At 44.9% G+C, this 60,950-nt stretch overlaps 1 protein-coding gene and 1 non-coding gene across 2 annotated transcripts; one reads left to right on the plus strand and one right to left on the minus strand.

Annotated features, from left to right (window-relative positions):
• Window positions 1-22,455: 22,455 nt before the first annotated feature.
• Window positions 22,456-49,990, minus strand: phb1 (prohibitin 1). Its single transcript, XM_085966274.1, has 6 exons — window positions 49,848-49,990; window positions 40,468-40,629; window positions 39,761-39,903; window positions 38,533-38,649; window positions 29,422-29,517; window positions 22,456-23,326 (listed from the first exon to the last, which is right to left on the minus strand). Exons 1-6 carry the CDS (start codon window positions 49,933-49,935, stop codon window positions 23,111-23,113), a joined length of 822 nt encoding a protein of 273 aa, XP_085822400.1. The 5' UTR covers window positions 49,936-49,990; the 3' UTR covers window positions 22,456-23,110.
• A 4,345-nt stretch (window positions 49,991-54,335) lies between these two features.
• On the plus strand, window positions 54,336-54,442 carry LOC147101092 (U6 spliceosomal RNA). The gene has a single exon (XR_015073505.1). It is a non-coding gene; the product is annotated as a U6 spliceosomal RNA (small nuclear RNA).
• Window positions 54,443-60,950: the final 6,508 nt, after the last annotated feature.

Raw genomic sequence — 60,950 nt, forward strand, 5'->3', positions numbered from 1 at the left:
AAGCCAAGAGCAATGCCTTGAAGGGGGGGGGAAGAGAGAAGAAGTTGGGACTAGAGGGCAAGGAAGGAAAGTGCCAGCATGAACTGAGAGGGGAAGAAGAATGCCAACGTGAATTGGGATAATTAGAGGAGAATGGCTCTGTGAACAGAGTGGGTGATTGAAGAGTGGTGCAGCATCTCTGTTACCTGGGTCTAGTGGGTCCTTATGAACTGAGCAGGGTGGGTGGGTTTGCTTGAGAGAGTGACTTGTTAAGGTAACTTTTGGGAAAGTGCTGGTCTGTTGAAAACACAAATGTATCTTTATTTTTCCCATTTTATATGATTAAAAATCTTATCAATTATGAAGCATAGAAGTGTTTAAAATTAACCAGATTGGGCCACTTTTCTTGGGGAGGGGGCTTGTCCCAGGATCCCCCCCCCCCCACCTAGAAATGCACCACAAGTTACTGTGCGGGCATAGGAGATAGATGTATTTGGAAGGAATGTGCACAATTGCTGCCCAAAGCCCTGAATAGAGTGACCCTGTATTTAATAAGAAGGAGATCAAACTCCTTCTTTGCTATGGAGTAAGTTTAAAAAAAGAGAATTAATTTAACTTTTTAATTTCAATAATAGATTATTTGCTACTACTGGAAGAATGTTTTAAAACATTAAAAGGAAAATAATTCAAGTGCAAAATGGAAATTACGGAATCATTACTCTAAAATAAAGCAAATGCTCCCCCATTTTAATGCAAAGTGCCCACGTTTCTTGTGGAATTCAAAATACTGTACTGCAAAATGCACCAAATAAAATGTAAAAAATCATTTTTTTCTGCCTCAGACCCCACTATAAAATAAATGCTGTGCGTTTCCCTTTCAGGTTTTCATGTACTTATGTTTTTTATACTCCTCCAATACCAGTGAAGGAATGTTGGGTGCACCGACAGCTTATGGTGCAAAGCCTGTGTTAACTACTTGTCTTCGTTATCCTAGACTTGTGATCAGGGCCATTCTTGAGTTAGACTTTTGGAGCCTTTGCCCACTGCGTTAAAACCATTGTCAGCTTTTTGCTGGTTTTCTCGGGTGGCACGTCTCTGACACCTATTATGAAGCTAGCTCCACTCAACCCTGTTCCTGTTACGTATCCGCTGCACAATTGTAGAGGTTTGATGCACTGCTGTCGTTCTTTGTGCTATCAATGAAACTTCGTGTCTGTTGAACGTCCTAAATAATTGAGATTACGTGAATCTGAATTGAGGACAAATAGAAGAAAAAGCAAAATATTGTAGATGCTGGAAATCTGAAACAAAACCAGAAAATGCTGGAAACACTCAGCAGGTCCACTGATGCTGTGTCGGCCTTGATGAGTATGTTCTATTTTTGTTCTATGACAAATAGAATTGTTGAAAGAAAAGCTGTCAAATAAATGGAGGTTACAGGGGATATACAATGAAAAACTGTGGAAACTTTTATTTACTCCACAATGAAGAAAGACAGAATATTCCACAGCAACAAAGTCATGACTCACGAGTGGGTTATAAAGGTCTTCTCCACAAATGGAATTAACTTGGTATTGTACTGATCCTCATTCAAATTCTCATTGTGTAACATACCTGTAGATATTTTTCTTTTTGAAATGTTCCAATAGAAATATTGAGAAACCTAGATGAATGCCCATAGTACAGAACAACGCCAATTTTGAATAGAAATAGGGGAGAGGATGAACTAAACAAGGTGGCACTTAGCTTGGGTTTTTACAAACCTGTAGATTTTTGAAGGAAAAAAAGACTGACAGGTCCAAGAACTTCCATGGTTTTGAGGTCCTGGGGAAAAATGAGTTGGAGTAAGAGGGGGCGTGATGAGTTTCCCAGGGTCCAACTCAGGAGAGGACATTGAGTACCCACTCACTGTAGCAATAAAGGCAGATTGAGATTCTGTAGAATATCACGTGGTTAAGGTCACAAGATGCCAGTCAGTTGAGAACTAGATGAAGGTATTATATCATTGGATCAAAAAGAAACATTTTAAAAGGGATGATCGACCTTTGGTATCGTATTATTGTAGTGATTTGCAGCTGTGAGAGATACGTGCACATCTCTAACCTGTCTTGTGGCAACATGCTGCCCTCTCTCCTTGATGAAAAAACTTTAACTTCCTTTCAACAGCTTTCAGCATTTGCTTGTGCAGGAAGTGGCTACATAGAGTTGGAAAATTCTGCGTAGGTACTAAGTCTGAGTTACGATAAGAGCTCTTTATTGGTTTCAACACTTACAAACCGCAGCATTTGAGTGGAAAAGCAAAGTGATACCCAAAATACAAGCCATATTGTAGATCATAAAGCAAATTAAAAGCATTAGAAAATCACCCAGTCCTTCACAGACCTGCATTTTACTGTTTTAAAAAAAAAATAGGTTGGAAATCTTTTTAACGTGGGTCATCAATACAGGATAGAGGATCCTTGATGGGGAGCTGTGGAATACAGAACTTATTAGTGAGTGATGATAATTCACAAGCCATGACCGACAAAACATAGCGTTAACTGGCAACGTAGATTCAGTGGTCTCCCCTCCACAAGCGACGACTGGAACTGCTTTTGCATATCTGATTGAACAAATAATGAAATCAGTGGAAAAATGTGCAGTGCCTACAGAGATCCCCCGTCCGATCCCCAGTCCATGCTGAGTTAGCTGATTTTGGCAAGTGGCAGCTCTGTGGGGAAATACAGTTAATCGCAGTACCCCTGGGCTAGGGAAAGAGAATAATCCTGCTCTTCATTTGCCATTCAGTGATCTCTGCAGGAATAAGGATGTGCTGTGGGTTGTGGGTTGTGTGTGCGTGTATGTATTGATATTGAGTGATTACAACGTCAAGCTCAGTTGTGGTGTGCCCCACTGCTGAACGCTCTTCTGGCACTTGAACCTACATTTTCCAATTGGCATTATTTTAATGCCAGCATTAACACTCTTGAAGGGAGGAGGGGAATAAATTGGCTCCAACTTCAATCATCTTCTTGTAATAATTCAAAACACATTGGGGTTGAAACTCTGAAGTCCTACTCTACTGGTAGCAGTTTGAGGGAGCTGCATAGACCCAGACCCTATTGCAAATCCCAGGGATGGGGTAAACTTTGTGGCAAGGGTGAGCTACTGATGCCTGCAAAGGCGTTTCAGTGGTGTCCACCCGATCCGCCCTATTAAGGTGGAGTTGGCCCATAGTCACTCTGTCTAATATTTCCCCTGAGGCCCTTCTAGGCTGAAGAAAAAAAGAGTGGGCTTCAAAGGGAGCCATTCTGCCTCTTCAGAAAGGCAAGGGATCCCCTTCTTCCTGAGGTTTTCGGTCCTGCTGGGACCCCAGCAGAATTTTTGCCAGCTCTCAGTTAGAGAGAGTGTCACCTGAGGCCTAGTGAGAATTCCTGAGGTCACCCCCTAGACAAGCCCCCTTGACTTGGGGGGTTGGTAGAAGATTTGCGCATGTCTGCCCCCCCACCACCCCAACCAGAATTTATCGTGAGGGAGCAGAGTGGAATCTTAGCGGAACCGTGTTGCACCCCATTTTCCTGTCCTCTAACAGGAGATCTGCCTCACTTACACCTCGGCCCAAATGGAAGTTTTGAGCCCATTGTAATTTCATTACATCAGAAATAATGAGGCTGAATTTGCTGAAAGCTTGCGCCATTAATGGTGCATCTATGGCGTACGCCATTATTATGGTGCAGGAAATTATACCGAGTGACTTATGCCATTACGTGTGCTGTGCCTTAATGTGCTGCGACTTTTATGCTGCTCTACACAGACCCTCGTCAAATAATGTTGAACGGCTAATTATCATTGCTTCGACCCTGCCCAGCCCCAATTAAAACCCATGACGATATTGAATTTGCTGAATTAAGGCCACTGTGATCGCCACGGTCACTTAGTCCTTTACAGAATAGCGCTGGTGAGCTCAGAATCAATCGTTCAGCGGGTTGCCTGAGGGTAACATCTTTAATGACTAGTTCTAGGAACTTCAAAACCTCAAATAAGTAATAACATAAATGCTTTGACAGCCAGTTATTTTCTTCTGACTGATTTTTTATATTATTATTTATTGAGCTTGTGCACCAAGCATGGATTGTAACTGGTAATGAAATACGGTTAGTGATTGCACGAAGTTTGGGAGACGACCCTGTGCATACTGGTGGCTGCTTGATACCGATTTATATATTAATCGTGTCAATGCAAACTCATCAATTAAATTAAACCTGACCTGGGCTGTCTGTCTGTAGATACTGCGACCCATCCCCACGCTATCAGATCGGAGCCATTGCTCCGAAACACATCCACGTTGAACAAGCTGTTGTTCCGTTCTGTGTCGGTACCATGGATATTTATCAGAAATTGGCCGCACCAGTCTCAATCCACCGCTCACCGCCCTGCGCCATATTCCGATTAGTTTTCCAACAATTTGTGATGTGAATTCACCACTGGAGGATCGGGATGCACAACGGTCTAACTTACGGCGTTCGTCGCCAATATTGCCGTTGCAGCGAATTCCAGATCAATAAATCAAATTACGACTTAAAATAAATTTATCAAAGAAAGTATACAACCACAAAATAGCACCACAATATCTCGGATTTCCTTGTCAAACTCCAATGGTAAATTCGCAGTTTAAAGAGCAGGCAGGACACTTTACATATCACTCTGAAAGAGTAATTGGGCTTGGAAATGATGACAAGCCAAATAAACAAATTCCTTATAATACATTGTACATGTTGGGCAGGATTTTCATTGGGCCGTGGAGGCGGGATTGGAGGTGTGTGGGGGGTTAAAATCTCGAAATCGGGGGGCACAAACCCATCCCGCCCCCAACCCGCCTCCATGCCAGTTTCAAAGGAGGCGGATACCCGTCCTGTGCTGGGACCCGCCTCCCCGAGGCGGGAAGGGATTAGTGCCAATTAACTGCCTGTTAACAGGTAGTTAATAGGCAGTTTTTAGCCTAATCCCTATTTTTATTCCTGAAGTGTGGGATTCCCGATGGCTCCAAACCACGCCAAGTTAGCGAGGCTGACCGAAGGGCTTGGAGGGGTCGAGATGTCCGGTGTTCAGGTGAGTGATGGGTGCATGAGTGCAGAGGTAAGTGTGTTTGGTGTGTGTAAAGTGTTTAAAGAAGTTTTACTTACATTTACTTACCTTTACAGCCTTCCTTCCTTCAGGTCTCGGGAGTCCCTCATCTCACCGGCACAGAAGGCAGAATGGCCGCGAGCTGTCAAAAGTTGCAGCATTCAGCTTTCTGTTCTGGAGAAATCTCTAAATCAGCCTGAGAGGAAGGAATTAACTTGGAGTACAGCTTGGCAGTGTTTGACAGCTTCAAACAGCTGTCAAATGCTGATATTTCATCTGTCAAAAGCTTTTGACAGATAAAATCTCAATCTGTGACGTCACCTGTTGCTGGGTGGCCCTTAATTGGCCTGCTGAGCCTGCTGGGCGGGCTCAACAAGGTCAATCAAGTGAAAATCGCGTGGGTTGGCCACAACTCAATGGAGGCGGGACTACAACTCCAAAAGTTGTAGTCCCGCCTCCTACACGCCGCCTCAATCAAAATCCAGCCCGTTGTATAAATAGTATTAACTGGTCATTATCTCATTGCTTGTTGGCTGCCGTGTTTGTCTACAATAACAACAGTGACTACACTTCAAATGTAAATCATTGGCTGTGAAGCACTTTGAAAGATGTCGCAACGAATATACATTCCCTTAAGGAATAAAAACACCACGGGGAAAAATGGTCGAACCGTGGCTGACGAGAGAAATTAAAGATAGTGTTACATTAAAGGAAGAGGCTTATAATGTTGCCAAAAAGAATAGTAAGGCTGGCGATTGGGAGGGTTTTAGAATTCAGCAAAGGAGGTCCAAGAAATTGATAAAGAAAGGGAAAATAGAACATGAGTGTAAACTAGCGAGAGAATAAAAACAGTCTGTAAAAGCTTCTATAGGTATGTAAAAAGTAAAAGATTAGTGAAAGTAAATATGGGCCCCTTACAGGATGACACAGGAGAAATTATAATGGGGAATAAGGAAATGGCAAAGAAATTAAGCGAATATTTTGTGTCTGTCTTCACGGAAGAAGATGCAAAAAACCTCCTGGAAATATTGGAAAAAATAGTACTGGAGAAATTAATGGGACTGAAAGCCAATAAATCCCCTGGACCTGATGGCCGACATCCTAGGGTTTTAAAAGAGGTAGCTATAGAGATAGTGGATGCTTTGGGTACCTTCTTCCAAAATTCCATAGATTCTAGAATGGTTCCCATGGATTGGAAGGTAGCCCCAATATTTAAAAAAGGAGGGAGAGAGAAAATGGGGAACTACAGACCAGTTAGCCTGACATCAGTAGTAGGGAAAATGCTAGAATCTATTATTAAGGTCGTGGTAACAGGGCACTTAGAAAATAATAATAGGATTGGGCAGAGTCAACACGGATTTATGAAAGGGAAATCATGGTTGACGAATCTGTTTGAGTTTTTTGAGGTTGTAACTAGCAGAATAGATAAGGGGAAACCAGTGGATGTGTGGTGTTTGGATTTTCAGAAGGCATTCGATAAGGTGCCACACAAGAGGTTATTAAACAAAATTAGGGCTCATGGGATTGGGGGTAATATACTAGCATGGATTGAGGATTGGTTAACAGACAGAAAACAGAAAGTAGGAATAAACGGGTCATTTTTGGGTTGGCAGGCTGTAACTAGAGGAGTACCACAAGGATCAGTGCTTGGGCCTCAGCTATTCACAATCTATATCAATGATTTGGATGAGTGGACCAAATGTAATATATCCAAGTTTGCTGATGATACAAAGCTAGGTGGGAATGTAAGTTGTGAGGAGGATGCAAAGAGGCTTCAAGGGGATATAGACAGGCTACGAGAGTCAGCAAGAACATAGCAAGTGAAATATAATGTGGAGAAATGTGAAGTTATCCACTTTTGGTAGGAAAAATAGAAAAGCAGAGTATTTTTTAAATGGTGAGAGATTGGGAAATGTTGGTGTTCAGAGGGACCTGGGAATTTTTTGAGGATGTAACTGGTAAAATAGATAAGGGAGAACCAGTGGATGTGGTGTATTTGGACTTTCAGAAAGCTTTTGATAAGGTCCCGCATAAGAGATTAATGTGTAAAGTTAAGGCACATGGGATTGGGGGCAAGGTATTGACTTGGATAGAGAACTGGTTGGCAGACAGAAAGCAAAGAGTTGGAATAAACGGGTCTTTTTCCGAGTGGCAGGCAATGACTAGTGGGGTACCGCAGGGATCGGGAGGCTAAAGGGATCAATGGGTATGGGGAGAAAGCAGGGACCAGGTACTGAATTTGGATGATCAGCCATGATCGCATTGAATGGCGGAGCAGGCTTGAGGGGCCGAATGGCCTACTCCTGCTCCTATCTTCTATGTTTCTATGTTGGACCCCAGCTATTCACAATATATATTAATGATCTAGACAAGGGAACTAGATGTAATATCTCCAAATTTGCAGACGACAGAAAGCTGGGTGGGCGTGTGTGCTGTGAGGAGGATGCTGAGAAACTCCAGGATGATTTGGACAGGTTGGGTGATTAGGCAAAAGCATGGCAGATGCAATATAACGTGGATAAATGTGAGGTTATCCACTTTGGTGGCAAAAACAGGAAGGCAGATTATTATCTGAATGGCAATAGATTGGGAGGGAGAAGTGCAACGAGACCTGGGTGTCCTTGTGCACCAGTCGCTGAAGGTAAGCATGCAGGTGCAGCAGGCGGTTAAGAAGGCAAATGGTATGTTGGCCTTCATAGCGAGAGGGTTTGAGCACAGGAACAAGGATGTCTTGCTGCAGTTGTACAGGGCCTTGGTGAGACCACATCTTGAGTATTGTGTGCAGTTTTGGTCGCTTTATCTGAGGAAGGATGTTCTTGCCATGGAAGGAGTTCAGCGAAGATTCACCAGGCTGATACCTGGGATGGCAGGAATGATGTATGAGGAGAGATTGGGACGATTGGGCTTGTACTCGCTGGAGTTTAGAAGAATGAGAGGGGATCTCATTGAAACTTATAAAATTCTGACAGGACTGGACAGACTAGATGCAGGAAGGATGTTCCCGATGGTCAGGGAGTCCAGAACCGGGGGTCACAGTCTAAGGATAAGGGGTAGGCCATTTAGGACAGAAATGAGGAGGAATTTCTTCACCCAGAGAGTGGTGAACCTGTGGAATTCTCTACCACAGAAGACAGTAGAAGCCAATTCGTTAAATATATTCAAGAAGGAGTTGAATATATTTCTTAAGGCTAAAGGGATCCAGGGGTATGGGGAGAAAGCAGGGACCGGGTACTGAAATTGGATGATCAGCCATGATCGCATTGAATGGCGGAGCAGGCTCGAGGGGCCGAATGGCCTACTCCTGCTCCTATCTTCTATGTTTCTATGTCCTTGTACATGAATCACTGAAAGTTAACTTGCAGGTACAGCAAGCAATTAGGAAAGCAAATGGTATGTTGGCCTTTATTACAAGAGGATTTGAGTATAAGAGTAAAGATGTCTTACTGCAATTATATCGGGCCCTGGTGAGACCACACCTGGAGTATTGTGTACAGTTTTAGTCTCCTTACCTAAGGAAGGATATACTTGCCATAGAGGGAGTGCAATGAAGGTTCACCAGACTGGTTCCTGGGATGGGGGGATTGTCCTATGAGGAGAGATTGAGTAGGCTAGGCCTATATTCTCGAGAGTTTAGAAGAATGAGAGTTGATCTCATGGAAACATACAAAATTCTTCCAGGGCTTGACAGGGTAGATGCAGGGAGGATGTTTCCCTGGCTGGGGAGTCCAGAACCAGGGGTCACAGTCTCGGAAGAAGGGGTCGGCCATTTAGGACTGAGATGAGAAATTTCTTCACTCAGAGGGTGGTGAATCTTTGGAATTCTCTACCCCAGAGGGCTGTGGAGGCTCAGTCATTGGGCATATTCAAAACAGAAATCGATAAATTTTTGGATATTAAGCAAATCAAGGGATATAGGGATAGTGCAGGAAGGTGGAGTTGAGGTCGAAGATCAACCATGATCTTATTGAATGGCAGAGCAGGCTCGAGGGACCGAATGGCCTACTCCAGCTCCTGCTCCTATTTCTTATGTCCTGAGGATGTGAAAGGTGCTATAGAAATGCAAGTTCTTTCATTCTTTACACACTTTGGGGATTGGTGGGTTTCTGATAGTAAGCCATTTGTGGTGTGGCTTCCATAACTCGCTCATACTGCACCCTATGTCTGCCCCATGGTTTACTTTACATAAACTTCTAGTCCTCAGTTCTGTATCTTCTATTTAATCAGAAACCGAATGAGTCTTGAATTCCAGGATAAAGCTGCCTCTTCAGTCCTGCAATACTGCACCTTAACACCAACTTCAGAGCAACATTCCATGTTGCACCAGCCAAGCCTATGGACTCTCTGACTGAGTTACATTTACTACTGCAAACTCAGGCCACTAGGTACTGGATTGAGACTGTCCAAACTCCTATCACTTCGGACCGTTAGTCAGCAGAGAGAAGAGACTTCCATTCTGTCAGTCTGGGCTGCATTCATACCTGTGTCTCAGAGGAGAGAACAGTGTTCGCACCCACTGCACCACCTATCCTCTCAAATTGTAATTCTTATCCAATAAACCAACCAGACCCATGACAAAAATAATTTACACTATTAGCGAAGCTATCTACGATCAGGGGGTATGACGATCGCAGATGAAACTTTTAAGCTGCATTTACACAGGCACTTTTGCAACACTGTAAAATGGTTTTGCACATTGGCACAAAAGGAATGATACTGAAATTTGCTGATGATATCAAATTAGTGTATGTGACAAACCGTGAGGAAGAATGCAGGAGAATGCCTGGGAAGGCATAGACTGATTAGCAGAGTGGGCAGGTAAGTAACAGGTGCAAGTCAATGCAGAGAAATGTGAAGTACAGGTAGACTATCCTTTATCCGAAAACCTCGGGACCAGCCGTGTTTCGGTTTTCGGAAAATTTCGGATTTCAGAAGGTATTTTATAAGACTGGGAAATTTGTCGGGGGTGGGGGTCGGCGGGGGGTCGGGGTCGTCGGGGGTGGGGGTCGGCGGGGGTGGGGGCCGGCGGGGGGTCGGGGTCGGGTGGGGGTCGGCGGGGGTCGGCGGGGGGTCGGGGGTGGGGGTCGGCAGGGGTCGTGGTCGTGCGCACGACTTACGCTGAATGAAAAAACTTTAGGTTTTTAGAGGTTTTCGGTTTTCGGAAGTTCGGATAAAGGATAGTCTACCTGTAGTTTAATTTGGGAAAAAGTTAACAGTGAAAGGAAATGTAACCTAAAGTTACCAGAATGGATAAACAGAGAGATGTAGGGGTGCACACACATAGATCTTGAAAGCTGGGAATGGAGATAGAAAATATCACACAAAGACACATGGGATCTTGGGTTTTATACAAGCGACATTGAATATAAAGGCAAGGAAGTGATATTGAATGTTTGCAAGGCACTGGTTAGGCTCATAATTGGAATGTTACACACTGCTCTGGATTGCCCATTTATAGGAAGAATATTAGAACCAAGGAAAATGTACAATGAAGTTTGTAAATAGCTGAGGCGTAAGCACTAATCCTTGCGGTTACCCACTAATTACAGCTTGCCAACCCAAAAATGACCCATTTATTCCTAATCGCTGATTTCTGTCCGTTAACCAATCCTCAATCCGTGCTAATATATTACCCCCAATCCCATGAGCCCTAATTTTTGTAATAATCTCTTGTGTGGAACCTTATCGAATGCTTTTTGAAAATCCAAATACGCTACATCCACTGGTTCCCCCTTATCTACCCTGCTAGTTACAACCTCAAAAAACTCTAACAGATTTGTTAAAAATGATTCCCCTTTCATAAATCCATGTTGACTCTGCCCAGTCATATTATGATTTTCTAACTGCCCTGTTACCACGTCCCTAATAATATATTCTACATGCCAACTTTCACTACAACAAGCCTTGGCTAGAATAAAATCCACTGAAATATGCAGTGTACTGTAGAATTTGTGCTTACTGTCTCTGATTTCCATGCAGAGATGGAATTAAACAAGTTGCCGTGTGTAAATTTGCTATCACCTATTTGGTATTAGCTTCTCAATTAGTATTAATAGCCATTAAATGGAAGAGAAACTATCCCATGTGTGTACTCAGGTTGGTGGCATCCATCTCAACAACTGTATAACTGCAATTAACACCTAACACACGGCTCTAAATCAGTCTTAAAAAATCACAGGATTGGGGGTAATATTCTGGCATGGATAGAGGATTGGCTATCTAACAGAAAGCAGAGAGTTGGGATAAATGGTTCATTCTCGGACTGGCAATCAGTAACTAGTGGTGTTCCACAGGGGTCAGTGCTGGGTCCCCAACTCTTTACAATCTATATTAACGATTTGTAGGAGGGGACCGAGTGTAACGTATCAAAGTTTGCAGATGATACTAAGATGGGAGGGAAAGTAGTGAGTGAGGAGGACATAAAAAACCTGCAAGGGGACATAGACAGGCTAAGTAAGTGGGCAGAGATTTGGCAGATGGAATACAATACTGGAAAGTGTGAGGTTATGCACTTTGGCAGGAAAAATCGTAGAGCAAGTTATTATCTTAATGGCAAGAAACTGGAAAGTATTGAAGTACAAAGGGATCTGGGGGTCCTGGTGCACGAAACTCAAAAGGTTAGTATGCAGGTGCAGCAAGTGATTAAGAAGGCCAATGGAATGTTGGCTTTCATTGCTAGGGGGATAGAATATAAAAATAGGGAGGTATTGCTTCAGTTGTACAAGGTATTGGTGAGACCGCACCTGGAATACTGCATACAGTTTTGGTGTCCATACTTAAGAAAAGACATACTTGCTCTCGAGTCAGTACAAAGAAGGTTCACTCGGTTAATCCCGGGGATGAGGGGATGGACATATGAGGAGAGGTTGAGTAGATTGGGACTCTACTCATTGGAGTTCAGAAGAATGAGAGGCGATCTTATTGAAACATATAAGATTGTGAAGGGGTTGGATCGGGTGGATGCGGGGAGGATGTTCCCGATGGTGGGTGAAACTAGAACTAGGGGGCATAGTCTTAGAATAAGGGGCTGCTCTTTCAAAACTGAGATGAGGAGGAACTACTTCACTCAGAGGGTGGTAGGTCCATGGAATATGCTGCCCCAAAAAGCTGTAGAAGCTACATCATTACATAAATTTAAAACAGAAATAGACAGTTTCCTAGAAGTAAAGGGAATTAAGGGTTACGGGGAGCAGGCAGGAATTTGGACATGAGTCTAGGTTCGGATCGGTCATGGCCCTGTGGGTAGCGGAGCGGGCCCAGGGGCCGTGTAGCCTGATCCTGCTCCTATTTCGTGTGTCTAATTCTGTTCGATTCAGGAGATGGTGCAGTGATAGTAGATTGGCGGTTAGGATCAGATCAGCCATGATCTTATTGAATGGCGGAGCAGGCTCGAGGGGCCGATTGGCCTACTCCTGCTCCTATTTCTTATGTTCTTATGTTAACTCCTGGTTAATGACTTTGTAAGAAAGTATTTATCCACTTTGGTTACGATCTTCACAGCGTTTAGAATATATGATCCTATTAACAACCTCAGAGCTCATACAATACAACCTTGTGCTTTACAGATTTATACTTCCCGAGGCAAAATCTGCTAGTAGAAACCTGTAAGTATAAACCGTGGATTTCAAAGGGTGATTGAAGACTTTCTGCACTCTTTACTGGTCTAATCCCAGTTCATCGGTGATAAATGGAATTGGTACTTGTGGAGTATCACAATCCCACTGCACATTTGCCGTTCTCTAAGGCTATATTTAAGGATTCAAACACAGCCAGGTTTAATGAGCAATGAGTCTGATATATGCAATGATTGAAAGTAGTAAAAAATGCTGTGAGCCAATCCTAGTAGAATTTGAAATGAGCCAGCATTTGAAATGGCAGCAATGAGCCAGATGGCTTGCCATCGCTAGTAGACACAATTTTGCAGCCTTATAGACAGATAAAAAGCATGGCCTGGATTTTTCAAGGCCTATAACCGCGTGACGTTGTCGTAAGTGCCTCACAGGTTCTGGGTTTACGCATGCGCATTCCGCATCCCCGGGAAATGGACATTCGCTGGCGGAGAGTTGGGCTATTTGCCCACCTCTTGCCCAGCGAATGCCCATGGAGCTCTTACACCTTTTACCAGTGCAAGGGTGAAAATAAATATTCAAATAACATTTTTAAAATCATTTTAACATTCAAAAATCTGTAAAATAAGCTTGTTAGTTTTGGCCCCTTGAAAAATGTTTAAATTCATTTTTCTAAAAATTAAATTTTTGTTTTAAATGTTTCATTAAATTGCAATTTAATTAATTTTAAACGTAATGATTTTTTTTATTTCAATGCCGTTCAAATGTATTTTTTAGGGTATCCCTATTATGCTCATAGGGATTCCGTACGTAAATGGAATCCCAATAAGCATAATGGGAATCCCCTTTGTGATTGGTTGGGTCGGCTCACGTGCTCCAAGGGGTGCTTGCGAACTGCGGGCACCCCTGGGATACGTGGGCCTTTACGCAGGCCTACGCGTAGAGGCCCAGGAGCGCGAGTCTCCGTGGATCCATGACCATCAGGTAGGTGCGTAGCCTCCGACTGCAAATTCATAAAATAAAATAAATTTATTTTTATAGCACCTTTCTGAGCTCAGGACATCCCAGAGCACTTGACAGCCAATGAAGTACTTCACTGTTTTAATCTAGGCAAATGTGTGTCAGCCAATATGCACACAGCAAGGTCCCACAAACAGCAATGAGACAACCGACCAGATAAAGTCATTCAGAGTCTGATGTTTTATAACACAGGCCTCAAAGTTCCGGCAGATGAGGGGAATATAAATACAAATATAGATAGAATTAACAAAGAGGAATTAATTGAACCAACAGAGGGTACAGAAGGTATACGAATAGAACCCAAAAATGACCGCAACAAGCTGAGCGAGATCAGTTTACACTATCCAATAGACCAGCTATTATACATTCATTGTAAAGAGTACACGCAACAATTTCAGATCATAACTACTGCTCCCATTTTTTCGGACAGCAGTCACTGGTGATGATTCAGCTTTTGTCATTTACACCTCCTCTAGACCCATCTTATCTTTCTTTGTGTCCCATTACCACCCACTTTTGCCTTGCACCATCATCCCTTTGATCATTTAACCTCTCCTTCCTTCCACCCTCTCTCAGACCTTCCCTTTTGTTCTTTCCTCCCCTCGCCCCTTTCCCCGCCTCTGTACTTGGTTAAAAACCAGTTACATCTCTAACTTTTTCCAGTTTTGATGCAAGGTCCAGCGACCTGAAACTTTAACAGTTGCTGCCTGACGTGCTGAGTAATTCCAGCATTTTCTGTTTGACCAGGGAATCTGATTTAGTGGTACCTGCATGAGTACTAGGATTGAGGCTTTGTGACCAGTCCAAAATTGGAGGGGGAGGGGCGTTAAAACATTTTCTCAAAGCTGACCACGCCATTGGGACATACTTTCGAGGGTTGAGGACACTTCACTAAATAATTGTTCTGGGGCGATTTCTCAAAGGGGTCCCCACTGTTGATACTTTGCTTTTTAACTGTTGGTATCAGGGTATGGTAGCATAGCGGTTATGTTACTGGACTAGTAATCCAGAGGCCTGGACTAATGATCTAGAGACATAGGGGTTGATTTTCAGTGTGCCGTGAGGCGGGCTTTTAGGCATGCGGGGGGCTAAAATCCCGAATTCGGGGGTCCCGACACCATCCCGCCCAAAACCCGCCTCCATGTAAGTTTCAAAGGAGGCGGGTACCCACCCCGCACTGGGACCCGCCGACCCGAGGCGGGAAGGGATTAGTGCCAATTAACTGCCTGTTAACAGGCAGTTTTTAGCCTAATCCCTATTTTGAAGGTTGTCGTGTGGGATTCCCGACGGCTCCAAACCACGCCAGGTTAGAGGAGTCGGGCCGTCGGGTTGAAGGACTTGGAGGGGTCGAGATGTCGGTGTTCAGGTGAGTGATGGGTGCATGAGTGCAAAGGTAAGTGTGTTTGGTGTGTCTAAAGTGTGTAAAGAAGTTTAAATGACCTGTACTTACCTTTACAGCCTTCCTTCCTCTAGGTTTCGGGAGTCCATCATTCAGCCGGCACAGAAAGCAGAATGGCTGCGATCTGTCAAAAGTGACAGCCTGCAGCTTTCAGTGCCGGTGAGATTTCTAACTGAGTCTGCGTAGAAGGACTCCGGTTAGAAGTAAGACTGTCAGTGTTTGACAGCTTCAAGCAGCTGTGAAACACTGATATTTCATCTGTCAACACGTCTTGACAGATGAAATTTCAGTCTGTGATGTCATCTGTTGCCGGGTGGCCCTTAATTGGCCTGCTGAGCCCGCTGGGTGGGCTCAACAAGGTCAATCAAGTGAAAATCGCGTGGATTAGCTGCATCTCGATGGAGGTGGGACTACAACCCGAAAGTTGTAGTCCCGCCTCCTTCCCGACTTCTGAATGAAAATCCAGCCCATAAGTTCAAATCTCACCAAAATAACTAAATAAATCTGGAATTTATAAAAGCTACCATCAGTAACGGTGTAACCATCAAACTATCGGATTGTCGTGAAAACCCATCTGATTCACTAATGCCCTTTAGGGAAGGAAATCTGCCGTCCTTACCTGGTGTGGCCTATATGTGACTGCAGACCCACAGCAATGTTGTTGACTCTTAACTGCCCTCTGAGATGGTCTAGCAAGCCGCTCAGTTGTATTTAAGGCGGCAGCTCACCAGCGCCTGCTCGAGGGCAATTAGGGATAGGCAATAAATGCTGGCCTTACCAGCGATGCCCACGTCCTGTGAATGAATTAAAAAAAAAAAAAAAGCAATCTGGCTGGAGCTACAGTCCCCTCGGGGTCAGTATCAGTGTGGCCCTGATCAACACCTATTTTGGAGTGAAGCAGTGTTGGGAGTGGAGCCAGTGCTGTTGCCGAAGCAACAATCAGGGCCTGGGACACTCTGGTCACTTGACCACTGCCAATGTCAGGCCAGAAGTCAAACCTGAAGGGTGGGCCAAAATTTGTCACCGATTCGGTGAGCCCATATGAAATGTGGCTCAGTTGCTTCATATTTGAAAGAAATGGTTTTGCAAATATTCCCTACTCACCATCTCTGTCTGGCCTAGGAGTGCTTCTGTTTGCGCTGTTCCTGGAGACGTATCTGCCCCTAAATGGATCCTGCTTCAACATTTTAATAGCCAGGAGGACCCTCCAGCAGATGAGTCGCCCACTTATGGCGAGAGTGGTTTCATGCTCTGGACAAGGCGGACAGCGATAGACGGTGGTTTCATGCTCTGGATAAGGCATACAGCGATAGACGGTGGTTTCATGCTCTGGATAAGGCGTACAGTGATAGACGGTGGTTTCATGCTCTGGATAAGGCGTACAGTGATAGACGGTGGTTTCATGCTCTGGATAAGGCGGACAGCGATAGAAGGTGGTTTCATGCTCTGGATAAGGTGGACAGCGATAGACGGTGGTTTCATGCTCTGGATAAGGCGTACAGTGTTAGACGGTGGTTTCATGCTCTGGATAAGGCGGACAGCGATAGACGGTGGTTTCATGCTCTGGATAAGGTGGACAGCGATAGACGGTGGTTTCATGCTCTGGATAAGGCGTACAGTGTTAGACGGTGGTTTCATGCTCTGGATAAGGCGTACAGCGATAGACGGTGGTTTCATGCTCTGGATAAGGTGGACAGTGATAGACGGTGGTTTCATGCTCTGGATAAGGCGGACAGCGATAGACGGTGGTTTCATGCTCTGGATAAGGCGGACAGCGATAGAAGGTGGTTTCATGCTCTGGATAAGGTGGACAGCGATAGACGGTGGTTTCATGCTCTGGATAAGGCGGACAGCGATAGAAGGTGGTTTCATGCTCTGGATAAGGCGGACAGCGATAGAAGGTGGTTTCATGCTCTGGATAAGGTGGACAGTGATAGACGGTGGTTTCATGCTCTGGATAAGGCGGACAGCGATAGAAGGTGGTTTCATGCTCTGGATAAGGTGGACAGCGATAGACGGTGGTTTCATGCTCTGGATAAGGCGTACAGTGATAGATGGTGGTTTCATGCTCTGGATAAGGCGTACAGTGATAGACGGTGGTTTCATGCTCTGGATAAGGCGGACAGCGATAGAAGGTGGTTTCATGCTCTGGATAAGGTGGACAGTGATAGATGGTGGTTTCATGCTCTGGATAAGGCGTACAGCGATAGAAGGTGGTTTCATGCTCTGGATAAGGCGTACAGCGATAGAAGGTGGTTTCATGCTCTGGATAAGGCGTACAGTGATAGACGGTGGTTTCATGCTCTGGATAAGGCGTACAGTGTTAGACGGTGGTTTCATGCTCTGGATAAGGCGTACAGTGATAGACGGTGGTTTCATGCTCTGGATAAGGCGTACAGTGATAGATGGTGGTTTCATGCTCTGGATAAGGCGTACAGTGATAGACGGTGGTTTCATGCTCTGGATAAGGCGGACAGCGATAGACGGTGGTTTCATGCTCTGGATAAGGCGGACAGCGATAGACGGTGGTTTCATGCTCTGGATAAGGCGGACAGCGATAGACGGTGGTTTCATGCTCTGGATAAGGCGTACAGCGATAGACGGTGGTTTCATGCTCTGGATAAGGCGGACAGCGATAGACGGTGGTTTCATGCTCTGGATAAGGCGGACAGCGATAGAAGGTGGTTTCATGCTCTGGATAAGGCGGACAGCGATAGACGGTGGTTTCATGCTCTGGATAAGGCGTACAGTGTTAGAAGGTGGTTTCATGCTCTGGATAAGGCGTACAGTGATAGACGGTGGTTTCATGCTCTGGATAAGGCGTACAGTGTTAGACGGTGGTTTCATACTCTGGATAAGGCGGACAGTGATAGACGGTGGTTTCATGCTCTGGATAAGGCGGACAGCGATAGAAGGTGGTTTCATGCTCTGGATAAGGCGGACAGCGATAGAAGGTGGTTTCATGCTCTGGATAAGGCGTACAGCGATAGAAGGTGGTTTCATGCTCTGGATAAGGCGGACAGCGATAGAAGGTGGTTTCATGCTCTGGATAAGGCGGACAGCGATAGGTGGTGGTTTCATGCTCTGGATAAGGCGGACAGCGATAGAAGGTAGAGAGGTGTTGGGATCAATTACCAGAAGGCATTTGATAAAGTCCCATATAAGAGACTGTTAACTAAGGTAGAAGCCCACGGAATTGAGTGTAAATTATTGACCTGGTTAGGCAATTGACTGAGCGGCAGGAGTAGGGATAATGGGCAGGTACTCAAATTGGCAGGAGGTGACTAGTGGTGTCCTGCAGGGATCTGTGTTGGAGCCTCAACTATTCACAATATTTATTAACGGCTTAGATGATGGCATAGAAAGTCATATATCCAAAATTGCCGATGACACAAAGATAGGCGGCCTTGTAGGCAGTGTAGATGAAAGCGTAAAATTACAAAAGGATATCGACAGATTAAGTGAATGGGCAAAACTGTGGTAAATGGATTTCAATGTAGGCAAATGTGAGGTCATCCACTTTGGACCTAAAAAGGATAGAACAGGGAACTTTCTAAATGGTGAAAAGCTAAAAACAGTGGATGCCGAGAGAGACTTGGGGGTCCAGGTACATAGATCATTAAAATGTCATAAACAGGTACAGAAAATTATCAAAAAAGCTAATGGATGTTGGCCTTTATATCTAGAGTACAAGGGGGTAGAAGTTATGCTGCAGCTGTACAAAGCCCTGGTTAGACCACACCTGGAGCACTGTGAGCAGTTCTGGGCACCACACCTTAGGAAGGATATATTGGCCTTGGAGGACCCGGATTTCAAGGGTTAAGTTACGAGGAGAGGTTACACAAATTAGGGTTGTATTCCCTCAAATTTAGAAGGTTAAGGGATGATCTGATCAAAATTTTCAGGATATTAAGGGGAACAGATAGGATAGATGGAGAGAAAGTATTTCCGCTGGTTGGGGATTCTAGGACTGGGGGCAGAGTCTAAAAATTAGAGCCAGACCTTTCAGGAGTGAAATTAGGAAACACTTCTACACACAAAGGGTGGTAGAAGTTTGGAACTCCCTTCTGCAAACAACAATTGATGCTAGATCAGTTGTTAATTTTAAACCTGAGATGGATAGCTTTCTGTTAACCAAAGGTATTAAGGGATATGGACCAAAGGCAGAGTTCGATCGCAGATCAGCCATGATCTCATTGATTGGTGGAACATGCTCGAGGGGCTGAATGGCCTACTCCTGCTCTTTATGTTCCTACTGCAAAAGATCCAGGGGATTTGATGGCAGCAGCTGTCAGATTGAGGCTAGTCACAAATCAAAGTACCAGTGCAAAAACTTTGCATACTAAAAGATCCCTTAAAAATATTAAAAAGCTGGAGAAGGTGATCCCACTTGACAAATGGGGAATTAACATTTTCTGGGGTGGAGAGATAAAGATAGATGCACTGCAGGCGTCAGATCAAACTAAAAGTAAGCCCCAGAATTGAGGAAGATCAATTGATGGGTACAAATTTCTTAAAAGGAACAGTATCCGAGGAGTGGAATGACCTCCCTCGTCTAGAATTCTGATTTTTGTTAAATGCAAAACAATCTATAAACAGAGCCAGTCATTGATCTGGAGATTGAAATTTACAAGCAGTTTACAACTGTTTATTATTAACTTCAGCAGTACAATTGAGTGGATTTGTCCGTTTGGAGCAATGGCCTTAAAAGAACAGGCACCAGCAGTGCTCCAGATCCAAGGCTACACACACACAACACACAAGAGATGTGCTGGGCTGGCTTCGCTTCCACTCATTTACTTACTTCCAGATTAGCTTTGACCTTTTAGATTTCTGAAATTTAAGGTGGGTGGTGGAAATGGCTTTTGCAGGATCCTTTTTTAAGCATAATTGCAACAGTGGACACTCAAATCATATCAAGTGCAACAGACCTTTAAAATGAGTTCAGCTATTTTTCAGCTAAGAACCTTTGGCGCCACAGTGTGGCTAGACAGAAGTACTGCACCAAATAGTTTTAACAGGCTAGTCCAGGAATACTCCAAGAATTTGCTAACTTTTCCCTTTTTTGAAAAAAAATTGTTCCTGGCATGCAGGCGTCACTGACGAGGCCAGCATTTATTGCCCATTCGTAATTGCCCTTGAGAAGGTGGTGGTGAGCTGCCTTCTTGAAATGCTGCAGTCCGTGTGGTGAAGGTACTCCCACAGAGCTGTTAGGGAGGGAGTTCCAGGATTTTGACCCAGCGACGATATATTTCCAAGTCAGGATGGTGTGTGACTTGGAGGTGATGGTGTTCCCATGCACCTGCTGTACTTGTCCTTTTAGGTGGTATGGGTCACGGGTTTGGGAGGTGCTGTCGAAGAATGTAGTGTATCTTGCCTTTTTTTTTTCTAAACAAATTACTTGCACAAGTTATTTTAGTTAATATTCTTAAAACAATTCCAGCCACAGTCTAAGAATACTGCACACTTTTGGGATGGGGACACTATACTCAACATTGTGATGCAGTCAGTGCTTAGTTCTGGATTCTACATTTAACACATCCGGGGGGAAAAATTTGGTATCGCCCCATTTGGGGCGCTATTATTGGTGGTGCGCAAAGTTTAGCGCCTGGTGCTAATTAGCGCCTCCGACAGCAAACTTGGCTTTTATCGCCCCTGGAGGTGATTAGAGCGCTAAATCAGGCACTACACACCTCTCAAGGCGCTAAGGCCGAGGAGCGAGGCGCTACCTCAGAGTGCTGGCGAAGCTCATGTGATTTCAGTCAGCGATGGAACAGACACACTGGCGCCGGCCAGTTCTGACGAAAGGTCATCGACCTGAAATGTTAACTGTTTGTCTCGTCACAGATGCTGCTTGACCTGCTGAGTTTCTCCTGCATTTTGTTTTTATCTTAAAGGGGAGGGCTGATCTTGCTCTCCATCCACATCCTGCTCATTGCAGCCTTGAATCTCGGTCTGAATCTCAGCCTGGAGAGACCTGTACATCAAATCTGCTGGAAAGAACAATGGAGAGAACCAGGGGAAGAGCTCAGAGTGCAGACCCCAGTCTCTTCTAAATCGATACAAGGGCAAATCAAAATGAACCTGCAAAGTGCTGCTCAGTACCCAAAACTCCTTCACACAGCGTTGAATCTCTCCAGAAGTCTCTCTCTCAGAATGTGTGGTGCAAAAATGTCAGACAAAAGAAGGCAGGAAGTGGTCACCTTTGAATAGCGCTCCCCCAGTCCCTTTCTGACAGCGTAACGCTCCCCTCAACCTGTCGTTGCTAGTGGCAGGCGGTAAGGCAGGGGGCGCCACTCAATTTCCGGTCCCGGGCGCTGCACACTCGACTGACGTCACGAGCTGCCGGCGCAGGAGATCGTGGTGGTATTGTTTAGCGCTGCCGCAAAATGTCTGGTCAATTTCGTGAGAGGCGCAGATATCGCCGCGCCCTAGTTGCTTTGCGCCCCACTTAGCGCCCTCTTAAGGCGCTACCAACTGAATTTTCCCCCCACCCGTCTCTTTTTTAGGCCACCTAACAAGTGGAAGTGAAAAATGTTTGAATCATTTGGGGCAACCATTATCAAATATTAGTTAAGAAGCAAGTTTAAACTCAACAGAGTGAGCTTTTATGGAACTACTAGATTCACAAATAAAACTTCATTGTCTGGGGTATCTTAGCAATGAAGAATTCAGTCAGTCAGAGAGCAGGAACAAGTGATTCCTGAAACAATACTGCTATTTCTGTACTGCCCATATCTCCTCTAAAGGAGAATAAACTGATGTTGCAGCACACCCACCACCCAATCCCCATGGACCATAAACTGATGTTGCAGCACACCCACCACCCAATCCCCATGGACCATAAACTGATGTTGCAGCACACCCACCACCCAATCCCCATGGACCATAAACTGATGTTGCAGCACACCCACCACCCAATCCCCATGGACCATAAACTACAACTACAGGGGGAGGGTTTCAGGCCTCAGACAATGCTACTCCAAACCAGCTACGAGATGCACACAGGAGCATCCCAAGGATGGCTGTCCGGCTCTTTCCTGCCGGGAATAACACTGCATCTACTCAACAACCCCACCTCCCTCCAAAACAGGAACTCGGCAGCAGTATTCCCTCTGATCTTTTTGTGGGCCGTGTGGCCCATTCAAAATTCTGATCACGCACGGTTATTTCGATCAAAGCCTAGTTGCTTAGGAGCGCCAGGGCAATGCACGGCTCCGCAGCTTAAAGGGAACATTGTTCAGCAGTAAAGAAAGCAAAATTAAACCCATCTCGCCACAGTGGCACTGCACTTTAGTACTACACCACCGTGCCATCTATGCAAGTTATCATTTGTAACAGAAGCACATCAGCTACAGTTAAAATTTAATGACTAACCACACAAAATAGTATCAGTGGCATCAGCGTATTTATTGAGTTAAAAAGAAATCTAATTACTTGTGCATCCATTACAACAGTCATTAAATACACGCTGGCTATGCAAAATACAGAATCTTAAGGTTGGGGAACATTCTGTAGTTTTGTATTGAAGGAGCAGTCATTACAGCACTGTCATACTTCCACTGATTTTAATCCCAGATCTCCAGCATCACACCATGCTTTAATCACAAAATGCATGTCTTTTTACTGCGTACTGCAACTTATATTACTCAAATCCGGCAATTTGTTTCACATTTTGTTGGAATGCAGAAGCTTCCACTAATTTTTTTTTAAATGATCGATACCTCTAACTTTTTGATCTTGGTTGTTTTGTAAATCATATTTTTTCTCAACTGATTTTTTTGTCAGTCGCTTACAGCAGCAGACAGTATAGACCACGTCAGTCACAACTGGCTAAAAAGCCAACCGCAGCACACGGAAAAGACAATGCAGAGAAAAATTAAACGTAGAACCAATTATTTATTGATTGATTTTTTTCTTAATTTAGTCCTGGTCTGCCAATGCGATTTTCGGTATCAAAGATTGTACTGAGAGAAGGGGCGTACATAATATAAAAAGAGAGTTAGCCATCTTGGACACACTACATTGTGACAAAAGTTCTGTGTTAATGTGGGGGCAGCTGGAGTAGTGTCGACTGGCCAGATGGTAAATAGGTTACATTGCGGGATCTTGAGAGTTGGAAGGCAATGTCTTCTGCTGCTTCCAGTTTTCTCAGTTCAATCAGACCATCCCCAACCTGCGAGAGAGAGTTAGCGATCAGCTCGGCAGCTTTGGCGTCTCCTTCTGCAGCAATGACTGCTGCTTTTTTCTGTTGCTCAGCCTATTGAACAAAACACAAGGTTGCAATTTATCTCACAGGATTTACAGAACAAAAAAAACAAGCCATTTGGCCCAACTGGTCCACACCACTGTTTATGCTCCACACGATGCTTCTCCCACCCCTCTTCATCTAACCCTATTAACACTCCTATTCCTTTCTCCCTTGTATATTTTTCTAGCTTCCCCTTAAAGGCATCTATGCTATTCACCTCAACTACAGGAAACTCTCGATTTACCGGCACCTAAATAACCAAAAATCTCTGTTAACCGGCAAAATTCAGGAGTAGGTTCAGGTGAGTTTTACTTCATATTAGTGGCAGTTCCTGGATCTGTGGCTGTGTAACTGGGGCTCCTACACTTGTTGCTAAGCAACAGGGATGCTTGGTCTGTGGCCAGAGTTCCTGCACATGTTGCTAAGCAACAGGGAAGCCTGGATTTGTTGCTGTGTACGGAGCTCTCATACCTTTTACTATACCGCTCTGTAATCCGGACTTATTGATAAACCGGCACCATGCCGGTCCCGTTGGTGCCGGATAATAAAGAGTTTCCTGTACTCCATGTTCTACATTCGAACAAGAGGGTGGTAGGTCCATGGAATATGCTGCCCCAAAAAGCTGTAGAAGCTACATCATTACATAAATTTAAAACAGAAATAGACAGTTTCCTAGAAATAAAGGGTTATGGGGAGCGGGCAGGAATTTGGACATGAGTCTAGGTTCGGATCGGTCATGGCCCTGTGGGTAGCGGAGCGGGCCCAGGGGCCATGTAGCCTGATCCTGCTCCTATTTCGTGTGTCTAATTCTGTTAGATTCAGGAGATGGTTCTGTGATAGTAGATTAGCGGTTAGGATCAGATCAGCCATGATCTTATTGAATGACGGAGCAGGCTCGAGGGGCCGATTGGCCTACTCCTGCTCCTATTTCTTATGTTCTTATGTAACTCTGGGTAAAGAAGTTTCCCCTGAATTCTTTAATAATCCATTAAAAAAAAACTGAACAGCAAATAAATCACTATTTGAAACCTTACTTGCAAACAAGCTCTTAACTTAAAGTAACCTGCATTTAGATTTCACCATTCACTATTACTGTAGTAGGTTTCAGCTGTGTTGTTCAGTGTATCTTAATAATCAACGGAATAAAGACCTCCAAAAAAGCAGCTACTGATGGCTCAACAGGTAAATGCGCAATACTGAACTGTATAAATCAGGAAGAGAAGGGGTCGGCCATTTAAGACTGAGATGAGAAGGAATTTCTTAACTCAGAGGGTTGTGAATCTTTGGAATTCTCTACCCCAGAGGGCTGTGGATGCTGAATCGTTGAGTATATCCAAGGCTGAGATCGATAGATTTTTGGACTCTAGGGGAATCAAAGGATATGGAGATCGGGCAGGAAAGTGGAGTTGAGGTTGAAGATCAGCCATGATTTTATTGAATGGCGGAGCAGAATCTTATGTTCTTATACTCGTGTTCAATCCCTGGTTGGCACCGAGCTACACAATAGCTGGGGGGGACAGTGGAAGAGCTTCAGTTTCCCCTCAGCTCAGGAGAAGGAGGGCAACAAGAGGGCTCGGGTGCCCCCTCATGAACAGTGAATGCTGAGTGAGCACAGTGAACTTGGCCGGCCCCCCCCCACCCAATTACTCACCAACAAAGCTCAACTGGAACTACAGGAAACTTTCGATTAACCGGCCCCTAAATAACCAGAACTCTCTATCCACCGGCAAAATTCAGGAGTCGGTTCAGGTAACTTTTTTTTACTTTTAGTTACTTTTTTTACTCCATTTGTTGCTGTGCAAGAGGGTAGCTGAAGCTGTTGCTAAGCTACAGAGACGCTTGCAACTTGTGCCGATTGTTTTGAAGCTACAGGGTTTGTTGCTTTATATGGAGCTCTGAGCTCCGTATCTTTTACTATAGCGTTCGGTTATCCGGAATTGTTGATGAACCGGCAACACGTCGGTCCCGTCCGTGCCGGATACCAGAAAGTTTCCTGTATACTGCAGCACAAGTTACTGCTTTCAGGAAGGGAGTAATGAGTGAGAAAATAACAACACCCCATTTAAGAGCTTGAAACCACACTATACAGGAAACTTTGCGATATCCGGCACCGACGGGACCGAGCTGCTGCCGATCTATCAAAACTTCCGGATAGACCAGCGCTAATGTTGAAGGATACGGAGGTTTTCATCTCCGTCTCTGACAACAAACACTGTTGCTTAGCAACAGCTTGTAAACACTCGGCCGGTACCTTGGAAGCATCTCTGAAGCTGTTGCTAAGCTACAGAGACGCTTTCCAGAGCCTGACTGTTAAAAAAAAATGTTAGGGGAAGAAAAAAAACCTAACCAAAACGGCTGCCGATTTCTGCCGTTAGATCGAGGTTTCCGGACATACAACCTCCGGATAAACCAAAGTTTCCTGTACTTTAAGTGTAAAGAATTTCACGGGTATATTAGTTTATACATCAGTGTAAATTAAGTTTCAATTTTCAAAGCAATTCCAGATCCAAAATAAAACCACACAGTTGGACCTTGCCTTGCAGAAGTAAACTGGGTTGGGACTCATTCAATAGACCAAAGTGCTATTGATCACTTTCTTCCATTTAGCAATGGCAAGACCAAAGCCATTCTGCTCAGCTCCCAGAAAAAAACTTTGCACCTTAGCCCTCGATTCATCTTCCTGGTCACTTGCTGGAACTGTACGACCTCATTGCTTTGTTTGACCTCGAGCTTAGCTTCAAACCATCCCTATGACTGCCTATTTTCCACCTCTGCAACTTCCACTCTTTTGCCTCTTCCCCACCTCTTCCACTGCTGCCAGAAACCTCAGGCTTAACTTCTCCAATGCTCTCCTAACAGCCTCCCAAGCTCCACTCTGCACAAACTCGTCTGCCTGTATCCTATAATAATTCCCACTCACCAATCACCACCCGCAAAGGCCTCTACTGGCTCACTGTGCCCAGGTACGCTGGTTTTAGTATCCTCATCTTCATTTACTGATTGGTATTTTCATTCTACCTCTGCAACCTCCACCAGCCCTACATCCTCCACTCTACTGTGTTGCTCAATCAACTCCGATGGACGGGTCACATTGCCCGCATGCCCGATATGAGACTCCCAAAACAAGCGCTCTACTCGGAGCTCCGGCACAGCAAGAAAGCCCCAGGTGGGCAGAGGAAACGCTTCAAGGACACCCGCAAAGCCTCCTTGAAAAAGTGTAACATCCCCATTGACACCTGGGAATCCCTGGCCCAAGACCGCACAAAGTGGAGGAGAAGCATCGGGGAAGGCGCCGAACACCTCGAGTCTCTTCGCCGGGAGCATGCGGAAGCCAAGCGCAGGCAGAGCAAGGAGCGCACGTCAACCCAAGCACCCCACCCACCCGCCCCTTCCACCACCGTCTGCCCCACCTGTGACAGAGACTGTAGGTCCTGCATGGGACTCATCAGTCACCTGCGAACTCATTTTTAATGTGGAAGCAAGTCATCCTCGGTTCCGAGGGACTGCCTAAGAGAGAGTGTTGCCCCTCCTCCATCTGCTCTACCAATGGTGGCTGAACCTTGAGCAATCATGGCCCTGCAGACTGGAATGCGCCCAGTCCCTTCTCGCATCTCTACCATAAATCTTACCTCTGATCAAGTCTTCCCCATCCCCACATGCAACAGTGTGAGAGCCTTCCATAAAGGTGACTTAATACACACCCTTTCCATGGGCCCACTACTAACAAAGGGACATTGAGGTGTGATTCTTCGCTCCTGTCTTTCGGAAGAGACTTTAAACATCAAACCAACGTCCCATCCGTCTATTCAGGTGATTGTTTTAAAAACATCCCATGGCCTTGTTCCAAGAGGAGCCGAGGGCTCTGCTAGTTCTTAGCTGCAAATTACAGGCCGGTTCCCATGGCTCAAATAATAGATTCGACCATTTTCCCTACTACTAATGTCGGGCTAACTGGTCTGTAGTTTCCTGTTTTCTCTCTCCCTCCTTTCGTGAACAGCGGGGTTACGTTTGCTACCTTCCAATCCACGGGGACCGTTCTAGAATCTAGGGAATTCCGGAAGATCAAAACTAATGCATCGACTATCTCTGTAGCCACCTCTTGAAACCCTAGGATGTAGGTATTCAGATCCAGGGGATTTGTTGACCCAATTTCAGGTTGTAACTAGCAGGGTAGAGAAGGGGGAACCAGTGGATGTAGTGTATTTGGATTTTCAAAAAGAATTCAATAAGGTGCCACACAAGAGTTTATTACACAAAATTAGGGCTCATGGGATTGGGGTAATATATCATGGATTGAGGATTGGTTAAAACAGTAGGAATAACCAGGTCATTTTTGGATTGGCAGGTTGTAACTAGTGGGGTATCGCAAGGATCAGTGCTTGGGCCTCTGCTATTTACAATCTATAGCAATGACTTAGATGAGGGGACCGACTGTAATGTATCCAAGTTTGCTGACGATACAAAGTTAGGTGGGAAAGTAAGCTGTGAGGAGGACACAAAGAGGCTGCAAAGGGATATAGACAGGTTAAAAAAGAGTGGGCAAGAACATGGCAGATGGAACATAATGTGGAGAAATGTGAAGTATCCACTTGGTAAGAAAAATAGAAAAGCAGAATATTTTTTAAATGGAGAGAGACTGGGAAAGGTTGGTATTCAGAGGGACCTGGGTGTCCTTGTATACAAACCACAAAGTTAACAGACAGGTACAGCAAGCAATTAGGAAAGCAAATAGTATGTTAGCCTTTATTACAAAGAGGAGGTTGGAGTACAAGAGTAAAGAAGCCTTACTACAATTATATAGCGCCTTGGTGAGACCACACCTGGCGTTGTGTACAGAGTTTTGGTCTCCTTACCCAATGAAGGATATATTTGCCTTAGAGAGAGTGCAACAAAGATTCATCAGACTGATTGCTGGGATGGGGAGAGATTGAATAGACTAGGCCTGTATTCCCTAGAGTTTAGATGAGAGGTGATCTCATTGAAACGTATAAAATTCTTAAGAGGCTTGACAGGGTAGATGCTGGGGGGGATGTTTCCCCTGGCTGGAGTGTCTAGAACTAGGGGTCAGTGTCTCAGAATAAGGGGTCGGCCATTTAGGACTGAGGAGAAATATCTTCACTCAGGGTGGTGAATCTTTGGAATTCTCTACCCCAGAGGGCTGTAGATGCTCAGTCGTGGAGTACAGGAAACTTTCTGGTATCCGGCACTGACGGGACCGAGCTGGTGCCGTACCATCAAAACTGCCGTAGAAACCAGCGTTAATGTTAAAACATACGGAGCTTTTGAGCTCCGTGTGAATCAACAAACCCTGTTGCTTAGCAACAGCTTCAAAACAGTCGGCCGCAGCTTAAAAGCGTCTCTGTAGCTAAGCAACAGCTTCAGCTAGACCTTGCAGAGCCTGACTGGAAAAAAAAAAGCAACGAGAAGTAAAAAAACTTATAGGAAACGGCTCCTGAATTTTGCCGCTAGATAGAGCTTTCCGGACATTTAAGGTTAAACAAAAGTTTCCTGTATATTCAAGAGAGATCGATAGACTTTTGGATACTAAGGGAATCAAGGCGTATGGGGACAGTGCAGGAAGGAGTTGAGGTAGATCAGCCATTATCTAATTGAATGGCGGAGCAGGCTTGAAGGGTGTACACCTGCTGCTATTTCTTATGTTCGTAAACAGAGTTAATGTTTCAGGTCAATGACTTTTCGTCAGAACTGGAAAAAGTTACAGATGTAGCAGGTTTTAAGCAAGTAGAGGCAGGGAAAGGGGGGGGGGGGGAAACAAACAAAAGGAAAGGTCTGTGACAGGGTGGAAGGCAGGAGAGATTAAATGACAAAAGGGATGATGGTGTAAGGCAAAAGGAGTTAGTAATGGGACAAGTAAAGAAACAAAAGATGGGTCTAGAAGAGATGTAAATGGGAATAGCAGAATCATCAACAGCTGCCGTCCGAAAAAATGGTTATGATCTGAAATTGTTGAACTCGATGTTGAGTCCGGAATTCTTGCCCGGCAGACAAGTACACTGCAATTACAAAAGCGGTGAGCAGCAATGTCTCCTATAAGCTGCACCGCCGCGCATCTCTCTGCCGAGGGAACACCGGTGAACACTTACCTTTTCTACAATGAACCTGGCCCGCTCAGCTTCCTGCTGTGCGACCTGCTTGAGCTCTACAGCTTCCGTGAACTCTTTGCCAAAGGTCAAATGAGTCTGAAGAAAAAAAGATACATTTCAGGATAAGCAATACTAAATGGATAATCAGAAACACAGCCAGCCGCTCATTTATACGCCAATGGGCTGGGACATTGTGTATTTTAAAAATGGAAAAGGTAATGATCAACTTCTTGAATTACAGCAGTCAATGAGCATTTTCCATACTGCAATTTTAATCCAGAAACTCTTGCAGGTCTCGCAAGTTCACTGCCTGAAATGGTAACTAGGTGCTCACCACGTTAAGTTCAGCGGAGCAGAAAGGGTTTGAGGTAGTATGTAGACTCAGATAAAACCCAACTTGTTCTCCGATTTGCCTCCATTGGCAGATGGGCCTCTTGTTACTTGAGAGTTTGAGGGCGAGGGAAAGCCACAAGGCAAACAAACAGTGGAGGGAAATTACTTCTCCACTCTCGGCTAATCACATCCTATAGGAAGTGATTGCACCAACACCAGTACACATGCTGTCTGAGACCATCCCTTGCAAGTTCCTCCTCTCAGTTCTCAAGAAGACAGAAATAATCACTCCCAATATCAGAATCTACCCAACATTTCAATCTACCAAATTCAACTCCCACCAGTTTTTCCATTTAGACAATAATCTCAGTCTATTACACTGTTGACCATCTCCTTGTGCTAATCAGACATTTTCAGAGAATCAGTGTTTGCATGTCCAAGATACAATTGTGCATCACCATACATACCAACATTAAATGTGGATGATTCCTCCAATACATCCACATCCTTTTGGAACGCAGTTAATCTTCACTCATTAATTGCATGACCAGCAACTATTAGATCACTAAAAAAACCTCAATAGATAGCAGAGTTGCTTTTAAAACAGATTATTCACCAATAGTAATCACATGGTTAAATGACCATGGTGATATAATCTAGCAATCTCATTGGTCAATAATTCTGTGATCATTACATGCATTTTTACAAACTTTCTGGCAATCTCATTGTTCTGTGTTTCACAAGACTCCGGGCTAGTTCTAATAGAAGCCAGCTGTAGTGGGGGCTCTGTGGATTTCAGTTTACACAGGAACAACCTACACAAATACTTATACAGGTAGAACGCCCCGAATCCGGCAACCTCGGGACCATATAAACATAGGAGCAGGAGTAGGCCATTCGAGCCTGTTCCGCCATTCAATGCGATCATGGCTGATCATCCAAATTCAGTACCCGGTCCCTGCTTTCTCCCCATACCCCTTGATCCCTTTAGCCTTAAGAAATATATCCAACTCCTTCTTGAATATATTTAATGAATTGGCCTCAACTGCCTTCTGTGGTAGAGAATTCCACAGGTTCACCACTCTCTGGGTGAAGAAATTCCTCCTCATTTCTGTCCTAAATGGCCTACCCCTTATCCTTAGACTGTGACCCCTGGTTCTGGACTCCCCCACCATCGGGAACATCCTTCCTGCATCTAGTCTGTCCAGTCCTGTCAGAATTTTATAAGTTTCAATGAGATCCCCTCATTCTTCTAAACTCCAGCGAGTACAAGCCCAATCGACCCAATCTCTCCTCATACGTCATTCCTGCCATCCCAGGTATCAGCCTGGTGAATCTTCGCTGAACTCCTTCCATGGCAAGAACATCCTTCCTCAGATAAGGCGACCAAAACTGCACACAAAACTTAAGATGTGGTCTCACCAAGGCCCCGTACAACTGCAGCAAGACATCCTTGTTCCTGTACTCAAACCCTCTCGCTACGAAGGCCAACATACCATTTGCCTTCTTAACCGCCTGCTGCACCTGCATGCTTACCGTCAGCGACTGGTGCACAAGGACGCCCAGGTCTCGTTGCACTTCCCCTTCTCCCAATCTATTGCCATTCAGATAATAATCTGCCTTCCTGTTTTTGCCACCAAAGTGGATAACCTCACAGTTATCCACGTTATATTGCATCTGCCATGCTTCTGCCCAATCACCCAACCTGTCCAAATCATCCTGGAGTTTCTCGGCATCCTCCTCACCGCACACACGCCCACCCAGCTTTGTGTCGTCTGCAAATTTGGAGATATTACATCTAGTTCCCTTGTCTAGATCATTAATATATATTGTGAATAGCTGGGGTCCAAGGACCGATCCCTGCGGTACCCCACTAGTCACTACCTGCCACTCGGAAAAAGACCCGTTTATTCCAACTCTTTGCTTTCTGTCTGCCAACCAGTTCTCCACCGAGGCCGAGCCGGTTTTCCCGGACTTCGGAATGGGTTTCTGATGTCCGAAGTCCAGAAACGCCCGAGCCCAGGTTGCGATATTTCCAGGCTTCGGACATCAGAAACACGTGCCGAGTCCGGAAATGCCTGGGCCCAGGTTCCGGTTTTTGCTAAGCCTCCCTCAGGGTGTCCGGATTCCGGAACATTTTACAGATTCCGGACCCCTGTCACCAATCGCCCCGGAGTCCGTATTCCGGAACTCCGGATTTGGGACGCTCAACCTGTATAATCGAAAATGCAGTAGCCATTCCCATTACCATTGTTGCTCAATTATCTTTAATTGGCCTGTGACTACTATTGCTTTGCCAGTCTGCATCTTTATAGTAATTCATAACCTATAATCAATTCTTGACCTCCAATTCAACTAATGCTATTTTCTTAGCACAGTTGGCCTCCTTTCCATACCTATATTGTTTTAGATTCAGGTTTACGGTGTTATTTTAAGATAAATTACACAATGATTATTAGAACCCAGGTGATGACTCACTTCTAGGCTACTGATTCCTGATGGACTAAGTACCAACACTCACCCTGGGTATCAGCTTGGCTCTGCTGGTAACACTTTCAACTCTTGAGTTAGAACATTAAGAGTTCAAGACACACTCTAAGACTTGGGTACAATCTAGGTTGAAAATGAACAGGGAAAAGCTCGTTCCTCTGGTTGGGGAATTCAGGAACAATGGGTTGGCAATTTAAAATAGTCAATAACGGAGCAAGGGGAGAAGTTAGCAAAAATGTCTTTATACAAAAGGGCTGTCGGATTCTGGAATACATTCCGACGGAGTGATTGAGGCATAGGTCATTGCACCTTTTAAGGGAAAATTGGATTGATATTTGAAGCATAGGAAGATGGAGGGCGGTGAGGCGAGCATGGAGTAGCAGGAATAATATTGGGCTGCTTTAAACAAGCGAGCAAGCCACAATAGGGTGAATGAATTCCTCCTGTGCTGTAAACTGCTGTGGTCCGACAACATTTTAGTGCTGCATTGTTGGAGCCGACATCTTTCAGAAGAGACATTAAAAGAGACATTGAATGCCTGTTCAGGTAGAAGAAAGATACCAAACAGGGATTTCTTCCAGTAACCTGACCAACATTTCTCTCCTCAACTAATGCCACCAAAACCAGACTAACTTTCCATTTATCTAATCCGCTGTTTGTGGGATCTTAGTGCATAACTTGACAAGTATTTGCCTACATAATAGTGACTACCCATCAGAATTTTTCATTGGCCTTACAGAGTGCTTCAGGATGTCTTGAGGATGTGATAAAAGTCGGCACTATATAAATGCAAGTTTTTTCTGCCAGGCTGCCTGATGTGCATCAAGCAGCTATATATTACCTCCATCCAATCATGCTTTCACCCCTCCCTCACAGATGTCCCAAATTCCACCTCACTTCTGCGATATTAAATTTCCCACAATGACCATATTACGTTCCCTGTGTTCAGTGTTGGCGAGAGGCTCGACAGGAATTGCAGCAAATACTCCTGTAAAATTTGCTGGGAACATAAGAAATAGGAGCAGGAGTAGGCCAGTGCAGGTGCAGTGGGTGCGAACACTGTTCTCTCCTCTGAGACACAGGTATGAATGCAGCCCAGACTGACAGAATGGAAGTCTCTTCTCTCTGCTGACTAACGGTCCGAAGTGATAGGAGTTTGGACAGTCTCAATCCAGTACCTAGTGGCCTGAGTTTGCAGTAGTAAATGTAACTCAGTCAGAGAGTCCATAGGCTTGGCTGGTGCAACATGGAATGTTGCTCTGAAGTTGGTGTTAAGCTGCAGTATTGCAGGACTGAAGAGGCAGCTTTATCCTGGAATTCAAGAATCATTCGGTTTCTGATTAAATAGAAGATACAAAACTGAGGACTAGAAGTTTATGTAAAGTAAACCATGGGGCACACATAGGGTGCAGTTATGAGCGAGTTGTGTAAGCCACACCACAAATGGCTTACTATCAGAAACCCACCAATCCCCAAAGTGTGTAAAGAATGAAAGAACTTGCATTTCTATAGCACCTTTCACATCCTCAGGACATAAGAAATAGGAGCAGGAGTAGGCCATTCGGCCTCTTGAGCCTGCTCCGCCATTCACTAAGATCATGGCTGATCTTCTACCTCAACTCCACTTTCCTGCGCTATCCCTATCTCTCTTGATTTGCTTAATATCCAAAAATTGAATTGATTTCTGTCTTGAATATACTCAACGACTGAGCCCCCACAGCCCTCTGGGGTAGAGAATTCCAAAGATTCACCACCCTCTGAGTGAAGAAATTTCTCCTCATCTCAGTCCTAAATGGCCGACCCCTTTTTCTGAGACTGTGACCTCCTGGTTCTAGACTCCCCAGCCAGGGAAAACATCCCCCCTGCATCTACCCTGTCAAGCCCTGTAAGAATTTTGTATGTTTCAATGAGATCACCTCTCATTCTTCTAAACTCTATAGAGAATATAGGCCTAGTCTACTCAATCTCCTCATAGGACAATCCCCCCATCCCAACAATCAAACTTGTGAACCTTCATTGCACTCCCTTCTATGGCAAGTATATCCTTCCTTAGGTAAGGAGACCAAAACTGTACACAATACTCCAGGTGTGGTCTCACCAGGGCCCTATATAATTGCAGTAAGACGTCTTTACTCTTATACTCAAATCCTCTTGTAATAAAGGCCAACATACCATTTGCTTCCCTAATTGCTGGCTGTACCTGCATGTTAACTTTCAGTGATTCGTGTACAAGGACACCCAGGTCCCTCTGAACACCAACATTTCCCAATCTCTCACCATTTAAAAGATACTCTGCTTTTCTATTTTTCCTACCAAAAGTGGATAACTTCACATTTCTCCACGTTATATTCCATTTGCCATGTTCTTGCCCACTCCCTTAGCCCATCTATATCCCCTTGAAGCCTCTTTGCATCCTCCTCACAATTTACATTCCCACCTAGTTTTGTATCATCAGCAAACTTGGATATATTACATTTGGTCCCCTCATCCAAATCATTGATGTAGATTGTGAATAGCTGAGGCCCAAGCACTGATCCTTGTGGTACCCCACTAGTTACAGCCTGCCTACCCGAAAATGACCCGTTTATTCCTACTTTCTGTTTTCTGTCCGTTAACCAATCCTCACTCCATGCTAGTATATTACCCCCAATCCCATGAGCCCTAATTTTGTTTAATAACCTCTTGTGTGGTACCTTATCGAATGCCTTCTGAAAATCCAAATACACCACATCCACTGGTTCCCCCTTATCTATTCTGCTAGTTACCACCTCAGATTCGTCAAACACGATTTCCCTTTCATAAATCCATGTTGACTCTGCCAATCCTATTATTATTTTCTAAGTGCCCTGTTACCACGTCCTTAATAATAAATTCTAGCATTTTCCCTACTACTGATGTCAGGCTAACTGGTCTGTAGTTCCCCATTTTCTCTCTCCCTCCTTTCTTTAATAGTGGGGTTACAGTTGCTACTTTCCAATCCGCAGGAACTGTTCTAGAATCTGTGGAATTTGGGAAGATGACAACCAATGCATCCACTATCTCTATAGCCACCTCTTTTAAACCCCTAGGATGTAGGCCATCAGGTCCAGGGGATTTATCAGCTTTCAGTCCCATTAGTTTCTCCAGTACTTTTTTTTACTAATACTAATTTCTTTCACTTCCTCATTGTCGCTAGGCCCGTGGTTCTCTATTATTTCTGGGGAGTTTTTTTGCGTCTTCTACCGAAGACAGGCACAAAGTATGTGTTTAATTTCTCTGTCATTTCCTTATTCCCTATTCTAATTTCTCCTGTCTCAGCCTATAAGGGCCCCACGTTTACTTTCGCTAATGTTTTCCTTTTTACATACCTATAGCTTTTACAGTCTGTTTTTATGTCTCTCGATAGTTTACTCTCATTCTATTTTCCCTTTATCAATTTCTTGTTCCTCCTTTGCTGAATTCTAAAAACCTCCCAATCCTCAGGCTTACTACTCTTTTTGGCAACATTATAAGCCTTTTCCTTTAATCTAATACTATCTTTCATTTCTCTTGTTACTCACGGTTGGACCATTTTTCCCTTGGTGTTTTTATTCCTTAAAAGAAAGTATATTCGTTGTGAATTATGAATTATTTCTTTAAATGTTTGCCATTGCTTTTCTACGGTCATACCTTTTAATCTAGTTTCCCAATCTACCTTAGCCAACTTGCCTCTCATACCTACATAGTTTGCTTTGTTCCATTCTCAAACTCAACATAAAATTCAATCATATTATGATCTCTGCTCCTCAGAGGCTCCTTTACTACAAGGTTACTAATTAACCCTGTCTCATTGCACAGGACTAGATCTAAAATAGCCAATTCCTCATAGGTTGCTTGACATACTGATCTAGAAAACTATCTTGAATGCATTCCATAAACTCTTCCTCTACATTCTTTCTTCAAATTTGGTTTGACCAGTCTATATGAAAGTTAAAGTCCATGATTACTGTATTACCCTTGTTACATGCATCTCTAATTTCCTGAGTTATACACTGCCTGACACTACAACCACTGTTAGGGAGCCTATAGGCTACTCCCACTAGTGTTTTCTGCCCCATGTTGTTTCTTAGCTCCACCCAAACTGATTCTACATTTATTTCTCAGTATTTCTCAGCCAAGATCCTTTCTCTCTACCGTCTTTATTCCCTCCTTTATCATCAGGGCTAACCCTCCTTTTCCATTCTGCCTGTCTCTTCTAAGTCAAATATCCTGGAATATTTAGTTCCCAACCTTGGTCACTCTGCAACCACGTCTCTGTAATGGCTATTAGATCAAACCAATTTATTTCCATCTTCACTATTAATTCATCTATTCTGTAGTGAATGCTTCGTGCATTCAGATATAATACTTTTAGCTTTAACTTTTTTCTATTTTTCCCTGATGTCACTTTAGTCACTAATGCCCTATTACCTTTATTAATCTTTCTGTCCCTTCCTGACCCATTCTGCTTATCTTTACCCAGCAACATGGGATTGCTTTTAATGTTGGAATTAAGGAAATAGCTACAGCCTTTTTCTTTTTTAGAGGATGAAGTAGATTTTTTTTAGACTAAATAAAATATATTTTCATAAAAATGAAGACTTGTAACAGCCGAGTTATACCTAATCCAAAAGGGTGCAACTTTTAATGGGTATTTAACAGCAATACAGGAAGCTTTCTGATATCCAGCACTGACGGGACCGAGCTGGTGCCGTAACATCAAAAGTGCCAGACATACCAGAGTTAATGTTTAAACATAGGGAACCGAGAAGCTCCATGTGAATCAACAAACCCTGTTGCTTAGCAACAGCTTCAAAACAGTCGGCTGCAGCTGCAAGCGTCTGTAGCTGAAGCTGTTGCTATAGCTACAGACCTTGCAGTGCTTGACTGGGAAAAAAAAAAGCAATGAGAACTAAAAAAACATATAGAAAACAGCTCCTGATTTTTGCCGTTAGATCGAGTATTCCGGACATAGAACCTCTGGATAAACCAAAGTTTCCTGTATTACCGTGGAAAAGCCGAAGATTGTAAGTTTCACTAGTTCCCTGATTACACCGATTGCCGGCAAAGGTGGTGGGGGAGGGGTGCCACAGCGCAGCCAGTGTCGGAGCAGTGAATGACTGACCACAACTTCAGGATTTCATTAGAATCGCATACGCTAGAAGTTGCGGTCAGTTTCAAAGGGGGTAATAACAGCGAACGCTGTTATTACCCACCACAAATTCCAGGCCAGTGGTGGGATTGACCTTTGGGCTTCTCCATTCCACTCACAGTTGAATCTTGCCAGCACAGAAAAGGAGATGAACACCAAAATAAGACATTGGCCCAGAAATTCGGGTCTCCATGGGTGAGTACGCACGGGGTACTGCGCATGCGCGGGAAACTGGCACTTCCGTTCCCCTGAAAGCAGGGGTTCAGAGGTCGAACGTGTGCGGAGAGGCAGCACGTGCGCGGAGAGGCAGCACGTGCGCATCGAACTTACGTTTTTTTTGCAGGTTTTCCCGGGAGGTTAAGTCTCCAGAAGTTACACATTTAAAAAGCAGGTGTAAGGCCTGCTTTTTACAAGATAGTGGTGAATTAATTAAAATTAAAACATTTTTTTCCACAGGTTTATTATTTTTAAATACTTTAAAGCAAGTTTATTTTTAGCCCCGTTAGAAAATAAAATTACTTTTTTCAAAAATTTAAATTATTGCTTAAAATCGTTATTTCATTTAATTTATAGTTTATTTAAAAAATGTGATAAAAAAAAAATGTATTTGAAGATTTAGTGATGTTTTGGGGCCCGTAGTATTTATAAGTTTTGGCAGCTCTTCCTGTCAAACTTATGAATGGGCATTCCCTGCTCCGATTGGCTCCCCATGGCCCACGTGATCCCAGGGGACGCATCGAACTAACTGCGCCCCTGGGATACGCAAGCACTGCGCGCCGGCAGTTGGAGCAGGCCCAGGATCGGAATCCCACGCGGGCCCACAGCTCAACGGCTGGTGCGCTAGGTAAGTGCAGGTCGGGGGCTTGCACCCGCGGGAAGCCCCCGACCCGAATTTCTGGGCCATTAATTAAAAACAGACGACAAATTTACACAGATTTGACATTTATAATGGGGTAATTCAGTGTGGATCCAAGCGATTATTTTTTTACATTGCCAACAAGTATGCATAAAATTACCTCTGAAAGAAAATGGATTTTTCTAGTTAAACTACTGGAAAGGCAGCAGTTAAGTGGCTGAAACAGGTAACCCCAAACATAAAAGGCAGGGAACAAAGAAATAGAAATTTGAATTATCATTACCAGTGACACATCATCCAGGATGAGTCCGAAAGTGGCAGCTCTCTCAGTCAGATCCTCGCTAACCTGTCTGGACACCAGCTCTCTCTGCGTGATCAGCTCACCAGCATCAAACCGAGCCTAGAAAGTTTCCAATTTTAAATTAGTTTAACAAACCAACTTCTTCACTATAAGAAAAAGAACGAGATACAGTCACATTTGTTCAAATCCATGGAAACACAATGCAAGAGGATGATTTGAAGCCAATCATAATGATTCCATTTTGAAATGTCACAATTCAAGGTCAGCAGGTGGAAATTTCCAAGTCACAAAAATGCAAAACTCTTTTCGATGATCAAGAATCATTTCTACACTTTAAGAACCTGCCTGTATGTAGATGTAAAGTTTTGCAGCCAGGTTGTATTGTGAAACATTCATTATACTACTAGGGTCTTTGTACTTTAAAAAATGAAATCAATTTACAGGTTTAAATTAAAAAAAAAAAAAAAATTTTTTTTTTTTTTTAAACAAGATGAAAACCAAGGGAAGATGTTAATATTCCAGGTGACAGCATCAGATCAGCATTACTCAAAAACAAAACTCTAGACTTGGCACGATTGTGAAACTGTGCCTAATTCCACGCCCCACCCCATTCTAACATCCTGCAAATTGACGAGTACAAAAATTCACAACCCTCGTCATCCACTTAAAAAAGCCCAAGTCATTTAATATAGTGCAAGTGCACTGGGTTTGTATGTAAACTCTTCTAGATGCAATATTGATTTGGGACACAGAACTGCCTGAACTCCCAACCTATAAAGTGGTCCACTAATTCACTGCGGGATGTTACACAAATGAGTATTAACCACCGGCCTTCTGTGCAGAGCCTTCTCCCAAGTCTTATGTTCTTCACTGTTTCTGTACCAATAGAAGTCTACAGCAAAAGAAATGTAATAACCAGTGGTATAAACATAAATATGACAAGCCTGCAGTTGTAGCTTAAGAAAATCCCACGTTTTGAACTTTGTGCAGGTACAACAGAAATGTTACGCGAGGCAAGAGGAAAAACTGCTACACGGCAGGATAAGCAACTGAGAAAGGGCAGGTGCATTTGGTTAGTGGTGGGAAATTCCCATTATATGCAGATTAAACTGGAGAGTGCTGACCAATGTAGTAAATGTACAAGCATTTTAAATTCTAGGCGTATTTATTCTTATTCCTCTCCCCCGAACAAAAACAGCACGCCACTTACAACGACAGACTTCAGGACTTCTGTTGTGATGGATGGCAGTACTCTCTCATCGTAATCTTCACCAATGGTGGTATAAATCCTAGGTAGCTGGTCAGACACCGGCCTGAAGAGGATACGCAGTGTGATGTTCACATTCTGTAAATCTGGAATATGGGAAAGCAATGAAGTTGAGTATCTCAGATTCTTCGTTGAGCATATCCAAGGCAAAGATCGAGAGATTTTTGGACTCTAGGGGAAATCAAGGGATATGGGGATTGGGCGGGAAGGTGGAGTTGCAGTCGAAGATCAGCCATGATCTTATTGAATGGTGGAGCAGGCTCAAAGGGCCATAGGGCCTACTCCTGCTCCTAGTTCTTATGCAAAGTTTCAGTCGGCACTTCATTACAGTCGTGAACTTCAGTAACTTTTCATAGTAAGCAGCATTTATAAGTTGATTCATTTTTGTACTCTACTGCCAGCATCCATCCTTTCTAAATTAGATATGGAGAGCTGTGATTACCCCTTATGGTATGAAATTATACTGGAGCTATGACCTACAAAATCAACACACTGACCATACCCTGCTAATTCAATTGCAGATCAGCCTTTCCAACATCTTCAGAGAGTGTCACTAACTATCCCTCAAAAGTATCGAACTGAATAATTTATATTAAACAGTGTACTGGTTCTATTACATTGATAATAACCAAATCGCTTTCTATACTCACCTTTACTACCCGTGATAACTGGAATATTTCGTGGCCGTGATCGGCAGTCATAGATGATTGGTTTTTGTACCCATGGAATAAGGAAGTGCGTGCCTTCTCCACTAACCAAATCTTGAACACCACGAAATCGATCAAATATCACCGCTCGGTGTCCAGCATCAACTGGTGAAATAAAAGTTAGGTGACACTGAATCAGCATTATTATATATGGATTGAAAGCTAATCTGTAGAGCCATTTTACAGTACTTGATCCATGAGGCAATTAAATGCTTCTTAAACACCATGGCACAGTTGGGCACAAACAATTGAGTCACAAAACGATGGAAAGCAAGTGACCGCCTGTGATTACCGTGAAAGCAATTTCCCAATCTCAGCCAGGGACAATTCCATGTCTCTCCTCCCACTAATCGCCCTTTCTTCCCCTGCTTCTGAAGGAGGCCAATGTTTTACTTCTATACAGGCAAGATATATTTGGGAATTTCTGGTGCCAAAATAAATATAGAAATCAGAGGGCCATTTGCAAAGAGACTGCTACTTTTAAACATTATAAAAAATTAAATGGTCATCATACCAGTTATCCATTCGAAAACCCAGGAAACCATGTGCAGTTTTGATACAGTCTTAATGTATTTTTCAGCAGGTTGGAGTTCTCTGTTGCATCAGCCAAGGTAACAGGTATATAACCCCTTTCCCCACAATCAGATTATGCAAGTCACACCTTACCACTAACATTACAGTAATAGCATTATCATATTAGGTTTTTTTAAAAAAAAGTGTCGATAGCTGAATTCTGAAAAAGGCTGGCCCAGTGAGAACAGAAAGGCAATTCTTTTGTGCTCCCGGCATAGAGCGTCACACAACAGGAGCACATATTGCAATACTGGACTTAGAAGAGTATGCCCATTCCATCCATTTAAATCAAACGGGCAGAAAAAATCAGGTGGGCTGACCGCTCCCTCCAGGCCCTACGTTCCGATATACGTTCCCCACCAGAAGTGCAAATGCAGAAAACTGCCTCTGGAATTCCCAGAGCTGATAGCGGTCCGGTCCATGGGTTAAGAAGCAATTCTAAGAAAATAAACATACAGGAAACTTTTTTTTTTTATCCGGCACGGACGGGACCGACGTGGTGCCGGTTCATCAAAAATTCCGGATAACCGAACGCTATAGTAAAAGATACGGAGCTGAGAGCTCCGTATAAAGCAACAAACCCTGTTGCTTAGCAGCAGCTTCAAAACAATGGCCACAAGTTGCAAGCGTCTCTGTAGCTTAGCAACAGCTGCAGCCACACCCTTGCACAGCAACAAATGGAGGAAGGCACATAATAAAACTTACCTGAACCTACTCCTGAATTTTGCCGGTTAACCGAGATTTCCGGTTATTTAGGTGCCGGTAAATCGAAAGTTTCCTGTACTCTCAAGACGGGTGAAAATAACAGATTTTTTATGCTGGAAAGCAAACAGCTCCTGCAAATTTCCCAATCATGTGGATTTGACTCTCTTCTCCAATCCCTCCATGCCATAACCACCTATGGCTGAGGGGTTGAGTGGGTAGCCATTTTGTGGGCCTTGAGCTCAGGCAGCCCCTAGGAAACGCACCAGAATGTCCCGGCAATGACTCTCTCATTTTGCTTGTGTGGGGATCCCTCGCCCTGTGTTCAGTGTCACCCTACAGTGCAACTGGGACTAGGAACTCAGTGGCAGGGTGGTGATGAGAAAACATCACATCTCATCTGTCACAAGGCTCCAATATATTACACCACTGCACCCCTATAAATGGGACAAATACTATTAAAAACATCTTATAAATGCTCCTAAAAAGAAAAAAAAGAGACTTGCATTTATATAGTGCCTTTCACAACAATCGGACGTCCCAAAGCGCTTTATAGCCAATGAAGCACTTTTTGAAGTGTAGTCACTGTTCTAATGTAGGAAACGCCAAATAGCACACAGCAAACTCCCACAAACAGCAATGTGATGACCAGATAATCTGTTTTAGTGACGTTGATTGGGGGATAAATATTGGCCAGGACACCAGGGAGAACTCCCCTGTTCTTCTTCAAAATAGTGCCATGGGATCTTGTATGCCCACCTGAAAGAGCAGACGGGGCCTCGGTTTAACGTCTCTTTCGAAAGATGGCACCTCCGACAGTGCAGTAGTCCTTCAGTACTGCACTGGAGTGTCAGCCTGGATTTTGTGCTCAAAATCTATCCTAGCAATGAGTTGCGCTACAGTTCAGGAGCTGATCATTAACCAATCTTTAAACAGGCTTACACTAGAAGAAAACTGACCTTTTCAGCTCGAAATCCTGAGTAAACAGCAGGAGATTATGCAACACGTATGTAAACTGCAGCACTGGCTGAGAAAGGTGCCTACAATGCACCAGCTTTGGCACAGTAACTCCTAACACAGTAGGGCCATTAGTGAATGAATGCATGGCATTGCTCTCTTTCAGAGGCACAGCCTTGGTAGATCCTGTGAAAACTGCCTGAATAGAATTAGGAGGAACACAGGCCAGTGGCTGCCATGAATTTTACAATAGCTTTTCCTGGGAATGAAACTATAATGACACAATGTAACCTTGAACTCACCCTCATGTATCCAGTTTACTGAAGAGATGCTAGAGTTAATCTGATGTGTGCATGGTTAAAGGGGAAGGAAAGTACAGGGAGGGTGTTTTGTTGTTCACTGAAGATAATCTCTTCAAATTTCTTCCAAATTTTATTGCCTTCCCAGAGATTCTCCAGTTGGGTCATCTCTGCCAATATCGCTTATTAACGTCCTAATATGTCTTTACGTGGCTCGGTGTCAAACTTTATCTGATGACGCTCCTGTGAAGTGCCTTGGGACATTTTACTATTATTGTGACATCAATAACAGGAGCATTTTGGAGCAGTTCTGTGAGTTGCCCAATTCCTGGAGGCTGCACTACAGGTTTAGAATGTAAAAGCCCCTACCTGTACCGTGGTATTCTCCCCCCCACCCCCCACCCCCCACCCCAAAGGTCAAGCAGCTTTTTCCTCTTGTGCTAGAGAGGTGACCTGTGAAATACAAAATGAGCTTGATAAACGGAACAATGGTTGGAATTTAATACAGGCAAGAGAAAAGTACTGTGCAAGGGAAGAACAAAAATGAATGGCGTCAAAATAGCAAAGGATGAAACTGAAAGCGTTCTAGTAGACTCGATCCTCAACATTTCCAACTAACGTGGAGCAACAATCAAGAAACCAAACAGAATACTGAACGCCAGACTTAACTCAGTGCTAGCACTCTCGCCCGAGTCTCACTCTAGGACATAACCTAGGCGGATACTTCAGTACAATACTGAAGGAGTCTGTCAGTGTTCTAGGCCCAACCATCTTCAGGTGCTTCATCAATGACCTTTCCTCCATCATAAGGTCAGAAGTGGGGATGTTTGCAGAGTGTTCAGTTCCATTCACAACTCAGATAATGAAGCAGCCTGTGCCAGCATGCAACAAGACCTGGACGACATTCAGGCTTGGGCTGATAGCTTGCAAGTAACATTCGCGCCACACAAGTGCCAGGTAATGACGATCTCCAACAAGAGAGTCTAACCACCGCTCCATGATATTCAACGGCATTACCATCGCCAAAATCCTCACCATCAACATCCTGGGGATTGTCATTGACCAGACACTTAACTGGACCAGCCACATAAATACTGTGGCTACAAGAACAGGTCAGAGGCTGGGCATTCTGTGGCGAGTGCCTCACCTCCTGACTCCCCAAAGCCTTTCCACCATCGACAAGGCACAAGTCAGGAAAGTGATGGAATACTCTCCACTTGCCTAGATGAGTGCAGCTCCAACAACACTCAAGAAGCTCGACACCATTCAGGACAAAGCAGCCCGCTTGATTGGCACTCCATCCACCACCTTCAACATTCACTCTTTCCACCACCGGCGCACCGTGGCTGCAGTGTGTACCATCGACAAGATGCACTGCAGAAAATCGCCAAGGCTTCTTTGACAGCACCTCCCAAACCCGCGACCTAGAAGGACAAGGGCAATGGGAACACCATCACCTGCAAGTTCCCCTCCAAGTCACACACCACCCTGACTTAGAAGTATATTGTCGCTGGGTCAAAATCCTGGAACTCCCTCCCTAACAGCACTGTAGGTGGAATGTAAAGATGCCGCAGCACTATCTGAAGAGAAGGGAGATCACATGGTGCCTTAGCCTATAATTATCCCTCAGCTGCCACGAAACAGATTAACTGGTTATTGTTCTTCATGCGACCATGCCGTACCTATTAGTGAGTACGCATCAAAAATAATCAAGTAATTAGCTGTGACCTGTGCTGCATAAATGCAAGTTCGTTCTTGTGGAGGCAAAAACTCGAATTAATTCAAGACACAGCTGGATGCAATAGTTCGTGGGGTGATGGGAGAGGTAGAAGAGTAGGGGTGAAAGAAAATGGGTCAAACGGCCTTCTACATCCTGAGGGATGTTTGCAATGGTAACTATTTCCCATTCTTGGTGCCCAAAGTCAGTATCAAGCACTCTTATCAAGTGAAGACCAAGTACAGTCTTCACACTGAGGACACCCTCCATCGTAACATGTGGCGCTACCACTGTGCTAAGTGGGATCGATTAGGAACAGATCTAGCATCTCAAAGCTGGGCATCCATGCGGCACTGTGGGCCGTCAGCAGCAGCAGAATTGTATTCCACCACGATCTGTAACTCCATAGCCGGACATATTCCTCACTCCTCTTATCACCAAGCCGGGTGACCAACCCTAGTTCAATGAGGTGTATTAGAGCATGCTGGAAGCAGCACCAGGCGTATCAGAAAAGAAGGGATCAACCCGGTGAAGCTACAACACGGGACCACATGCATGCTAAACATGCTGTAGACAGAACTAAGCAATCCCACAACCAACGGATCAGGTCAAAGCTCTGCAACCCTGCCACATCCAGTTGTGAATAGAGGTGGACAATTAAGCAACCAACGAGAGGAGGAGGCTCCACTAACATTCTCACTCAATGATAGCAGAGCCCAGCACGTGAGTTAAAAAAAAAAATTCATTCATGAGATGTGGGTGCCGTTGGCGAGGCCAGCATTTATTGCCCATCCCTAAAATTGCCCTCGAGAAAGTGTTGGTGAGCTGCCTTCTTGAACCACTGCAGTCCGTGTGGTGATACTCCCACAGTGCTGTTAGGTAGGGAGTTCCAGGATTTTGACCCAGTAATGATGAAGGATTGGCGATATACTTCTAAGTCAGGATGGTGTGTGACTGATTTGGAGGGGAACCTGGAGGTGGCGGTGTTCCCATGCACCTGCTGGAGGTCGCGGGTTTGGGAGGTGCTGCCAAAGAAGCCTTGGTGAGCTGCTGCAGTGCATCTTGTAGATGGTACACATTGCAGCTACGGTACGCCGGTGGTGGAGGGAGTGAATGTTTAAGGTGGTGGATGGGGTACCAATCAAACGGGCTGCTTTGTCCTGGATGGTGTCAAGCTTCTTGAGTGTTGTTGGAGCTGCACTCATCCAGGCAAGTGGAGAGTATTCCATCGCACTCCTTACTTGGGCCTTGTAGATGGTGGAAAGGCTTTGGGGAGTCAGGAGGTGAGACACCCGCCGCAGAATACCTAGCCTCTGACCTGCTCTTGTTGCCACAGTATTTATGTGGCTGGTCCAGTTAAGTTTCTGGTTAATGGTGACCCCCAGGATATTGACAGTGGGGGATTCGGCGATGGTAATGCCGTTGAAAGTCAAGAGGAGCTGGTTAGACTCTTGCATTGTCACTGGGTCAAAACCTGGAACAGCGATATATTTCCAAGTCAGGATGGTGTGACTTGGAGGTGGTGGTGTTCCCATGCGCCTGCTGCCCTTGTCCTTCCAGGTGGTAGAGGTCGCGAGTTTGGGAGGTGCTGTCAAAGAAACCTTGGCGAGTTGTTGCAGTGCACCTTGTACAGGAAACTCTCGTTTAAACGGCACCTAAATATCCGGAATTCTCTATTAACCGGCAAAATTCTCATTCCGAAAACAACGCATCAATAACCAGCAATGTTGCCGAGTCCGAGTCTCCCGCGGTGGCCGAGTTAGTCAGTGGGGGTAGTTCTCCAACTGCCACTACTCGGCTTCTTGGCGCTGTCGGAAGTCAGAACACCTCAGTAACAGGAGTCTGACTCTCCCGCGCTGCCAGCAGTCTCTTCTGATCCGCCATTTTACAGGGGTACTGTTTGTCTCCCACGCTGCTGGTAGTTATTACCCTCAACTGGCAGTACTGTACTTAATCAAGCATCTTCCACCATCCATTTAACAACATTCTGTAGGTGAGTACCCAATTACTGTATACTGCACATTTCTTGATTTTTTTATTTTTGTTAAAGATAGCCTCGGTAGATAACCCTCTCCGTCATCCGGAATTTTTGATCAACCGGCAACATGCCGGTCCCGTTGGTGCCGGATACCAAAGAGTTTCCTGTAGATGGTACACACTGCAGCCATGGTGGTGGAGGGAAGCGAATGTTTAAGGTGGTGAGTGCAAAAGACAAGGCTGAAGCGTTCGCAACTATCTTCAGCCAGAGTGCCGAGTGGATGATCCTTCTTGGCCTCCTCCTGAGGTCCCCACCATCACAGATGCCAGTCTTCTGCCACATGGACTGCAGCGGTTCAAGGCGGCAGCTCACCACCACCTGCTCAAGGGCAGCTAGGGATGGTCAATAAACGCTGGTCTCATCAGCGAAGCCCATATCCCAAGAATGAAAAAAAAGTACTGAATAGAAGCTTGCTCTACTCTGCCTCAAGGTCAACTTTAGAAGCACCCCGCAGTCTGTCACGTTTCCATTTCCTATACCAGTCCTTTTGTGGCCTCTCAAAAGTACTTATCTTGCATGAGTGCAGGTAAATCCCAAAACGCAGCTCCCCTACAGCCAACAACACCCCAAAGATTTCGAAGAGCAGCAGGGGAGTTCTCCCCAGTGTCCTGGCCAATATTTATCCCTCAATCAACATCACTAAAAAACAAATTATCTGGTCATTATCACATGGCTGTTTGTGGGAGCTTGCTGTGCACAAATTGGCTGCCGCATTTCCTACATTACAACAGCGACACTTCAAAAAGTACTTCATTGGCAGTAAAGTGATTTGGGACGTCCAATGGTCATGAAAGCCGCTATTTAAATGCAAGTCTTTTCTTTAAGGATAATTATCCTGACACCTGTAGACTTTATGGCTGCCTTTTGCAATCTGCATTGAACTTTTGGCATTGTCTGTCTTTTGCTCAAGGTACGAAGCCAGTTCAGAGCACTAGTGCGTTTGCTTCAGGTCACAAGATATTGTCAACACGAGCATGTTAGTGCAATGAACTGGTATGTGCCAATTCCTAGGTTCATGCAGCCATTTTCTTTTGTCCTCCAGACCAGTGCAAAGAGGGAAAGTATTAAATGGCCCTTTCCCTTCATCAGGGAATTCAGAAGAAACTTCTTTACCAACAGAGTAGTGAGAATGTGGAACTCGCTACCATAGGGAGTGGTTGAGGCGAATAGTATAGATGCATTTAAGGGACGGTTAGATAAGCAGATGAGGGAGAAGGGAATAGAGGGTTATGCTGATGAGGAAAGACGGCAGGAGGCTCGAGTGAAGCATAAATGCCAGCATGGACTGGTTGGGCCTAATGGCCTGTTTCTGTGCTGTATATCCTATAATGTAATCCTATGTAAGACTGCCTACATTGAAATCAGGGGAAAACTTCTGAAAGTCTCTGAAAAGTCTTCCTACTGACATAAGAATACAATAACATAAGAAATAGGAGCAGGAGTCGGCCAATCGGCCCCTCGAGCCTGCTCCGCCATTCAACAAGATCATGGCTGATCTGATCCTAACCGCCAATCCACTATCACAGAACCATCTCCTGAATCTAACAGAATTAGACACACGAAATAGGAGCAGGATCAGACTACACGGCCCCTGGGCCCGCTCCGCTACCCACAGGGCCATGACCGATCCGAACCTAGACTCATGTCCAAATTCCTGCCCGCTCCCCATAACCCTTAATTCCCTTTACTTCTAGAAAACTGTCTATTTCTGTTTTAAATTTATGTAATGATGTAGCTTCTACAGCTTTTTGGGGCAGCATATTCCATGGACCTACCACCCTCAGTGAAGTAGTTCCTCCTCATCTCAGTTTTGAAAGAGCAGCCCCTTATTCTAAGACTATGCCCCCTAGTTCTAGTTTCACCCCTCATCGGGAACATCTTCCCCGCATCCACCCGATCCAACCCCTTCACAATCTTGACCAGGCTTAACATTTCCTCATGATTAAAGTGTAATTTATCTTAATGCTGCAGAGAAGCACTTTACCTAAGATTTACCTGAAAATAAAGAATACATTTTAAAATACACTTTGGCTACATAACAGTTACTGAACTTCAAAAATCAATCAGTTGTTTGAAATGCTTTGCGATGTCACAATGTGATAAGGCACTATAAATTGTGCTTATGTGATGCTTCAAGTTACTATCATCACCACTCCCACCACCAGAAAGACCTGAAACCATCAGTAACCTAACGTCAGCCTAAAATGCTCTCACTTTCAGATAAGACGTTAAACCGAGGCCATCTCAGGTGGACATATATGATAATTTTTTTTTAATTATTTATTCACGGAATGTGGGAGTCACTGGCAAGGCCAGCATTTATTGCCCGTCACTAATTGCCCTTGACAAGGTGGTGGTGAACCGTCTTATACAATGGAGTGGTTGCTCGGCCATTTCAGAGGGCAGTGCCGTGGGTCGGGAGTCATACGTAGGCCAGACCAGGTGAGGACATTAGTGAACCAGGTGGATCTTTACAACAATGGTACTTTCATGGTCTGGCTTTTTTATTCCAGATTTATTTAATTGAATTTCAATTCCCCCAGCTGCCGTGGTAGGATTTAAACTCCAGATCATCAGTCCAGGTCTCTGAATTACTAGTTCAGTAACATAACCACTTCTGACGAAGGGTCATCGACCTGAAACGTTAACTCCGTTTCTCTCTCCACCGATGCTGCCCTGGCCTGCTGAGTTTTTCCAGCGTTTGCTGTTATTTAACCTAACCACTATGCTACCGTACCCCATGTGAATCAGCGAACAGAAACAGTGCACAAGGGGGCCCGAGATAAACGGGAGGAGGGGAGGAGCAGCGCCTGGTTTGGCCTCACGCTGCAGGGAAGGTTTCTAAGGGCCTGGAGTGAGGGTTGCAATGCAAGGAGGGAAAGGGCTGGTGCTGTGGGTCCAAACCTCATGTTAACCGTGTGCAGCCTTCCAGCCGGCGGCTGGGGGAGGGCGGACTCGGACCCAGAGGCCTGGAGTCCAGACCCTCGGCAGGAGGCCAGCGCAACTTTACACCCCGCTAGGGGCCTCGGCCGCTCACCGTTATACAGCGCCGAGTTGACCACTCCGCCAACGACGGCCAGCCCGAGGCCAATCTTGCCGACCGTTTCCAAGACCTTGGCGGCCATTTGCAGCTTCGCGTCGAACGCCCAGTGACGTCAGACCAGCCGCCGCGGTCACCTCCACACGCTGCTCGACTGCGCATGCTCCCCGCCTTTGCCGCGCGCACCCGCCAATAAAACCCCATTTCATTGGCCGACGAAGCCGCGGGTCGCGCTGTATTGTGGGAGCTGTAGTCCTGTGGCCGAAATGGGGCCTGGGACTACAACTCCCAGGGTGCCGTTCGCCATCTAGTGGCTCTGTAGCCACATTGCACGTGGTGACACTCTGATTTCAATGGGTCTTTTTTTCCCTTATTACAGTATTGAAAGAGAAAGACAGACTTTTTTTTTGTAAAGTAAGACTTGCATTTATATAGCGTCTTTTACTACCACCGGACGTCTCAAAGCGCTTTACAGCCAATGAAGTACTTTTTGAAGTGTAGTCACTGTTGTAATGTAGGAAATGCGGCAGCCAATTTACGCACAGCAAGCTCCCTCAAACAGCAATGTGATAATGACCAAATAATCTGTTTTTAGTGATGTTGATTGAGGGATAAACATTGGCCCCAGGACACCGGGAATAACTCCCCTGCTCTTCATCGAAATAGTGGCCGTGGGATCTTTTACATCCACCTGAGAGAGCAGACGGGGCCTCTATTTAACGTCTCATCCGAAAGATGGCACCTCCGACAGTGCAGCGCTCCCTCAGTACTGCACTGGAGTGTTAGCCTAGATTTTTGTGCTCAAGTCTCTGGAGTGGCACTTGAACCCACCAAGCTGCAGTATGACATGATCTCTGTCTGTTACCCTTTAGTTCCTGGTTTAAATTAGATGTCGATATTCACATCCTTCACCTGAATAATGGTGGATTGCTTTGTCCACATGCATACTGACCACAAAGCACCTGCCTAGAAAAAAAATAGTAATTAAAACAGAAAATGCTGGAAACACTCAGCAGGTCAGGCAGCATCTGTGGAGAAAGAAACGGAGTTAACGTTTCAGGTCGATAACCTTTCGCCAGAACTAGAAAAAAGTTAGAGATGTAACAGGTTTTAAACAAGTACAACAGGGAGAGGAGGAAAGAACAAAAGGGAAAGTCTGTGATAGGATGGAAGGCTGGAGTGATTGGTAAAAGAGATGATGGTGTAAGGAAATAGGGAGTGGTAATGGGACACGTGAAGAAACAAAAGACGGCTCCAGAGGAAGTGTAAATGGCAACAACAGAACCATTACCAGCACCTGCTGTCTGAAAAAATGAGAGCAGTGGTTATGATACGAAATTGTTGAACTCTGTGTTGAGTCTGGAAGGCTGTAAAGTGCCTGATCGAAAGATGAGGTGCTGTTCCTCGAGCTTCCGTTGAGCTTCATTGCAACAGTGTAAGAGGCCAAGGACAGAGAGGTCAGAGTGGGAGGGGGGCGGATAATTAAAATGGCAAGCGACCGGAAACCCAGGCTCATGCTTGCAGAGTGAACGGAGGTGTTCAGCAAACTGATCGCCCAATCTGCATTTGGGCGCCTCAATGTACAGGAGACCGCATCGTGAGCAGCGAATACAGTATACTAAATCGAAAGAAGGAGTGTCTGGGGCACTAGACGGTAGGAAGGGAGGAGGTGAAAGGGCAGGTGCTGCATCTTCTGTGCTTAAAAGGGAAGATGCCGTGGCAGGGGAGCGGATGTTGGGGGTGATTGAAGAGGGGACCAGGGTGTCATGGAGGGAATGGTCCCTTTGGAATACTGAAAGAACTGGGGAGGGGATGATGTGTTTGGTGCTGGCATTGTGCTGGAGGTGGCGGAAATGGCCGAGGATGATCTGCTGAATGTGGAGGCTGGTGGGGTGGAAGGTGAGGACAAGGGGAATCCTATTGAGGTTCTAGGAGGGAGGGGAAGGGGTGAGGGCAGAAGTGTGGGAAGTGGGACGGACACGGTTGAGGGCCCTGTTAACCATGGTGGAGGGCAATCCTTGGTTGAGGAAAAAGAAAGACATATTGGAAGCACTGGTGTGGAAGGTGGCATCGTCAGATGGAGACCGAGAAAATGGGAGAATGGAATGGAGTTCTTACAGGAAGCTGGGTGGGAGGAAGTGTAATCAAGGTAGCTGTGGGAGTCAGTAGATATTAGATGACAGCCTATCCTCAGAATTGTAGAATTGTCAAGGATGGACCACATGAAGGTGAGGGAGGGGTGGAAATTGGAAGCAAAGTTGATGAAATTTTACAGTTTAGGGTGAGAGCAGGAAACGACACCTATACTGTCATCGATGTACCGGAAAAAGAGATGAGGGAGGGAACCTGTGTAGGACTGGAACAAAGAGTGTTCCACATATCCCATGAAAAGGCAGGCATAACTAGGACCCATATGGGTTCCCATAACAACACCTTTATTTGGAGGAAGAGAGTGGAGTCAAAGAAGAAGTTGGTCAATGTAAGAACAAGTTCAGCTGGGCAGAGGAGCGTGGTGGATGGGGAATGGTTGGGCCTCCTTCGAGGAAGAAAAGAGGGGTCCTCAGGCCGTCCTGGTGGGGGATGGAGATGTAGAGGGCTTGGACGACCATGGTGAAAAGGAGATGGTTAGGGCCAGGAAACTGGAAACTTAAAAGTGGCAGAGGGTGGTGGAAGAGTCATGGATATAGTTGGAATAGACTGGACTAGGGGAGAAAAAAATAGAGTCGAGATAGGAAGAAATAAGTCCTGTGAAGCAAGAACTGGCTGAAATGATCAGTCTACCAGGGCAGTCCTGTTTGTGGATCATGGGAAGGAGGGAGAAGAAGGCTGTGCGGGGTTGGGGGACTATGAGGTTGGAAGCTGTGGGGGGAAGATTTCCAGAGGAGATGAGGTCAGTGACGGTCTGGGAAACGATGGCTTGATGTTCTGCGGTGGGGTCGTGGTCCAGGGAAAGTAAAAAGTGGTGCCTGCTCTTTGGGTTCCTGGCTACATTGAAGACTCTGATTGTGACAAAAGTGCCCCTGAAACATTAACTCTGTTTCTCTCTCCACAGATGCTGCCTGGCCTGCTGAGTATTTCCAGCATTTTCTATTTTTATTTCAGATTTCCAGCATCCGCAGTGTTGTGTTTTTATTGAAGTCTCTGAGCTACTTCCTGCACTAGTATCACTGGCAAGGACTTTAGGATTTTTCTTTCTCTTGTCCATTTTCTGTGTAGTCCCAGTGGCTTAAGGGATGAGGCATTGGCTTTTGGAGCCAGTAATTGTAGGTTAAATAACCTTAATTCTGTGAAAACCAGCTCTTTCTCCTCATTGATGAGATATGCAGAGATGAAGTAGCTCCTGTCCATCTGTCCGGCAGGCATGCTGTCTTGCAAGTCATGGAAAGTTACAGTAAATGCAAACAACGTCAGCTGTGGCTCAGTGGGTAGCACCCTTGCCTTCATAGGCCAAAGGTTGTGGGTTCATGTCCCACTCCATGAAACTTGAGCATAAAATCTAGGCTGACGCTCCAGTGCAGTACTGAGGGAGTGCTGCACTGTTGGAGGTGCTGCCTTTTGGATGAGATGTTAAACCGAGGCCCCGTCTGTCCTCTCAGGTAAAAGATCCTATGGCACTATTTCGAAGAAGAGCAGCAGAGTTATCCCTGATGTCCTAGCCAATACTTATCCCTCAATCAACATCACAAAAGAAAACAGATTATCTGGTCATTATCACATTGCTGTTTGTGGGAGCTTGCTGTGTGCAAATTGACTGCCGCGTTTCCTACATTACAACAGTGACTACACTTCTAGAAGCACTTAATTGGCTGCAAAGTTCTTTGGGACGTCTGGTGTTCATGAAAGGCGCTATATAAATGCAAGTCTTTTTTTCTAAGAAAACCTCTGCAAGCAGCTTGCTTTTAGGGTAACCCTACTGTGGCGTAGCTGGCTAAAGCACCAATAATACAGGAGATCCTGGGCTCAAATCACATTGGAAAATAGGAACAGGAGTAGGCCATTGAGCCCCTCGAGCCTGCTCTGTCATTCAATGCAGATTATGGCTGATCTGCAACCTAACACCATATACCCGCCTTTGGCCCATATCCCTTAATACCTTTAGTTAACAGAAAGCCATCAATCTCCAATTTAAAATGAACAATTTATCGAGCATCAATTGCCGTTTGCGGAAGAGAGTTCCAAACTTCTACCACCCTTTGTGCGTAGAAGTGTTTCCTAATTTCACTCCAGAAAGGTCTGGCTCTAATTTTTAGACTATGCCCCCTAGTGCTAGAATCCCCAACCAGCGGACATAGTCTCTCTCGATCTACCCTATCTGTTCTCCTTAATATCTTGTAAACTTCGATCAGATCACCTCTTAACCTTTTAAATTCTAGGGAATACAACTCTAGTTTGTGTAATCTCTCCTCGTAACTTAACCCTCGACCATCGGTGCCTATCAATTGAAGTGACCTCGTGGGGTGACTCGTGCTCCTGAACTAGTTTTTAGTGCTCGCTTTGGCAACACATATACTAAAATTGGAATGATACATAGAAGATTAGCGTAGCCCCTGCTCAAGAATGACATGCATATTCGGGAAGCATTCCATATTTTTGCCTACAGCGATACTACTCTGGAAATGCCTGATCTCAGAAGCTATGCCGGGTCAGGCTTGGTTAGTACTTGGATGGCAGACCACCTGGGAGCACCAGGAGCAGTAGACAGCTGTGGTAGTGTAGCTCAGCGGTCAGAGCATCTGACTGCGACTCAGAGAAACTTCTGATTCCAAATCCAGGTGTTCCTCTAACCTGTCAGACAAGGTAGTCGAGAGGTTATAGATGATGGACTGCTAATCAATTGGGCTCTGCATGTGGGAGTTTGCATCCCATCTTTGTTGTTAATATCAAGTCTGATAGCCTAGTGATTATGGTACAGGATGAGCAACTATCAGATTGTGAATTCAAATCCTACTATGGCAAGTTGTGAAATTAAAGCCAGTAAATTTGGTACCATAAAAACTGCACTGGCGACTTAAAACTCATTTTATATAATGCACTAGCAAAACTGTCAGTGTTCAGAAAACATCAGATTTATGATGAAAATAATATTGAAACATATCCTTATGGAGTGGTATTTAACTTTCAGAGTGACATTCATGAAAATGTTACATTTTTAAAATCAAAACTATCAAATCTGTGACATGGTTTGCAGGGAATCAAAGGATACAGTTTCAATGTACCTATATATAATTAGGGCCACTGATTAAAGTGATTGAATAATTTAAGTTGTGGAGAGAGGAAGAGGAGTTCAAGGGAGGGCGGAGGGAAGTAATGAGGCGGACCATGGATTAACGGGCTCTATTTTACTAGGCCTGAGGCCTTAATGGCATCTACCTTGGAGGTGGAGCTGGGAGAACTTGTTGGAAGATAAGGTTAAATGTGACTGGCAGATTGTGATGGAAATAACATGGTAGAAAGGTGTTACAGGAAGTAAGTGCAGCATCGACCTGACAAGCAGCAGTCCCACCTCCAACGTGCCCCCATTCACAAAATCGCCCCTATTGTGTTCAACAGGTCTATTGTAATTGTACAGTTACAGCCATGTGCTTTTGGATTTCATGGTCCAGTTTTTGAATCATTTAACTGGAAGTTTATAAAATGTGAACACAACAGTAGAACAACTTAAATTTCTGTTAGGCTCATTCCATACAGAGAGATGTCTGAAGGTGTAGTGTATGTAACTGTTCTACCTTTAAGAGAACTATTGTATGTAACCGTTCACCTTTAAGAGAACTATTTTAGGTGTGGCACTACTTTATCTTGGCTGCTGTATACTGTAATACCGACGGTGACCACACCGGTATATAAGTGCTGTGTCAGGATTTATTGGGCAGATTCGCCCTGACCTTCGAGTAGTAAAGTCCTGTTAAAGTTACTCTTGTAGTCTGTGTATTAATTCGCCATAATACCTACAGACTTTACAGAAGGCACTTTTAGGGCCGTGGATATCAAGTGGGGTATATACAGCATCAGGGGGTAAAATGAAAGAGAAAAAGAATCAGGAGGAAAATCAGCCAAACTATTTTTGAAGGGTCCATAAACAGTGCAAGACCAGCAAAGCCTTTCTCTGTTTAGACAAAACGAACTTACCAGAGCGATAAAACACATCAAGAAACGTCCAGAAGTTAACCAGCAGCCTGAAATGAGAAAACAGCAGCTAACTTGTAAATACTGCATGGTCCTTTTAAATATCGCTGGTGAGGGGGCCTTCCGGCTGGATAGCGCCACATTGCGCTGTGCGAGTTCAGCACATGGAGAATAAAGCGCTGGGTTGTTCGAAAATGGAAAACTAGTCATTGCAAGAAGCGCATGTCCCTAATTTGAATAAATTATTTCCCCCTTTAAATAATCACGACGTGCGCTCCTGACACCAGCGCAACTAGATTCACCAATATGGTGGGCAGCGCACATCCGGACGGAATTGTGCGCGCGCTTCCTGCCTGCCATATTGGCCCAGAAATTCAGGTCGGAGGCTTCCCGCGGGTGCAAGCCCCCGACCTGCACTTACATAGCGTGCCTGCCGTTGTGCTGTGGGCCCGCGTGGGATTCCGATCCTGGGCCTCCTCCAGCTGCCGGCGCGCAGAGCTCGCGTTTCCCAGGGGCGCAGTTAGTTCGAAGCATCCCCTGGGATCACGTGGGCCATGGGGAGCCAATCATAGCAGGGAATCTCTATTCATAGATTTGACAGGAAGACCTGTCAAATCTATGAATAGAGATCAGCCCCAAAACCTAACTAAAACTTCAAATACATTTTTAAAAAAAAGCATTTTTAAAATAACTATAAATTACATAAAATAACTATTTTAAACAATAATTTAAATTTTTGAAAAAATTAATTACAGTTTTTAACGGGACTAAAAATAAACTTACCTTTCTTTAAAGTATTTAAAAATAATAAACCTGTGGAAAAAATGTTTTAATTTTACTTAATTCACCACTTACCTTGTTAAAAGCAGGCCTTGCGACTGCTTTTTAGAAGCATAGCTCCTGGAGACTTACCCTCCCGGAGAAACTTGTAAAAAAAAACGGAAGTTCCAGGCAAACGGGCTGCCTCTCCGGCGCACACGTTCGACCTGTGAACCCCTTCCTTTAAGGGAACGGATGTTCCGGTTTCCAGCGCATGCGCAGTGCATGCACGAAACCGGCACATTCGTTGGCCCTACGCGTGAGTACCCAGCGCGTACTCACCCGTGGGGACCCGAATTTCTGGCCCTGACAGTTACTACTATTGAGAGAGCCGACTAACTCGCTCCTTCTCTGTGGTGACATGTTCCTTACAAATATTATCAGTTGTGGTTAGGTTCTAGAAGATTTATTTGAGCCTTGAATTACTTTAATTGAAAAAAAAATAGGGTTAATTCTTACCTACAAAATGGTAAATAGCGAGCAATTATTCTGTCTAGCCAATGAACTGGCAAAGGGGGATTACATTTAGGATTAGCGGAAGCATAAAGTATAGACAAAGAGCTTCATGAAAAATAAATATTACAATATGGATTTTTCTTTTTATTGCTTTAAACTTGTGCGTTTAAATAGATTGTTAGACTATCATTAAGTCTTAATTTGTAGCCAGTTAACTTGTGCAATTTGAACTGTACACTTTATATAATGTGTAATGTGGACAAAACAATGTATTCATTTAACAGGTGTTAATGGCTGCTAGCATCTAACCAGAACAAGTGAATACAGCGGATGTATTTGGAAAGTAATTTAGCATTTTTAACATTTCTTTTCACTGCCAGAAATATTCAGTTATCCGGTCTTTGTTGCAGTGGACCTCTTGTTCTGCTGAAATTCCAAGGTGCTGCATTATGGAGAAGGATGGCCTGGGTTCAGGCCACTTTTTTGCTGGGCAGTGAATTGTTGATGTTAACAGTGCCACCATTCAAAGGTGCCGAGAGGAAGCCAGGTGCTTCTTGTTCAGGAGAGAGGGTAAACCGGTGTGTGCCGCTCACTCAGGGCTGCACTTGTCCACTTCCTGGTGACCAGCTGTAGATAACATTGGTGGAGCCACGAGAATGGATGTCTGACCTTTTCATACGGCTGGGCAAAGTTTGTGGCATGGGAGACTTTAGGATGAAAAGAGAGAGGAAAACCAGGAAAATCATTTACAAAATTAAAATAAATACTTTTAGGACACTACTGTTTTAACACACACATACAACGGTTCATTGGTCTCTCTGATAGCATCTTCATGTTCTGGTATTAATAATTCACAGTTAAAAACATGCCAATGTTATCCTATACCTTCTATTAGCCTGTCATGTAAAACTTATCTCTTAATCTCTCCTGCTTTCCATCCTATCACAGACCTTCCCTTTGTTCTTTCCTCCCCTCCCCCCTCTCCCTGCCCCTACACTTGCTTAAAAACCTGTTACATCTCCAACTTTTTCCAGTTCTGATGAAGGGTCATTGACCTGAAACGTTTTCCTGGAGCCGTCAGGCGGGGTTTCATGCATGTGGGGGGGGGGGGGGGAAATCCTGAATTTGGGGGTCCCGACACCATCCTGCCCAAAACCCCGCCCCACGCAAGTTTCAGGGGCGGCGGGTACCCGCCCTGCACTGGGACCCACCGACCCCAGGCGGGAAGGGATTAGTGCCAATTAACTGCCTGTTAACAGGTAGTTAACAGGCAGTTTTTAGCCTAGTCCCTATTTTGAGGGGTTTCGTGTGGGTTTCCCGACGGCTCCAAACCACGCCAAGTTAGAGCAGGCGGGCTGTCAGGTTGAAGGAGTTGGAGGGGTCGCGATGTCGGCGCTCAGGTGAGTGATGGGTACATGAGTGCAAATGTAAGTGTGTTTGGTGTGTCTAAAGTGTGTAAAGAACTTTTACTTACCTGTACTTACCTTAACAGCCTTTCTTCCTCTAGGCTTCGGGAGCTCATCACTCAGCCGGCACTTAAAGCTGAACGGCTGCGATCTGTGAAAAGTGACAGCCTTCAGCTTTGAGTGCCGGTAAGAGTTCTAACTGAGTCTGTGCAGAAGGACTCATGTCAGAACTCAGACTGTCAGTGTTTCACAGCTTCAAACAGCTGTGAAACACTGATATTTCATCTGTCAAGGACTCTTGACAGATGAAATTGCAGTCTGTGACATCACCTGTTGCCGGGTGGCCCTTAATTGGCCTGCTGAGCCCGCGGGCGGGCTCAACAAGGTCAATCAAGGGGAAATCGCACGGATTAGCCGGGCATCGATGTAGGTGGGTCAAAAACCCAAAAGTTGAAGTCCCGCCTTCTTCCCGACAGGTTCGGGAAAATCGACCCCGTTAACTCTGTTTCTCTCTCCACAGATGCTGCCTGACCTGCTGAGCATTTCCAGCATTTTCTGTTTTTATTTCAGATTTCCAGCATCTGCAGAATTTTGCTTATGTAAAATTGAAGTCCTGTTGAAAGTAAGACTTGGAATTTTACTGATTTCGTCCCTCCTTTCCCAAAGTGATTGACCAATGCAGTGGTACGGTTCATAGACTTGAGGTGCCCTCACATCTGAGCCTAGACTTTATTAGTGGGCTATTCAATCATGAAGGACATCACAGCCTAACCTGAACCTATCCACAACCAATGTCCACATATACACTTCCCAGCAGGGCTGACTGGCAGATTTGTTTTCAGTCCCAGACCAGGGGTGCTGAGGCCAATTGTACAATCCCTATCATTCCAAGGTCTGCAATTTAAATAGCCAATTTACAAGTTCTTTAATACACTGAATGGTTAATGCTACATCAGTCAGTAATAAGCTGCATATTTTAAGACCTTTGATGTAGCTTTTGCACCATACTTCCTTTGTTTAGACATTTTATTTGTGTCTAGCTGAACCAATAGCTGGTGGAGGGTCAGATGCCAGTGGCAAATGCCTTCAATGTATTGGGGAAAATAATGTGAGGATCTCATCCATCAGTCACTCTCAAAGTCCGATGGAATTAAGCCACAAGAAGTCACGTGGTAAACAGTGGCATCGACAGTTGCTTCCGAAAAAGAAAAGATGGACTTATGAAAGGACTTGCTACAAGAAGAGGGTCTTGTTCAGGAAAATACAAAGGGGTTGGGCACTTGTGGCATAAGCTTCATGTTAGACACCCCCAGGGACCGTCTTTCTCTGATAACTGCCAAATATGTAGACCGCATTGAGAAGCTCTGAAATGCCGCACAACCATAAAAATCAACCTGCTGACCTGCCCACAATGGATTCATAACTGAGTGTGTTTGTCTCTTAAAACAGTTCCAGTGTTTTTATATGGTTAGAGTCTGAGTCATCTTCCATGGCATTTTCTTGCTCTTTTTGTCTGGGTAATAAAGCAGTTTAATTGACAATCCAAGAAAGCTGCAATAAATAACCACACATTTAAAATATGCCTAGTTTTGTGAAATGTGAGGTGGAACTTTGGCACTGTTCAACTTCTAATACATTTGCAGCGATTGTTTTGCAAAAGAGGGCTTCTGAAGATTTCCTTTGCAATAAAAGCAATGGACATCGTTAAATTACAATGTATAATTATCCCCCCAGTCGCTCTCTCTCCCCCCCCCAGTCACTCTCTCTCCCCCCCCCAGTCACGCTCTCTCCCCCCCAGTCGCTCTCTCTCCCCCCCCAGTCGCTCTCTCTCCCCCCCAGTCGCTCTCTCTCCCCCCCAGTCGCTCTCTCTCCCCCCCCAGTCGCTCTCTCTCCCCCCAGTCGCTCTCTCTCCCCCCAGTCGCTCTCTCTCCCCCCCAGTCGCTCTCTCTCCCCCCCAGTCGCTCTCTCTCCCCCCAGTCGCTCTCTCTCCCCCCAGTCGCTCTCTCTCCCCCCAGTCGCTCTCGCTTCCCCCCCCAGTCGCTCTCGCTTCCCCCCCAGTCGCTCTCGCTTCCCCCCCCAGTCGCTCTCGCTTCCCCCCAGTCGCTCTCGCTTCCCCCCCCAGTCGCTCTCGCTTCCCCCCCAGTCGCTCTCGCTTCCCCCCGCAGTCGCTCTCGCTTCCCCCCCCAGTCGCTCTCGCTTCCCCCCCCAGTCGCTCTCGCTTCCCCCCCCAGTCGCTCTCGCTTCCCCCCCCAGTCGCTCTCGCTTCCCCCCCCTGTCGCTCTCGCCTTTCCCCCCC

The sequence above is a fragment of the Somniosus microcephalus genome, chromosome 24 (genome assembly GCF_052327205.1).
Source record: "Somniosus microcephalus isolate GS21.2 chromosome 24, FLI_Smic_1.0, whole genome shotgun sequence".
In the NCBI taxonomy this organism is placed as follows: Eukaryota; Metazoa; Chordata; class Chondrichthyes; order Squaliformes; family Somniosidae; genus Somniosus; species Somniosus microcephalus.

Bases quoted from the DNA above. Each gene is read 5' to 3' on its own strand.
- phb1 (XM_085966274.1), bottom strand. From the start codon at position 49,935: ATGGCCGCCAAGGTCTTGGAAACGGTCGGCAAGATTGGCCTCGGGCTG. The intron at 38,650-39,760 runs GTAAGTGGCGTG...GAAACTTTCTAG, and splicing joins AAGTCCTGAAGTCTGTCGTT to GCTCGGTTTGATGCTGGTGA. The intron at 29,518-38,532 runs GTAATGATAATT...TTTTTTCTTCAG, and splicing joins TCCTGGATGATGTGTCACTG to ACTCATTTGACCTTTGGCAA.